A 70,268-nucleotide genomic window follows, 5' to 3' on the forward strand; every position below is an offset into this window, starting at 1 on the left:
GGGTGTCTGGGCTTTGCCTCCTGGCAGAGCTCCATGGTTTGGTTCCAGCAGCCTCTGCACAGAGTCAGTAGAGTTTCTTCAGTTTAGCCATTAAGGTCATTTCTGATGCGCTTCCTCATTCTAGTGAATTTTCCTCTTTCTAGGTCAAGGAAATCATGCTGGGCACATTCCATTTCTGAGCATGGGGAAGCTTATTGCATAGAGCCAGATCCTTAGCTGGTGTAAATGGGTGCGTTGACCCCAATGGAGTGGTGCTGATTTTCACCAGCTGGGGAATCTGATCCCATTGACTCCAATGGAACAATGCTCTTTTACACCAGTTGGAGATCTGGCTCCCTTGTGGTCACTGATAGGCCTTTTCTACATGGCAGTGTTATACTGGTATGAACTAAGCTGTGAATTTAAATTGAACTTCTTATCCTAGTTTAACCCCTCGTGTGGTATAAGTGTCACATTTATTCAGTTTAGCTTCTGTCACTTGGGAAGGCATTTAGGCGAAATGGAATAAGCTTGTCCACATTCTGGGTCAGACAGGGATAACGAGACCTGTATAGGCGTAGCTGGTAACACTTTTCCATATAGACAAGCCCTTAGACAATGGCTCATCTACAGTTGCTTCTTCAACCAACTCCCAGCGGGGATCATGCTCCCCACAGCTCTTTGCTGCAGTGGAATGCTCCACTGTGGCCTGCAGGGGGTGCTCTGCATATCTGAGGTCAATGCTAGGGGTGGGGAGGAGACTGGCTGGGCCAGGGGCAGGGCAGGGATACATACACATCTATATATCTTGAGGATGAAGGGCCAGAAACTTGGTATAAATTAGTATAACTCCGTATACTTCCATGGAGCTCCACAAATGTATAGCAGCTGAGGCTCAAGCCTGTGATTGTTACTGGCGCTCAGAACATAAGAGGTAGGGAATAATTGTATTTCTACATTCATAACTTGCACCTTCATGACATCTGCTCGGCACAGCTGTGCTAGCTCCCACTCAGGCAGGGACTGGGGAGTTTACACTTGTCTCCAAGCAGCCGCTCAAATGAGGAAGTTCTGGATCCGATGTAACGTTAAGAGAACAAAGCCTTTGTTGGCAGGACAATCTAATGGCCCCCTGATTAATGCTCAGCCTGCATACAATGCCATCAGCACTCCACTGGCTACTGGCAAACTGAAAGTCCAGGAAATGTATGTAGCCACTGGGAACGTGTTGTTAATTTGCTTTATTTCCTCCTCTGGCACCTCTTGAACAGCACCCTACTGCTCACCGCAATGCAGACAGAACAGCCACCAGGAAACACCTGAGAAAGGGGAATTCACTGAGCATAAATTAAGTCTATGTGGCCAAAGAGTATGCAGTGTTGTCTGAATAGAAGATGGACGCATGATGCACCAGGTCCTGAGTATGGAAACTTTGGAAGAGACTTTTCGAGACCCAGCGGATTAAAGGAAACGGGGAGGTGTACAAGACATGTGTGGATGACAGCTTGGCCGAGGGAGGGCACTTGTCTGGTTTCATACCAGGCAGTCTCTTTTGGGCTGGTTTGTCTCCCATCCGGTTCTGGGAAAAAACTGGAGGTGGTTTTGTCCAGGATCAGATAAAGGACACCATTGTGAACAGCACACTGCTCCGTCACACCATGTTCATGTGCTACATCCAAGTCAGGTCTATGGGAGCAGGGCAGCATGCTCTTGGAAATGGCATTCCCCATGCGGCATGACCTCACATGCACCGTGCATATGAGGTCATGCTGGCCACAGGTGGGACTGTGGGCTCTTAAATGACGTTCCCGGTGCAGCGTGACCTCGCACACACCACGCGGATGATGTCATGCAGGCAGGAGGCAGATGTATGCCATTCCCAGGTGTGCCGGAGTGTCTGGAATTCCAGAAACATCTGACTGGCCACCGGAGCTTGACCCAAATTGAAAGTAAATCAATCTTGCTTGCTGATGGTTCTGTGGAAGAAACAAAGCTTAACTCTGCGCTTTTAGTTGAGTCTCATCAGAGACACGAGGCACTTTTATTTAGTAGAAGCAACTGCAGGGAGAGAGGGTTACTGACAGAATTTCATCTGGTCAGTAACGGGTCTCTGTCTCCAGGCAAAAAGAGCATATTATTATAGAATCATAGAATCATAGAATATTAGAGTTGGAAGGGACCTCAGGAGGTCATCTAGTCCAACCCCCTGCTCAAAGCAGGACTATAGCAGTGTTAGGTTACATTCAGTGTTAGGTTACATTCATTTTCTTATCAAACAAGGTTACAAAGAGAGAGAAACTGCAGCACAAGCTTTTGGTGCTTCAGACAGCTACACTTCCCAGCTATTCTATCCCCCCTTACCCATCAGACATACTTTTCTTGACCAAAGTTTAAGGCCTACACAGTTTACTTCAACAGTTCATATCGGCATTGATGACACTGCATCGCGGGACGTCTCACAGATAGTAGATGACTTCTGGGCACTTGGAAGTGTGCTGAAGAAGAATGTCCAAGCCATCTGCTATGTGTTACAAGCAAAGGAAGACAGAATGCAGAAGATTATGGAAGTGAGCCACTGGCTGGGTAAGTGATGGAAGGAGGAGGGTTTGGGTTTTGTGGAACATTGGTCCACCTTCTGTGGGGAGAGGGGCTGTACAATAGAAGGGGGACCAGGCTCCTCGGGGACAGACTGGCTAGGGTAGTCAGGAGGTGGTTTGTGACAGGATGTATTTGGCCTTTGTGGCTCCCTGCTGGGGATCTCGTGGTCTGACTGCACCCTAACCCCGAGAAGCAGCGGGCTGAGAGGAAAGGAGCTGCGAAGGTGAGTCCTCTAAACTTGCCTAGAGAGGAGTCTCTGGACCAGTCATTTTGGAAACCACAGAGATCTGGTCCTCCCAGCGCTAGAGGAGTGAGCAACAGACAGTCAGGGACTTGCTGGCCCAGATAAAAGGACTTGCTTGGCCTCAGTGTCAGCGGTTCAGTTCCAGGCTGGGAGCAGAGGAGTGCAGAAGGGGACTCCTCTCTGCCTAAAGGAGCCTGACAATCAGACAGTTTATGGATGGCTGACCATACATAGCAGGGGTTGAAGAGAGAGAAGAAGCTGAAGTTGCTGGCCCTGAGACAGTGTTGGAGAGAAAATGCCTGTAGGAAGAAGCTCACTGGAGGGTACTAAACCAGCCTTGTTGGGGACTGGAGCAGCCTGGGAGCTGATTTAAACCTCAGCCAGCGTTAATGGTCCCTATAGTCTGTCACTGCCCTGCCTCCTATGCTGGAGCTGGAGGGAAAGCTGGATACTGGGGCCTTCCCTCCCTCGGGACATGGAGCTGATGTCCGTACAAATGGAGCTGAGTGGATCAGAGGCTCAGACCTGCAGGGCACGTTGCAAATATCCCTGTTGCTATTCCCCAGTCACTTTCACTGGCTGTTCCAGCAACGGCAAACAGAAGAGCAAAGAAATTTGTTCAGCCACTGGCATTGTGTTCAAAAGCAGACAGAGGAGGAAATAAGGCAGGTGAACAACAGCCCTCTGCTCACTGCAATCCAGACGGGTCAGAGCCAGCCACCGGAAAATTCTTGAGGAAGGGGAAGTCACTGAGCAGAAATGGACTTTATATGGGCAAAACCCACAAGCATGTGCAGTGTTTTTTGTCAGTGGAAGATTCATCTATAATGGAAGAAGCATGTTTGTTACATTGTTTGGCCCAGAGCTGTTCCTATGTGGTGGGGGGACCACAAGAAAAGGCGACCTGGTCAGACCAACACGAGCGAGATCACAGAAGAAGGAGCTTGAGTGTATTTCTCTGCCTTTTTTCACCTGAGCTTACGGACACCTGGATGGGACGACTGGAGAGCCCGAGTCCAGGGGAGTGACCTCCTTTAAGACCCTGCCCTGTGGGAACACTAGCCAGAATAGGGAAATAACAGATCAGTTAGGAGCTAAAGAATATTTAGATAAATTAGATATAAGCAAGTCATCAGTGCCTGAGAAAATTCACTCTAGAGTACTTAAGAAATTAGCTGAAGCAATCTCTGCACTATTATCTCCTAGAACTCATGCGTGAAGTGCCTAACAAGGGCAAACATAGTTCCTATCTTCACAAAAAGGTCAAAAAGAGGTCTTGGGGAATGATAGACTAGTCAGCCTGCCTTCAATACCCAGAAAGATACTGGAACAAATGATTAAACTACCAATTTATTAAAACCCAGAGGATAATAAGTAGTAACCAACATGGATTTGTCAAGAACAAATCATGCCAAACAGGTGTGTTCTTCTTCAAGTGATCGCTCATGTCCATTCCACTATAGGTGAGTGCACGCTTCTGTGCATGGTTTCCGGAACTTTTTTCCCTTTAGCAGACCCCGTAGGGCCGGCTCTGGTGTCCCCTGGAGTCCTGTGCACCTGCTGCGGTATATGAGGCACTGCCGGCCCTGCGCCCCCTCAGTTCCTTCTTTCCGCCCATGACAGTTGCTGGAATTAGCCTTGGTCACAGCAAGTACTATTCCCCTTCTTTGAACTCTTTGTTATTCAAAGTACTTTAGTTAGTTTTAAGTAGTTGTTAAGTGTTGTTAAGTGTAGTTAGATAAGAAGTCCCTCAGGGACGTAGAGCGGCCGGGCCACGCCCTGGTCTCCTGGATTTAAGCCATGAGTCTCCTGCAGGAAGGCTTTCCTGCTCAGCGACCCCCATGACCGATGCCTTAAGTGCTTGGGGGAAGAGCATAGGAAAGACAAGTGTAAGATATGCAGAGCTTTTAAACCGGGGACTCAGAAGGACCAAGAGATCCTGTTAAAAGCCCTGCTCATGGAGGCAGCGCTCCGCCCGGTGTCTGAGCCGTCCCACTCCACCTCGGCACCGAGCGTCACCTCAGTGCAGAGTGCACCCATGGCACAGGGCTCGACTCGGCACCACACAACATCCTCGGTGCTGAAGAAGAAGAGAGAGAGCGCGGACACTCCCCTGCGCCATCGGTACAGGCAGGGTCGAGTGCGGAGATGCACCGGACATGGCCCGTCAAGTCTTCTCCGGTGCCTGCATCTCCGAGCAGGGAGCCTCCCCCGACTCCTGGAAGTGGGAGAGCACCCCTTCCGACGTCATCAACACCGGACGCTTTTCAGGCGGCAAGAGCCTTGTTGGCCTTGCCTACACCATCTCCGCTCCTCCCTCTGCCGAAGGAGGAGGGGCCGGTGTCCCGGGGCATGCCCACTTTGGGTCCCCCTGAAGGGCAGTGGAGATCCCCAGTACGTGGAGGAAGATCTCTCGCCAGATGGCCACTGGGGGTAGATCAAGGACGCTCCCCCAGCAGTTGCTCCAAGTCAGCGTCATCGAGCTGGCCTGCTTTGACACGGGATGCGGAATCTCCCTCTCGGCGCCGATGTCAGTCCCCAGCACAGGTCAAGAGGTGGCACCGGTGGAGGCGCTCAGACAGTGGGAGATGCGGTTAGTCAGAAGGAAGGAGAACGGGGCATGGTGAGAAGGCAGTGCTGTCCTGTGTGCAGTGCTGTTGATTGATACGATCTAATGCAGCAGGATGTAAGTTAACTTGCCTTCCTGTCTAATTTCTCCAAGATAAGGAGGCTGCAAAGCTCAGACTCCTCAGAGCTCGTCCTCTCCTGTTAGCAGCTGAGCCACCATGGGAACCCGAGGTGACACGTATCCATTGGGTGAGTGGAACGAAGGCCATGGGCTGAACTCAAGGGTGGGGGTAGGAGAATCCAGAGGGGTCTATGGGAATGTCTGCACTGGAGCTGGAAAGTGAGTGTTCCAGCTTGAGAAGACATAGCTCTCATCTAGCTACGTGCTACAACGAGAAGTGTTGCCGTTTGTGGGGGAGGGACTAGCCCCCTTGTTTATGTACCTGTTCTCTTGGATGGGATCATACTCAGGGTCGCGAGCCTCTCCTGTTACGTCCCTTACCACGGCCACACTTCTATTTTTACCATGCGAGGTTGATCAGAGCGAGAGCAGGTGTGACTCCTCGAGCTGGAATTTACACTGAGGAGTGTGCTACGTGGTGACAGGTGGCAGTAGCACAAGGGGAATTTCCAGGTAGCTGGTTAAGCCAGTTTTCCGTAGTGGCACAAAACTGGAGTTCCTGCATATTATACAATAATTATAGTTATTAGTGAAAGAATTGACTTAACTGGATTTACACCAGAATCACAGTGGGGTAAACAAGCAAAATTTGGTCCATAGACGGGGCCAGAACCCCCACCCCCCTTATTCTGGTGCTTATTTCTGTGTATAACATTTTAAAATCACATCTTTATTTTTTATTTCTTTCAAGTATTTCTCCTCCTCGTCCTATTCCCCTCTCCACCACCAGGGAGCACCCAAATGTCGACTGGTAAGTTCCCTGGCTGGCAGAATGTAATGCTGTATGTGACCCGTTTGTGCCCATTGCATGAGAGCCCCACACAGAATGTGTCTCTGCCATGAAACTGACGCAGGCTTGGCAGCTCTCGGTGGGATTACTGAGACTGTACTTGGGGGTGGGGAGTAATTGGACCTGGGTCATTGGGAATAGCTGGATTGTTTAGGTGGAGGTTAAATCTATTTCTGAAGTGTTGACCAATGTGTGCTGGGCTAATAGAATATATCACATTATCAATAGGTATGATTCACATTACATATATTAATACTGATGGGATGTGCTTAACGCATGTAACATTATATTGTATATACACTTCTAGCAGTTACATGGCCTACACTGGCCTGTTTTTCTATAATCTTGTTCACCTCTGCTAAGGATTCCATAACACCTTGCATTAGCTTAAGTAGCCAGGAAAACTGCCAGGATCAGAACATAGGGGGTTCTACCAAGGAACAGGCAGGGAGTTACTCTCTCTGGAATGTCCAAAAGATAAAGACAATATACAGGGGACAAGCCGAGCAGCTGCCGTCGCACTCTTGCTCCGTGGAATGCATGTGTCCAGAACAAAGAGATAAGGGGCACAGTCTGATACAAGAGAAACAAGGTAGAAAGATGATTGGTTAAGACTAACCTCAGAGGATGGCTACGGTACCTTTTTCCTTGTAAAGAGCTTGGTTATAAAAAGGACAGCTTTCAGGGTGTGACTTTGGAAGCAAGCCTTCTTCGTACAGTGAATTCAACACTGTTGCAGGAGATGGGTTCCTGGAAACTGGAGTTGTATTGAACCTTTTTCCCTGTAATATCCTATTACTGACTTTTAGCAATAGACCTGACTGGTGCTGGTTATCTGGTCTCTTGAATGTATTGCACAACCAACCCAAGTGCGGTCGAGCAGCTGACTGTACGATTTGCCAACAGAAGGGAAAACCCAGACTCTTTGGAACTGGGAAGGTTTACGGGACACATCCCAGCTCGAGTAAATCAGCAGAGCTCCACTGACGTTAAAGGAGTGATGCCAGCTTACACCCGCTGAGGATCTGGCCCCTCCGTGTGTGAGCTTTAGTCCCTCTATGTCCATTTGTCCATTCAGTCTCCCTCACCCCCTCTGCTTACGGGTTCTACCTTGCCCCTAGACACACCGTCTTTTAACCAGGATTCCTCCTTCTGCCGCGCCGCACTGAGCCATCTCCTGATGGTGTCACTAGGCCTCGCCCCCTGCTCAAGGCTTGGCAGTGCAGACAGCCATAGCTGGAACCCAGCAGGCTGGCCCAGAGGGTGGCACTGAGATGTGATGCCACAACTCTGCATGTGCGGGGAGCTCGGGGCTGGGACAGCAGGAGGCCGAGAATCGAGTTTGAGGAGCACTGCTGTGGCGGTGGTTGCAGGGGAATCGCAGGGCTAGAGGAGCAGGGGTTCTGGGTCAGGACTGAGTAGAGCTATGGAAATGAGGAAGCCCAGGATGGGAATGTGGGTGAAGATACAGCTGTCCTGGAGAACAACATGCAGGCCCTGCCTGGAGCAGGGTAGGTGTGTGCAGGAGAGAGGAGAAGGTGCCCTGTGTAACCCTCACCTTCCCTTCCCAGCTCCAATTCAGATCAGAGGAATGTTTGGTTTTACTAGGAAAAAAACTCGGGGGGAGGGAGATGAAATAATTTTTTAATTGAGAGATTCCTGTTTTCTGGTTCAAAGTGACTTTTCGGATTGAAACTGAGGCTAATGGGAGTGACTGCAACCGCTGCGGAGAAAAGAAAAATTGGGTGAAATTGAAAATGTTTCATGTGAACCAAGGCCAGGCCCTGGTGGCTCGTCCCGTTTGCACTACCCGGGGAGTCCAGGCCTCCTGTGCAGTTGGAGAATCTTGCTGCCAGGCGATGGATGGCGGCAGAGCTGTTTGCCAGGTGCCCAGGGATAAGACTCAGCGAATGGGGCGTGTGAAAGGAGTTGGTCCCGCTGTGTGTGTGTTTGGGGGGAGCCGCTCTGCACTAGCTGACCCTGTCCAGCTGTTCTCGCCCCTCCAGGTACCTCTGAGAGCTGCAGCAACCACATGTCACACCTGCCAAACACCAAGTGTGTGAACAGCACCCACTCCACCTGCCGGGACGGATACCGGCCGAGTGGGAATCCAATCTTCAGTGATCCAACAGTCATCTGTGACGGTAACGGGGCTCCTGCCTTGTTCTTGTGGGGGCTGGGCCAGAGCAGCCAATTCTACAATCTGTTGTGTGGGGCTCAGCCCATCTGGGGAACAGGGGGCACCAGCACTGGTCAGAGCTGCCCTCCTGGGGAATTGAACCAGGGGATTCCAGAGCGAGGAGCAGGAGCTGCTGCAGCTGGGGCTAAAGAGCCAGAAGTGCTGGGCTCTGTGGATCAGACACAGTTTGGGGCGGGGCCTATCACATGGACCAGTCTGAACCCCAGCTTGGTCCTTAGTCAGCCCTGGCAGCAGGGGCCCCAGGGATCCCTGCCTAGAGGAACAGAAAGGGGCAGCCAGCTACACCTTCTGCCTCCCCCATATGCAGGGATCCATGGGGAGGAGAGGACAGAGGGGACGGAGCTTCTCTTTCCTCCTCCCCCAACACACAGGGAGCCTGGAGCCCCAGGGGGACATCCCCCCACCCTCCCCTCACATGGGGGATCTGGGTGCAGGTGGAGTCGACTCCCCGTTCCTGGGGCTGGGCGCTCAGGGGCTGGGTCAGACATTCCAGCAGCATAAATGGGGAACTGAGAATCGGGGCATTATTCACTTATAGCTCAGAGGCCCAGTCGTCTCGGCCTGCGGCTCAGCTCAGTGGACATCACGTCCCCTCCTGTGTTGCAGATATTAACGAGTGTCTGGGGCTGAGCCGGGTAGACTGCGGACCCCACACACACTGCAACAACATGCCTGGGAGCTACAGTTGCAGCTGCATCGTTGGCTACGAGTCCAGCTCTGGGAAAGCCACATTCAGGAGCACGAGTGAGAACACCTGCCGTGGTGAGCGCTCTCCTGGCCCCCACCTGCTGAGACACCACCCCACACACACACAGCTCACACCTGCTCAGCCCAGACCTGGCGCTGCACCAGATTTGGCAAAGGCACGAGGCCGTCACTGAGGCTGTGATGAGACGTGACCCTCGTCTGTTCCCACAGAGCTGGGGGCTGGGCTCACCTCTGTCCCTGGCGCTTGGACGAGGAATAAACCCCTAAAGTTAGAAAGAGACCCACACAGCAAACTCCTTGTGCTGCAGAAAAGCACCATGGAGACAGGAGGGGACCCTCAGTGACCCCAGCACACAGCGTCCGGGCTGCTAGTGCCCCCCTGAGCCTGGGAAGGGGCCTTACATGCGGGCCACCGAATTAGCACAGTGCGCTCTGCCCACCATGGGCCCTGGGGGCAGGGAATATCCACAGTGCAGGGCACCCCAGCCACACCCCTGATCTGCCCCTTATGGGCCCTGGGAGGCAGAGAATAGCTGCAGCACAGGGCACCCCAGAAACGGCCCCTGCATCAGGGCTGGGAACGGTGGGGCAGGGCCCCTAAAGCCGCTCCACACGAGCTGGAGAAGCCCCTCGTTCAGGGCGGGGGATTCTCAAGTGGCCGTTACACTGCCAGAGCAGCCTAGTGCGGCCTGAGTGTTGCTGAGAATCAGGCCTTTGATTGTTAACCTCACAGGGGCCCAGTCGCCTGGGTCCTGTCACCCAGCTCAGTGCAGGGATCCATGGGGAGGGGAGGACAGAGGTGATTCAGCTTCTCTTTCACCCTCCCACAACACACAGGGAGCCTGGAGCGCCAAGGGGACATCCCCCCACCTTCTCCTAATGTGGGGGATCTGGGTGCAGGTGGAGCCGACTCCCCGTTCCCGGGGCTGGGCGCTCAGGGGCCTGGGACAGACATTCCAGCAACATAAATGGGGAACTGAGAATTGGGGCATTATTCACTCATCGCTCAGAGGCCCAGTCACCTGGGTCCCGCTGCCCAGCTCAGTGGACATCACGTCCCCTCCTGTGTTGCAGATATTGACGAGTGTCTGGAGCCAACCCAGGCAAACTGCGGACCCCACGCACACTGCACCAACACACCTGGAAGCTACAGTTGCAGCTGCATCGTTGGCTACGAGTCCAGCTCTGGGAAAATCACGTTCAGGAGCGCGAGTGAGAACACCTGCCGTGGTGAGCTCTCCCCTGGCCCTCATCTGCTGAGACACCCCCCCACACACACAGCTCACACCTGCTGAGCCCAGACCTGGCGCTGCACCAGCTTTGGCAAAGGCACAAGGCCGTCACTGAGGCTGTGATGAGACGTGACCCTCGTCTGTTCCCGCAGAGCTGGAGGCTGGGCTCACCCCCATCCCCGACACTTGGACGAGGAATAAACCCCCCGAGTTAGAAAGAGACCCACGTAGTAAATTCCTTTTGCTGCAGAGAAGCACCACGGAAATGGAAGGGAACCTTCGCTGGCCCCAGCACACAGCGTCCGGACTGCTAGTGCCCCTCTGAGCCTGGGAAGGGGCCTTATGTGCGGGTCATGGGAATAGCTCAGTGCGCTCTGCCCCCCATGGGCCTGGGTGGCAGGGAATACCACAGTGCAGGGCACCCGAGCCACGCTCCTGATCTGCCTCCCATGAACCCTGGGGGCAGAGGATAGCTGCAGCGCAGGGAGCCCTGGCCATGGCTCCTACATCAGGGTCTGGGAACAGGGTGGGGGCAGAGCCCCTAAAGCCGCTCCACACCTGCTGGGGCAGCCCCTCGTTCAGGGCAGGGAATTCTCAAGTGGCCGTTACGCTGCCAGAGCAGCCTGGTGTGGCCTGAGTGTTGCTGAGAATCAGGCCTTTGATTGCTAAATTCAACAAGGTCCTGGTCGCCTGGGTCCCGTCACCCAGCTCAGTGCAGGGGGTGATACGGGAAACGTCTCCTGCCAGGACTGGACAGAGCATCCCCTCCTTATTTGCAGATATTGACAAGTGTCTGGGGCCAAACCGGGCAGACTGCGGACCCCACGCAAACTGCACCAACATGCCTGGGAGTTACTATTGCAGCTGCATCAATGGATACGAGTCCAGCTCTGGGAAAGCCACGTTCAAGAGTGCGAGTGAGAACACCTGCCGTGGTGAGTTCTCCTCTCACCCTCTGAGAATCCTCCTCTCCGCACGCAACTTACGTGCTCATTCCAGGCCTGGCGCTGCACCTGGGCTTCAGCCTGCTTTGGCAAAGGCACAGGGCCACCACGGAGTGATTGGCAGCCAGGCTGTGAGTGAGTCGAGTTTGAAAGAGGGACTGGCCGCCTCTATGGGGAACAACAATACCTGGGGCTGTGATAGTTAATGGACAATAATTCTGGGAGGGAGGAAAACCTCCCACCTCAGGGTTTAAGCCGACCTCTGATTATTAGAGACCTTCCTGGGGCAGATTATCCCACGGCTGCGGCGGGACACTTACACCTTCCTCGGTAGCACCTGTCGCAGTCGGGATACCGGGATAGATGGGCCTTTGGGACTGACCCAGGCTGGCAATGCCGGTGTGTTCCCCTGTGATTGGAACGTGATAGGGATTTCTGCCACATTTCCACCCCTTGGGAGACCAAGCTTCAAACATGGACTCCTCAATCTCCCCAAATCTTGGCTGCATTTGGCCCCATTGTGGGACAGGGATTGACCCATAGATGCCACAGTGGATTGTTCCGCCATCTGTTATGTCCATAGCACACACGCACACAGTGGGAAACGAAGCATAAAATCCTCTCGCTGGCCGGCTGAGGCCCCAGACTGCAAGCAGGAGCAGGAAGGCCCATTGCAGATGTAAAGTGAGAACTTGTGAGACTAAAACAATTTTCAATCCACCAAATTCTCAAGTGGCCGTTACGCTGCCAGAGCAACCTGGTGTAGCCTGAGTGTTGCTGAGAATCAGGCCTTTTATTTTTTAATTCAGTTGAGTCACCTGAGTCCCATCACCCACCTCAGTGCAGGGGGTGATACAGGGAATGTCTCCCTGCCAGGACCGGATAGAGCGTCTGTGTTGCAGATATTGACGAGTGTCTGGGGCCGAGCCGGGTAGACTGCGGAAACTACACACACTGCACCAACACGCCTGGGAGTTACAATTGCAGCTGCATCGATGGATACGAGTCCAGCTCTGGGAAAGCCACGTTCAGGGGCTCGAGTGAGAACACCTGCCATGGTGAGCTCTCCTCTGACCCCCACCCGCTGAGACACCCCCTCCCCCCACACACTTCCCCTTCCAGTTCCAGGCCTGGCGCTGCACCGGGGCTTCTGCCAGCTTTGGCACGAGGCCACCACGTGACCCTCGCCTGCACCCGCAGAGCTGGAGGCTGGGCTCACCCCAGTCCCCGGCGCTTAGTTAATGGACAATAATTCTGGGAGGGAGGAAAACATCCCATGTCAGGGCTTAAGCCGACCTCTGATTATTAGAGACCTTCCTGGGGGCAGATTATCCCACGGCTGCGGCGGGACAGTTACACCTTCCTCTGCAGCAGCTGTCGCAGTCGGGATACTGGGGTACATGGACTGACCCAGCCTGGCAATGCCGGTGTGTTCCCCTGTGACTGGAAGTTGATAGCGATTTCAGCCACATTTCCACCCCTTGGGTTTCAAACATGGGCTCCTAAATCTCCCCAAATCTTGGACCCATTGAAGTCATCGGCCTCATTGTGGGACCAGGGATTGAACCGTAGATGCCACAGTGACTGTTCTGCCATCTGTTATGTCCATAGCACACACGCACACAGTGGGAAACGAAGCATAAAATCCTCTCGCTGGCCGGCTGCAGCACAACACAAGGTTATTTCTTTCGTTCAGAACCCTAACAGCCAAGAACCCAAAACAGAGAGAGACAAAGCAGGCTGCTCCCTGCAGCAGATGGGTATAATCCCCCCCTCTGCCTCCCGCCACTTTGTTCTAGGTTACCTCTTTTGCAGACAGACTGCTGAAAAACCAGATCACACACTTCTGCACGGAGGCCCCCAGCCTGTAAACAGGACCAGGAAGGCCCCTCGCAGATGTAAAGTGAGAGCTTGTGAGGCTAACACAGTTTTCAATACACCAAATTCTGAAGTGCCGTTACGCTGCCAGAGCAGCCTAGTGCGGCCTGAGTGTTGCTGAGAGTCAGGCCTTTGATTGTTAAATTCGGTGAGACAGTCCTGTGGAAACCAGGGTTTGCTCAGGGGTTTCACTAGAACCAGCCAGCGTGGGTGAATTGAAGGAGTATTGGGCCCATTGGACTAGATTCTGGCCTTGGTTATACTGGTGTAAAATCCAGAGCAGCCTTAATTACTTTAATAGTTTCTCCAGATTTATCCCAGTGGGAGAGCAGAATCAGGACCCACCAGGAGGGGATCCAGGCCTGTGGCACTCCGGCATTGCCTGCTCTCCCAGGGGTAGGATACGGTGGTTTGGTCCCATGGCAGGAGCTCTCTGGCTGCTGATGGCACTGAGCGTCCATGCCCTTCGCCCAGCCCCGCAAACAGTTCTGCCCCCTGCAGCAGCCCCCACATCTGCCCCTGACCCCCCAACACACCTCAGGTCCTCCTGCAGCAAGAGGGGTTCTTCACCCCTGTCTCCTGGGAGGGGGGGCTGCCCCAGGGTCTCTTTATCCCCGCCTTCCAGGCCTGCTGTTGAAGGGAGGAGGAGGAGAGAGCAGATTGCCCCCTTTCTAACAGGAAGGGTGGGAGAAGAGAGCAGAGATGCTGTGAGTTGCTGGGCTCTCTCTGTCCCTTTCCCTGTCTAAAAACTCTCTGCTCCTAAGGAATGACAAAGGGTCTCAGCCCTACCTTGTTTCGGGTGTCAGTGGGGCCCTGAGTGAGCCTCAGTGGACCCCCTTTGTTCCCCTCTAATGTTTGGTCCATCAGGAAGATAACTTTCTACTGCTGCCTGGCAATGGAATTACTCCTTTAATGTACACCTCACTGTGGTGGTGAAAGTCCCAGGTTCAAAGCCCTGCTGATGACAACTCTGTGGTGAGGGATTCAAAACAGCTGCTCAGTGGGGCCTCTCTGATTTCCCCTCCCAGATATTAATGAATGTGCCAGATCCTCTGACATCTGCGGCCCGGAAGCCCTATGCATCAACACCGGTGGGAGTTTCCAGTGTACGTGCCCAGCCGGCCTAATCCCTTCCACCGGAGTCAGGAGCTGGGTACTGAACCAAACCACGTGTAAAGGTGAGTTCTCCCCCCGCGGGCAGAAGCGTCTGTACCCAGCAGGTCTCTCTGCAGAGTCCATGAAAACCAGGAAGTCTTGGAGGCGGGCAGGGATAATTAGTTCTCTCTTTGAGTGATTGCTCATATCCATTCCATTATAGGTGTGTGCGCGCCCCGTGCACAGATTCCCAGAACTTTTTTCCCTTAGCTAGCTCCGTAGGGTCGGCTCAGGCGCCCCCTGCAGTGCTGCGCTCATGCCGCGATACATAGGGCACTGCCGACCCTGTGGCCCCTCAGTCCCTTCTTTCCGCCTGTGACGGTTGCTGGAACGTCTGCCTCTTGCATACCGCAAGTAGCCTCCCTTAGCTCTCTAGCTTTGTTATTCAAGTTCTTGTTCATTGTTTTTCTTAGTGATTAGTAAGTAGTTAAGTTGTAGAGATAGTGCCCTTAGGGGCTAGAGCTGAGCCACGCCTGGCTCCACCGGCTTTAAAGCCTGCACCGCGTGTGCAAAATCCTTCCCTGTGAGTGACCCTCACGACCGTTGCCTCCGATGCCTCGGGGAGCAACATAGAAAAGAGAAATGTAGGATCTGTAGGTCCTTCAAGCCACGGACCCAGAAGGAGAGGGACGCAAGATTGAAGGCAATCCTCATGGAGTCCGCGCTCCTCCCGGACTCCGAGCCGTCGCGTTCTCCAGTGGCACCGAGTGTCTCGTCGGTGCGGAGCGCTCCACCGACACCGGCACCGGCACCGCTGTCAGCACCGAAGAAGAAGAAGCGGCGGGAGGCCGCACACATGGACTCCTCCCTGCTGCCGGGAAAGCAGGGGGTAAAACAGGAGATGCCCCAGCTACGTGCCATGGAGGTTACTCCGGCACCAGCATCTCCTCGCAGAGAGCCTCCCTCAACTCCTGGGGGTGGGGGAGCGCCTCTGCAAAGGCTGTCGACACCGGAGGCTTTCGCTGTGGCACGCGCCCTCATGGGCCTGCCTATGCCTCCGTCTCTCCCTTGGCCGAGGGTTCCGGGACCGGTGTCTCGGGGTAAACCCGCGTTGGGTTTCCCGGTAGGTGGAAGAGACGGGAGTCGAGGTCTCCCCCCAGACGGTCAAGGAGGGTCGAGAGTGCGGGCTCCCCTCCTAGCTCTGACTCCGGGTCGTTGAGCTCCCCAGCACTGCAGCACTGAGGGCGGTCGAGGGACAAACGCTCGAGGCGAAGGCATTACAGTTCTGCCTTGAGCGGGGACCTTAGTTTGGGCTCCGGTACCCCAGTGCGGAGCCCAGCTCGACATCGATCCCCAATGCTGCCTGCCTCGGCATCATGCATCCCAGCACCGAGCGCCTCGGCACTGCGTGACACGTCGCACTCCAGATCAGCGTCGCGACGACACAGGCGTCACCGCTCCCGCTCTAGATCTGGGAAGTGTCGCCGTAAGTCTTCCAGACGGAGGGGTCATTCCAGCTACAGCTCCTCCAGTAGCTCCTCTCCTCATCGGCACTGCAGACACCAGCACCGGAGGTCATCATCGTCCCGGAGCCGCTCCCGTTCCAGGGCCCATAAGTACAAGTCAAGTGGCTCAGGATCCAAGGGGGGGCGCCTGGAAATGACCCAGCAGGTCCCTACGCCTGCACCTACATGGCCTCAAGGCCCCTGGCAATGGCCATATTGGGGGTCCTGGGGTACACAGATGGGTCAAGGGACCACCACGGTTCACTCCTCAGTGGCCCAACCAGTGCTCCCACCAACCTGTACACAGGAGGGCCACCCCTCGGAGGAGGGGTCTGACCCTGAGGAAGGACCTTCTACAGGGGCCCTTCCTCAATCCTCCTCCTCCTCTCTGGATGAGGCGGCAGCCAGGGACCATAAGGCTCCCCTCTTTGACTTCCGGGCCCATCAGGACCTCCTGAGGAGAGTGGCAGACAATCTCGGTCTGGAAATTAAAGAACTGTCGGAGGAGGAGGACCCCCTCTTTGGGGTTTCTGAGACAGCAGGCCCATCATGACTGGCCCTTCCCATTCATGAGAGGATGATGAAGATAGCCAAGACCCTCTGGCAAACCCCCTCCTCAGTGGCCCCTACTTCGAAAGGTGCTGAGCGCAAATACTATGTACCTAAGGAGTGGTTTGAGTTCCTTTATACGCACCCCGCCCCAGGTTCGCTCATAGTGGATGCAGTGAGCCAGCGGGATCGCCAGGGGGGCCAGGGCAACACCCCGAAGGACAAGGACAGCAAAAAGCTTGACCTTTTCGGGCGTAAAACATATTCCACTGCGGCCTACAGCTGAGGGTCGCAAACCATCAGGCCCTCCTGGGGAAGTACAATTTGAACCTCTAGTCCTCTCTGAAGAGGTTCTCCTCGGGGTTGCCCCCGGACCAGGCCGCAGACTTCGCCATGGTATCGCAGGAGGGGGTGGCGGTGGCTAAGGTAGCACGTCAGTCGGCTAGTGATGCAGCGGATGCTGCTAGCAGGGCGATCGCTTCGGCCATCGTCATGCGCCGCTGCTCTTGGCGACAAGCTTCCAGCCTGTCCCAGGAGATCCAACAGTCTATACAGGACCTCCCCTTTGATTACACCGGCCTCTTCTTCGAGAGGACGGACGAAAAGCTCCACGCCCTAAAGGACTCACAAGCCACCCTGAGGTCCCTAGGGCTATACACCTCCCAGGCCTCGAGGTGCCAGGCCCACCCTCAGGCCCAGAGGCAACCGCAGCCTCCACCAAGGCTGCCTCCCAGACCTGCTCAGCCCAGGAGGGGTCGGGATCGGTACCGGGCGCCCAGTCACCACGACCGTCAAGGGCCCTCCACAGGGCCTCAGCAAGGCCCAAGCAAGGGCAATACTGCCAATAAAAGATTTTGACGGGGTGCATGAGGGTGGCACTCCTCCGTCCCCACTGGATCGCTCCAAGTTATTTGCCCACAGGCTTCGGCCTTACTACGCCGAATGGGCAGCCATTACCACGGACCAATGGGTCCTTGGCATAGTCCTCAGAGGCTATGCCTTACAACTTACGGCCTTCCCCCCCAACTCTTCCCCCACCCAGTCCCTCTTCAGGGACCCCTCTCACGACCAAGTCCTCATACAGGAGGTCAACTCCCTCCTCACGCTCGGTGCGGTAGAGGAGGTTCCTCCACAGGAACGAGGAAGGGGTTTCTACTCACGGTATTTCCTAATCCCCAAGGCCAAGGGGGCCTGAGGCCTATTCTGGACCTCAGACGTCTGAACAAGTTTGTCAGGCGCACCAGGTTTCATATGGTTTCTCTAGCCTCCATTATTCCTGCCCTAGATCCAGGGGACTGGTATGCTGCCCTCAACCTGAAGGACATGTATTTTCATATCACTATCCTTCCAGGTCGCAGAAAGTTCTTAAATTTTATGGTAGCTGGAAGCCACTACCAGTTTGCGGCCCTACCTTTGGCCTTTCGTCCGCGCCAAGGGTGTTTACAAAATGCATGGCAGTGGTAGCGGCCCACCTGCGCCTCAGAGGGGTCCAGATATTCCCTTACCTGGACGACTGGCTGATCCGGGGCAAGTCCAGGGCCCATGTGAGGAACATCCTGGCTCTTACCTGCGCCACATGCACCAGACTGGGTCTGCTCATAAATGAACAGAAGTCCACTCTCACACCGGTGCAGCGCATAGAGTTCATAGGGGCCACATTGGATGCCACCCAGGCCAGAGATTTCCTCCCTCAGACTCGGTTCGAAACAACGACTGCCATAACCAACGGTCTGCACAAGTCCCCCACGACGACAGCCAGGCACTGCCTTCAGCTGTTCGGACACATGGCGGCATGTACTTATGTGGTGAGGCTGGCTCGCCTCAAGCTCAGGCCTCTCCAAGGGTGGCTGGCGTCAGTCTATGCACTGGCCAGACACTGGCTGAACAAGGTGGTCACAGTTCCCGCCCAGATACTGTCCTCCCTGGACTGGTGGAGGGACCCCGGGGAGGTTCTGAGGGGCGTCCCCTTCAGAGACTTGGCCCCCTCAGTGACCCTGATAACAGACGCCTCAGACGAGGGTTGGGGGGCTCACATCAGCAAGGACCTGAGCACCCAGGGGCTATGGTCACTAGACGAGAGGGCTCTCCATATAAATGTCAGAGAGCTCAGGGCAGTCCCCTTGGCCTGCAAGGTCTTCATCAAATTCCTGAGGGGCAGGATGGTCCAGGTCCTTACAGACAACATGGCGGCCATGTTTTATATAAACAGACAGGGGGGTGCGCGCTCCTCGGCTCTTTGCCAGGAGGCTACTCTTCTTTGGGACCTGGCGGTGAGGCACAAATTTCACATATCTGCCTCTCACCTCCCGGGGGTCAGGAACGACGAGGCAGACCACCTCAGCAGGTTGTTCTTACCCCGCCACGACTGGACACTACACCCGGAGGTGGTGGCTTCAATCTTCTGAAAGTGGGGGGTTCCCCAACTGGACCTATTCGCATCGTCCTGGAACAGGAAGTGCCCGAGGTTCTGCTCGCTCCAGGGTCGCGAGCCGGGCTCCCTCTCCGACGCGTTCCTCAAAGACTGGAAGGGGACCCTTCAATATGCGTTTTCCCCCATCCCGCTCCTGCCCAGGGTCCTTTTGAAAATAAAGAGGGACAGGGAGGACATGATATTGATTGCACCAGCCTGGCCGCGGCAGCACTGGTACACTATGCTACTCGACCTGTCCATTGACACGCCGATCCCGCTCCCGAGGCATTATGACCTCCTCTCACAGGACCAGGGTCACCTGCTGCACCCAGACCTGGACTCCCTCCACCTGATGGCATGGAGACTCTGTGGCTGACGGAGGGAGAGAGGGCCTGCTCGACGCAGGTCCAACAGATTCTGCTGGGCAGCAGGAAACCTTCCACTCAGGTTGTGTACCAGGCCAAGTGGAAGCATTTTACCTGTTGGGCGGAGTCCCAGGGTATCCCACCGTCCGGTACACCCATACAGGCGATCTTGGAGTACCTGCTCCACCCGAAGCTCTAGGGTTAAGCACTGGCTTCCCTAAAGGTGCACCTGGCAGCTATCTCAGCTTTTCACCAGCCGATGGAAGGGTGTTCCCTGTTCTCCCACCCCATGTCAGTCAAGTTCCTCAAGAGGGTGGAGAGGCTGTATCCCCAGGTCCGTGACCCGGTGCCTCCCTGGGATCTAAACCTGGTCCTCACCATGTTGACAGGACCCCCCTTCGAGCCCACGGCCACATGCCCACTGCTCATCCTCTCTTGGAAGGTAGCCTTCCTGGTGGCCATTACATCGGCTAGGAGGGTCTCCGAGGTAAGAGCTTTGACCTCGGAGCCCCCCTACATGGTCTTCTACAAAGATAAGGTCCGACTGAGACCCCACCCAGCATTCCTGCCAAAGGTGATGTCTCAGTTTCATTATAACCAGGATATCTTCCTCCCCGTGTTTTTTCCTAAACCGCACGGTTTGGAGGAGGAGCGGAGATGGCACTCCCTGGATGTCAGATGAGCCTTAGCCTTCTACATCAAGCGGACCAGTCCTTTCCGGAAGTCAACACAGTTGTTCGTGGCAGTGGTGGACCGGATGAAGGGCTCACCCGTCTCCACCCAGCGCATCTCCACCTGGATCACCACCTGCATCAGGACCTGTTACGAGCGGGCGAAGGTGCTGCTTCCAGGAACTGTGACAGCACACTCAACCAGAGCCCAGGCCTTATCGGCGGCCTTCTTGGAGAGGGTGCCCCAGCAGGACATCTGCAGAGCAGCGACCTGGTCGTCGGTCCACACCTTCACGTCCCAGTACGCCATCGTACAGCAGGCGAGAGAGGACGTGGGCTTCGGCAGGGCAGTACTGGCGAGACCAGCTCAATGCTGACTCCTACCCACCTCCAGGGTATGGCTATTTAATCACCTATAATGGAATGGATATGAGCAATCACTCGAAGAGAGAAAACAGGGTTACTTACCAGTAACTGTTGTTCTTCGAGATGTGTTGCTCATATCCATTCCACACCCGCCCTCCGTCCCTACTGTCGGAGTCGGCAGAAAGAAGGAACTGAGGGGCCGCAGAGTCGGCAGCGCCCTATGTACCACGGCATGAGCGTGGCACTCCAGGGGGCACCTGAGCCGACCCTACAGAGCTAGCTAAGGGAAAAAAGTTCCAGGAATCTGTCCATGGGGTGCGTACACACCTATAATGGAATGGATATGAGCAACATATCTCAAAGAACAACAGTTACTGGTAAGTAACCCTGTTTTTCTCTCCCCACCCTCACACTCAGTGGCGCCCTCTAGTGCTAATGCACAGACTTGGGGCTGCCAATGCCCCTGTGTTTGTAGAAAGAATGCCAGCAAATTCATCCAGCCACCTTACCACATGCTCAGATCAGCTGGAGGGGGGCAGGTGCACAGAGTCATGTGCGGGAAGCAGGGGACGGGAGCAGGAGGGCGGGGCAAAGCGGAGTGTAAATGGAGGGGACAGAGCGATGGAGTGAGATGGGGAGGAAGGGAGGGAGTTTTATTAGAGCAGCCGCTTGTTAAACTGTTGGCAGCGCAGCATGTAGACAGAGAGCAGCCTGTGGGGCTGGAGGACAAGGGGATTTTCCCTCAAGCAGGATATGATATGATATGATATGAAAATCTGCGGTGAAAGCGCTAATATCTGCTCCTCTCTTCCCGCTGCTCCAAGACCCCTGCTATAACAGCAGCGCTGAGCTGGAGAGAATCAAAGAGAGGCGCAGGAACTGCCCTCTGCAGGTACCTTTGAACCCATCCTTCATTTGTTGGGGATTTTTGCCCTGTGTTTTGTGCCACCAATATGGAAATTCCCAGACAAAAACCTTTGTTATTGGTTTTTCGGTAGCGCCTACAAACCCCAGCCAAGATTAAGGCACTGCTGGGTTTGTTCCTTTCATAGCTGGGACCCGATCTTCCTCCTCCTCTTCCTCCTCCTCCTAGGCTGGTCCCATCTACATGCTATCAGCTGTTCAAGTCCTTCTCCCTTCTAGTCTGTCTTGGAGCAATCCTTCGGAAACTCTACAGCTCATCAAATCCTTTTGTATGACATCCCCCCATCTAGTTGTGGGTTCCCTGATCCTTCTCTTACCTTCCACTTCTAAGTTCAGCACTTTGTTCCCTGTTTATTCTTCTGACCTTCTTCTCACACACCCGCACCTGTTCCGTTTCTCCGCATGAATCTCACTGCGGTAACAGCCCAGCGGGCGTGTCCTGCGCTGTGCAAGTCTGATACAATCTTCAGGGATCTAGGGCCTGATCCTGAAAAGCTTCAGTCACACAATTAAGGGTGTCAGGATCAGGCCCCTGCACGTTCGCCCTGCAGTGCCTGCAGAACTCACCCTCTGCCCTGGTCTCTGCAGGGAGAGCTGAGCAGCAGCAGCAGCAGCTTTTGCTCTTTCCTGAATTCGACCTTAGAGATTTTGACATCGACGTGTGGAGCCAGAAGCGCGGCATTATCTCTAGAGGTGAGAGGCTCCAGCCCTTGAATGTGCCCTGCTGGCTAGGGCCCCTCCCCCCATGTGCCCCGCAGCCCAGATCTCTGCCTGCTGCTAAGCTGGTTTAGGAGTCTCACTGCGGGTGACAGATACTCTTCAGAAAATATCTGTGCCCTTCACTGGTGGGTGGGTGGGTGTGTGCATATGTGTCCTCTAGTGGTGTGGGTGGGTGTGGGCACATGCAGATGTCCTCTGGTAGTGACAGTTGTGTGCGTCCACACGCCCTGTAGTGGGGAGGTGTGTGTGTGTGTGTGTGAACACGCCCCCTAGTGGTGTGGGTTGGTGTGGGCACATACGCCCTCTATTGGGGTGTGTGCACATGTGTCTTTGTCCACCCTCTAGTGTTCAGAACTGTTGTGTTGTGCATCAGAAGCCCCATACTGCTAATAGTTAATGAGGATTCTCCTTCAGCTCATCAGTCTGGGTCTCTCCCTGCTCTGCCATAGCTTTCTGACCTCGGCAGCTGTGGGCTCGTGACAATGTTATGCCCTGGGAGGGAGGGATGGGGTGTAGGGGACGAAGAAGGAATGACAAAAGGTTCCAGCCCCTCCTGGCTTTGTAAAGGGTTCCCCTCTGAGAGCACTGCAGCCCCTGAGCTGGGAGAGGCTGTGACGCCCGATGTACCTAAGACACGTCGCTGTCCCCTGCGAACACATGGGACGTGGCGCCTGACCCCCCGGACTCCTCGCTTCCAGGGTGTTTCCTTTCCTCTCCCCAGGAAGAGATTCACACTTTCAGCGCCATCATGAACAACACCTCTGTCTGGGACAGCATGAGCGAAGGGGAGGTAGCGTCGGCCGTGGACGTCCTGCTGCAGAGCGTGGAGGCGGCCGCGCTGGCCACTGCGCACAGGTCCCTGGGGAACATGACACAGAGCGTGACAACAGAGTCTATGGGTGAGGGGGGGATGGGTGGCTCTCAGCGCTGCCTGCTGGCTGCCGGGAGATCCGGGGTTCTACACTGGGCCCCAAATCCACTGGAAGTTGGAGCCGAAATATCTGTGTGGCTGTGAGCCTGTGGTGAACACAGACACGGACCTGCCCTGACCCGGCCCAGGAAATAGAGCCTGGCCCCGCCAGTGCCCCCAGGAGCAACAGCAACTGCTTGAGAAGGGGTTAAATACAACACTTGGCAATCCACCATAGGGGCTTTACGCCCTCCTATCCCCGGGGATCCCCAGCATCCCCAGGGAGACACAGACCAAATGTGGGAAGGGGGCACGGAGGGGTGGCCAATGGGACTTAGAGGGGGAGCTCCAAACTTCCCCCTCCCCCAGTGGGGAAGAGCCCTGAAGCCCCGTGGCACCAAGTGGCGTGGGAGGGGGCGTGGAGCTGGCCCAGCCGGGACAGATTCCCAGGAAAGTGGTTTCACAGCGAGGGGCTCTGTCGTTTCCCCCTCCCCCCTGCAGCTGTCCAGACGCGGCTCATCACAGGGGCCTGCAGCCAGGACAGCGAGGTCTTCAGGCTGAGCGCTCACGGGGAGAGGATGGATGTCCACTGCAGTACAGTCACTGGGGCAGCCACACAAGGTACCATCCTGGGGATGGAGACACCCTGGGCCCAAACCACAGCACAGAGCCATTCCCAGGCACCGACCCCCAGACTGGGTTCCCCCATTCCTCCCTCCCCAGGGATCTGCAGGCTGGGACCCCCACCTCTGTCTCTAGCACCAGAATGCTCCTTCTCGGGCTGTGAGCTCTGCAGACCCCTTTGTTCCCAGCTGCCCTAGAGCTTGAGCTCCAAGCGGTGAGGAGCTGCGGGGTCCGAGGGGAGGCAGCTGATGCAAGGGTCTCTGGTAGGACATGGGCCCAGAGAATGGAAAGAGCAGGGACCCCCGAATGGGATGAGAGGGGACCAGGGTAACATATACCCTCAGCTGCCACATTCAGGCTGGTAGCCCCTAGTCCTCCACCACCAGGGGAAGCTCGTCCCTGGCCAGCCCCTCTGCCTGCTCTCGCTGAGAAAAATGATATCATCATCTCTGCTTCCTGCAGCCAAAAGCTTCCAGCCAGACGTGTTCCTGGGCCTCCGAGAGAGGAGGTGGCATGGTCCAGTGGTGAAATTATGAGTTGTGGCCAGGACTCCTGGGTTCCATTCCCAGCTCTGCCACGGGCTCGCTGGGACCCCTGGTTGCTGGGCACCTGGCTGGCTCATTCTTTGCCATAGCGTCTCCGTCTCCTCTCCCAGCAGGTCTGACGGCTGCTGCTGCTTTTATTTCTTACTCCACCCTGGGCTCCATCATCAACAGGAGACTTCTCAGCCAGGGAAATCCACCAGCTGGTGGGACGCTGGGGAATAGTCACCTCAACTCCAGGGTGGTGAGTGGGGCCGTCGGAGGCAGGAGACACATTCACCTCTCCAGACCTGCAAACTTCACCCTGCGCCATAGCCAGGTCTGTTACTGCGTGTATAGACACGTGCTAACCCAAACAGCGCTCTGTGCTCCCGTGGGGATGAGGATGATTCTGTTGTGTTTCCAGGACATACAAGCGAAGGAAGAGTCTCTCTGCGTCTACTGGAAATTCGTGGACCGGGAAGGCTCCTGGTCTCCGGACGGCTGCACCGTTCTGCACGCGAACAGCACTCACACCACCTGCAGCTGCGACCATCTCTCCAGCTTCGCCCTCCTTATGGCTCCCACCGCAGTGACGGTATCTCGGTGTTAGACTCGGATCGCAGGGCGGGACTCTCAGCGCCAGCCGCACTCTGCCATTGCTTGGGCAAAACTGTCACCGCAGTGACTGGAGGCTTTGGCGGGAAAAGGCTGAGTAGGGTGGTGGTGATTCTCCTTTGCTGTGTTACAGGAGAGTTACACACTGACCGTCGTCACCTACGTGGCACTGACCATCTCTCTGCTCTGCCTCCTCTTCGCCATCCTCACCTTCCTGCTGTGCCGCTCCATCCGCAACGTCAGCACCTCCATCCACCTGCAGCTCTGCCTCTGCCTCTTCCTGGCCGACCTGCTCTTCCTCACCGCAGTGACCCGCACCAGCAGTCGGGTACGGCCTGCTCCGCTCCCAGGGCCCGATTCTCACCTACTCTGTTCCTCCGCTTGCAGCGGGGCAGGGGTGTGTGGCTAGAACCCCTTTGTGCTCCCTGGATTCTAGGCTTGGCTGGACCCAGGTCAGATTCCCAGCGAGATTTTTCCACCCCCCTTTAGGCCCCTTTACACTGGACACAGGGGCCCGAGTCTCTCCATCCCCAGGACTTCGGCCAGTTTGATTCCTATGTCACATTCTCCCTGTGTCTCAGTTCCTTTCCTACGTGACTTGCCCAAGGTCACCCGGGGAATCTGTGGCAGGGCTGGGAACAGAACCTGGATCCCCTGAGTCCCAGGAACCTGCTGTCTCTGGGTCAGTGAGTCTTATAACTGGAGAGCTGTGTTAACCAGAATCCCGGTGTGACCCCACCAGGCAGGTCTGTCCCATACTCAGCATTTCCCCTCCCAGCCACAGTGTCTCCCAGCTCTCTGTCTCCCCCAGGTGGCGTGTGCTGTCATTGCTGGCTTCCTGCACTACCTCTTCCTGGCCTGCTTCACCTGGATGTTCCTGGAGGGGCTGCATCTCTTCCTCACCGTCAGGAACCTGAAGGTCGTGAATTACACCAGCGCTGGCAGGTTCAAGAAGAGATACATGTACCCATTCGGCTACGGATTCCCGGCCCTGGTGGTGGCTATTTCTGCAGCCCTGAATCCTGAAGGCTATGGATCTCCCCAGTAGTAAGTGCAGCGTCCATCCCGATGCGGAGCTGGGACGTGGCTTCCCTGCTAGGTCGCACAAGCTCACCCAGGTCTGTATTTAACCTAGATTTCCCTGCTCACCCTGCCTGGGAGATGAACATCCCTGCGGGGACCCTACCTCCTCCCCAATAGCCCTAAGGTGCCCCTAGTGCAGTGGGGCATTGGGCACCTGTCGTGCACCTACAGTCCTCACCACACTGATGATGAGCAAGAACAAGACAGAAAGGTCCCAGCTTGGCTCCCAGGTCCCAGGCTTTGCTTGTGGTGCTGGAGGGTAGAAAAAATGCACCTTCTTACTGTGTGCAAATCCCTGCCGGTCCATCTGTAAAGTGAGCACCTCCACTAACCTAGGGAATGATGTGTTCTAGGCTCCCCCGGCGAGATCCTCAGTGGGTGTAAATCAGTGTAGCTCCACTTCCTTCAGTGTAGCAAGGCCGCTTTACATCAGCGGTGTGTCCGGCCTCATCGATACTACAAGCATCCACCTGAGAGGGTCCGTGGATGGGCTGGCAGAAGAAGGGGTGACAGAAAGCAGGAGATGCGGCAGTAGATGGCGAGGGCTGACAAAGGGGAGCAGTCACATTCATGTCACCACGTTGTTGTTTGTGGGATAACGCCTTTCTTCTTCCTCCCTATCTGCAGCTGCTGGCTCAGCCAGGAGAAAGGATTTCATTGGAGCTTCCTGGGTCCAGTCTGTGTCATAATCCTGGTGGGTATTTCCCAGAACCACAGGGCCCCGTTCGCGTCTCACCTCTGTGGCCCCATTGATTTTAGTGAAGCAGGAAGGAGAACGGGGCCCACGGGAACCCAAGGAACGACCCAGTTAGGTCCCACTGAGCCCATCCGCTTGGGCCAGTCCTGGGATTAGTCCCTTGCTATATCCGAGCCAGATCCTGCTCTCAGAGACACCAGTGTAAACCCAGAATAACTATTGACCCCACCAGAAACTGGAGTGGCTCCATATTTATCTCTGAGCACAATCTGGCCTCTGGGATTCCATTGATTCATCTCAGCCCTGGCTGTGCCATCAGCTCTGTGCATGGGCAGGGACCGAGAATTGCCACGGGAGATTACAGGGGAGGGGATGATTCCCTTGGATGATTCCCACCTGGACTCCCCACTGGTTCAGCAGTGTTCGGATCAGTCCCGTGGGATCGTTCTCTGCTTCAGCTGGTCTCCCCGGCCCCGGAAGGGACATTTTACAGGAAATATTTCCTGCCATTTCCACAGATAAATACAACGTTCTTTGCCCTGATCCTGTGGATCCTGAGAAACAAACTCTCCACCCTCAATACGGATGTGTCCACCCTCAGAGACCACAGGTGAGAAAGCAATGAAACAATGGAGGAGGGTCAGATCCCTTGGTTCGGAAGGTTCTTGGCACAGGGAAGGTGTGGGGATTGCAGGAAGGGGACCATGTATTTAGGATCCACAGGAACATGTTGGTCCCATGGGTTGGTCCAGCTTTGAGCAGGGGGTTGGACTAGATACCTCCTGAGGTGCCTTCCAACCCTCATCTTCTATCATTCTAAATTTCTATTGTCTTGGCATTGACAATAACCCTGTCCCACATGGTAAAGCAGGGGCCGGTAGCTCTCTCTCACTCTGCCCAGACCCTCCTGACGCAGTTTGTCTCCACAGGATAATTGTAACGAGATCTCTCCATGTGCCTTTATGCAGGTTACTAACCTTTAAAGCCATAGCCCAGCTCTTCATTCTGGGCTGCACGTGGATCCTTGGTCTCCTACAAGTCGGCCCAGCAGCCACAGTCATGGAGTATTTATTCACCATCATCAACAGCCTGCAGGGAGCCTTCATCTTTCTGGTGCACTGTCTCCTCAATCGTCAGGTAATGCCCATGGCCCTTCATCACCCACCCAGCACCTTTACTGGCCTAGTGGTGGCCATGTCTGATTTCCTCAGGGTTAGTGACCAGATGCAGTGACCGTGTCCCTGACTCTCTAGGTGAGAGAGGAGTACTGGGGATGGATCAAGAGAGTCCGAACATTCAGCACAGAATCTCAGACGAACGATGTATCCATGTCCACTCTCCGCACTGCCGACACCAAGACGGTAAGAGGTCCTCTGCTCTGTTCCCATACCAGCCTGTTAGACAGTCATCTCTAGCTTGGTCTCATTATTGCTGTAAAGGTGCTTTGCCTCCCGAGTGACCCAGGATTTGTTATAAGACAGCTGGGAACGTCATTGAGCGTGTCAGGGAGAGTTGGTCACTCTTGAGGGATGTCCTAGATGTTTTAGGCACCAGCACAGAACGCCTTTTCCTGGCACTTCCACGTTCCCTTCCTTTGGCACTCCTGAGAACCCAGGGGTTACTCTCTGTACACTGGGAAGTGTTGGCTTTTGCAGTGTAATGCTCTGAACATCTCCTGGGATTGAAACCTCATCAGTGCAGACGAATCATCCCCTATAAGTGGTCAGCACCGTGAAAAATTTCCCTTGGCTCCACTATCTTTACGGGTCAGAATTCAGCAGCTTTGTGTGTCGCCTCCCAGAGACAAGCCACCAGTTGGCACATCACGCTCTAGTGGAATCTATCACCATGTTTCTGCTTTTTTTGCCAGACGTAACCCTTCTGCCAGGTGGAGTCAGCAGCAACCACCAGTTCAGTACCGCAGGGTTCCAGTACGAAACAGGACCGGCTGGAGCCCCCACCCAGTAATCTAGGAAAAGTATCACCACCTCGGGCGCTGCTAAAAGCCAGAATTTCCCCTCTTGCAAGCACAGAGTCTGTGTGTAATAAAAGAGAACTTTTAATAAAAAGAGAAATGGAACTTGGCATTATTCTGGGAAAAGACCACAACCATGACTCGAAAGCATGTGACCATGAGAACTCCCAGCCCAGAATCCATTGGCTGGTGTCCTTTGCATCTGTTTTTCACCTTGCGCGGTGAAAGTCCAACAAATGCTCCTTGAATCTGCCTTTGCCCTCTCGCTCCACTGCATCCCACTCACAGTTGCTGTCCTTGGTCAGTGAAGGCCCAGAGTTAAAAGATACGTTCACATGAGTTCCCCTCCCACCAGAGGGGTGGGGAAGATGGCGTTAGAAATGCCTCAGCTGCTGCTGCTGCCAACATCTGTGCAACTTAGGTCTGGTCTACATGACAGACCTATATTGGTATGACTACGTCATTTGGCATGTGAAAAATCCACCTCCCTGAGTGACGTAGTTATACCGACCTATCTGCCCATGTAGACAATGCCATGTCAGCAGGAAAGCTTCTCCCGTCGACACAGCTACCAGCTCTTGGGAAGGTGGATTGATTAAGCCAATGGGAGAAGCTCTCTCCTGTCGGTTTAGAGCATCTTTATTTAAGCACTACAGTGCTGATGCAGCATTTTAAGTGTAGACGTGCCCTGAGGTTCAGTAGCTAGACCTGGTTATCAGCGATTTCAGCTCTAACGATCACTTAACAAAACAAAGACTCTCATTTGAGTCGAATCAGCGGTGTCTTGAAACAGGGCGGAAGGAGAGAGTGAAACGGCAGCTAGGCTTGTTTTGGCAGAGCCCGCATCACTGGGTACAAACACCTGTCTTCACGCAATCAGGATCACAACATGCCACTACCCCTGAACTCAGTACTCAAGTGATTTGTCACGCAACACTAGCCAAAACTGATCACTTTGGCAAAGCAATTCCCACTGCTGAATTCCTAGGCAGAGGAGGTGGGCTTTGCAAAAACAGCCTCTTCCTGAAGTCTTTCCCCCCCAGGGTGACACACTGCACCCCAAAGCAGCACCCTGTGAACCCCATATTCATACTTTCAGTGTGGCTGTAATAGTTCATACTAAGCAGGCCAGAGAAATATCTGATGAAAGGTCAGAATATCTTAAACCCATTGTGCTGTCCAAAAATGTGTAGCGTCATTGTGTATCAAGTTATGAGATTTTGCTGCACAGTTCTTAGAGAAATATGCTGTATGTTTAAGAGTCTGTTCTACCAGGACAATAGCCCCCGCCCAGCAGGGTGTGAAGTGACTATTCTCCAGCAGGGATACAAAGGATTTACAATACAGTGACAGCAGCACAAGACTGTACAATGGAGATTGCTCAACTCTATGACTCAGTCGCATGAGATGACACCACGGGGGTGGGATGGAGCAATCTTGTGAGTCAGCAGAGCCCACCTGGACGTGCCTGTACTCATGTCTACTAGGCGCATGGTCAAAAGATATAAAATAAGGGACAAGGGGTGCATGCCTTGGCCTTTCTCCTCCACACCTATGCTGGAAGCAATGAGAGCGCTGAGAGACAAAGACTTTGGCAGGAGACTTGTCCCTAGTTTCAGGGAGAAGCTTGTGCATTGAGAACTACAACATCGAGTGAGATGAGAAAGATTGCTTTATCTAGAGCCTACCTGGTGTTATCAGGATTAAGATTTAGATTGTTTGTTTATCTTTCTTTTCTTTGGTACCAATCTTTTTTGCCTACCACTTATGCTCACTTAAAATCCAGCTTTCTGTAGTTAATAAATGTGTTTTATATTTTAACCAACACAGTGCCTTTCAGCTGAAATGATTCGGAAATCTCAGCTAAGTTAACAAAAGCTTGTTTGTGTCCTCTCCACACTGAGGGAGGGACGGACTAGGTTATAAACATATACTGGTCAGGCTTCCGACCAGGGCAGGATGGTGCAACTTTGGGATGCAAGGCAGGGAGCTGCGCTGAACTGGCAGGTGCCTTTCTTGTGAGATTTGCGAGTGTCTTGGGGAGGAGTCACACAATGTAGCTGGGTGTGGGGGCATCATGTGCTGCTGGGCTGAGTGATCACATCACCCGGAGGGGTTTGCTGCTGGTCACTAGCAAAGCTTTGTAATGGACAGCCCAGGCTGGAGAGTTAAGGGGGCACAGCAGAGCCTAGGTTGTACCCCGGGAGAACCCGACACACCCAGCTCATCACTAGATGTCGGGGGTGGGGGAGGAGGTAGCTCATTCCAACACCACTTACACAAGAATGAAGAACAAGGAGGAAAAGTGGAGGCCTGCGTGTCTGAAACAGCTCCCTGCTCCGCTCAGCCCCAGACACGGCCATCTCTGCATGGGAGAGGAAGCTGCTGGTTTATTACACACTGCTGATTGCTGCTTCTGGTCAGGAATCCAGAGGGGGGTCTTCCCTAGGTCATTACAAGGCCTGGTGTGTGAGGAGATACCAACAAGACCCTTTCACCTCTAGAGCAGCATCTGACCCCTCTATTAGGAAGTAGATAGGATCAGCCTCTGGGACCTGCCCCCTAATAATCCCTACCTCTTCTGTAGTGCCTTTCCTCAGAAGATCTCAATGCCTTTACAAAGGAGGCTGTTATCAATATTTGCCCTCAGAATGTCCTGCCCCCTTCCTCCTCTTTCATATCTCTGATCACTCTCAGTGCTTTCTGTTGGTTCTCTTCCTTCTTCACCAAGTTCTCATGTTGTAACAATCCCCACCACAGGGCAGCGACCGGATGTGAATTTAGAACCTGAAGAACCAAAGTCCAGATCTTCACTGCAGTTAGATGGCAGCAGTAGTAGGCTTTTATCCTCCATGAGGGCCAGCTGTGAAATGGGGACAAGCTAAGTGTGTTCCACCATGGAAGGCTGGCTGCTAAGTGTAGGAGAGTAAAGAGTTAAAAGCTGGACAAGTGGTCAGGCCTAAATTACAGGGAACGAGGCCAAAGCATGGGCAAATCTTGTTTCTATTAATTGGAGTGAATTTTAGTTAGAGTCTGTTATTTCTCTTCTCCTCCTTTCCTGGCCATCAGGGCAGGGGATAAGTCTATTGCTATTTCTGTGCAAGGCCTCAGTTTCACTATCTATTAATGATTTATATTACAGGACTGTCTAGAAGACCCAACCGAGATCAGGGCCCCTCTGTGCCAGGTGCCATACAGACCCCAAATGAGATCAGGACACCATTGCTTATGGGCATTGCACAGACATACAATGAAAGACAGTTGTCATGCGGGCTGGCTTGAGTGGGGGGGCATTTAGTATATTGGGTGACATCAGTATGGCAGAATCATAATGATCCATGTGGGATAGGCCATGTCAGGTACTGTTAGGAAAGTTATAATGTGCTAAGTAAGATAATAATACTTATGTTCACGTGTAATATTTGAAATGGAAGTTATAGATGTATTTGAGATATCTGTGTTTCAAATTGTGCTGCCCAGCCAACACCCCAGGTAGGAAGGCTGCAGAACAATGGCCTGCATAATGGCCCATTAAGGCATTCCCAGGTGCACGGGGCCCTGACGGAGAAGCCAGCATCACCACTGAATCACCAGAACCTGCTTACGTGACTCTGGACTCCATTACAGGCAGCCTACCTGATGAAGCATCAGGACTGTCCCATGTGACTATGGACCACAGGCCCACCGGAGGAGTCACCAGGATTGGCCCATGTGACTATGGATTCCATTTTGTGTCTTGTGACTGCCCACAGGCCACATGTCCGGAGGAAGGGGTTTATAAGATCAAGCCAGAGAAACCATCTTGTCTTTGTTCCTGTCCAGTCTGCAGACATACACCTGTCTCTGGACCAATTCATCTTGCAACTGAACCGAAGGACTTAGACCCATCCAGATATTGGATGTGAACCAGAGAGAACTACACAAGCCTGCAAATCCACATTTCTTCCAGAAACCTGAAGTATATGGACTTTTAATCATTTGTATATCTGTGCTTTACTTTAACCCTTTAACATTTCTTTCGTAGTTTATTCCTTTCTTTTTACAATAAACCTTTAGTTTAGTTACTAAAGGATTGGCTGCCAGCGTGGTATTTTAGGTAAGATCCAAACTTATATTGAACTGGTGCTGTGGCTGACCCCTTGGGGTCGGAGGGAACCTTTTTCGCAAAGAGCAGAGAGTTTAAGTAACTGGTCTCTTTGCTGGACCTAATGCTGATTTGGGAGCCTGGAGCTGAAATGCAGTGAAGGGGGCTGTGGGCATTTGTGGACTGGCTTCTTGATATCCAGTGTGGGGTAATCAGAAGCAGTTTGTGGCTGGTTGGGAAGCCGGGCTTCAGTGTCACCCACCAGCGTGGGGAGAATCTGCTCTCCTTTTGCAGCCTGCCCTGACCTTGGCATTATCAGTTGGCAACTCTGGGCACAGGTCGTATCACAACAGTTACAATACAAATAGACAAAAATGTTTACCCATTTCATAGATTGTGAAACTGAGGCACAGAGAAAGTAAGTGACGCATTCAAGGTCTCACAGGGAGTTAGAGGCAAAACTGGGAACTGAAGCCAGGTCTCCTGAATTCCAGCCCAGTGACTCCACCACAACACCAGCCAGCCTCTGCTCAGCTAGAGCTCAGACCCCCTTTTGGAGCAGCAGGGGCTGAGCACTAACCCACTGTTACTGTGACGTTCTCAGTGCCCTGCACGTTCTCCACAGTGATACCCAGGCAGACCAGGTGGGTTCAGGCTCGTTACAGTGTTTAGAGTCCCCCCAGTGGCAAATAAACAACAGTGTTTATTGAGAGAGAGCCAGCCAATGACCTGAACAGAGGGACTGTGGTGGAAAGAACAAGTCAGAGCCAGGACTGAATTAAGGCAATCCAGGGGCATCAGGTACACTCCAGCATGGGGGCTCCCCTTTGCCCTGCCTCTGGGTAGTGGTCCCATCCCTAGGAGGATTGGCAGGGGCCATCTGCTGGGTGATTGGGGACCTACCACCACACTTCCTTAAGCAGGCTGGGGGCTCCCCCTGCCCAGATTCCTGCTTCCTTTCTTCAGATGAGCAAGGGTGTGTCCTGGAAGAGACAGGTCTTAGTCCTCACTCACCCAAGCAGTAGCTGTGTTCCCAGCCACATGCCTACGGACCAATTCGACTCATGCCAGAGCTTCCCCAGCAGGAAAACACTCTCAGCGGATGAGACACAAGGTAGAGGCACGACCTCATCAGAACCAAATCTCCTTGGACAGTCAGTGATCCTAGGATCAGGACAGTGTTGTGCAACAACTGCTAAGAGTATGTCTACACTTAACGCGACATCAGCTGTGCTGTAGTGCTTAGTGTAGACACTGTGTAGAATAAAGGTTCTCCTGTCACTGTATTTAATCCACTTCCCCAAGAGGCGGGAGCTAGATCAACGGAAGAATTCTTCCATGGACCTAGAACTGTCGTCGGCAGCTCAGTATAGCTAAGTCTCTCAGGGGTGTGGATTTTCACACCGCTGGGAGGTGTAGCTATGCAGATTGTTAGTTTTCAATGTAGACCTGCCCTAAGAGCTGCTTACACCTTCTGTGGTTGTCCTCCTCCCCACAACGATCGACAGTCCTGTCTGAACAGGTGGTCAGATCCCATCAACTCAGTACCACTGAAGTCCAAGGAAGTACACTGATTTCCACCAGCCATGCAACTAACCCTACGGGCCTGACTCTCCCCTCCCTTGAGGCATAGGGAGTCCTAGAGTTCTGATAGATTTCTCTTTGAGTCTCTTCTGATTTTATTTCAATCCAGCTGGGCTTCGGCAGCAACCTGGGGCACTGTAGACATGAGACATCTTGATAGGAGAGCAAAGTTTATGAGCAGGAGAAAAACCCCATATTTGGGACGTCTGTGCTGCTGTAATGTGCTGCCAGTTACCACTCAAGACCCATTGTGATAACTGGGCCAACAAATTTACCCTACTCGTGAGCTCAACTGTGAAAAGTGAGTGAAAGTGTCATAAAGTGTCACAATAACAACAACATGTTGATGGGGATGGTGCAAAACGTGGACAGACTGAATTAGTCCAAACAAAAAGGCCTCTTGGTATAATTCAAAGATTGTGTTTAGATTGTGCCAGATAAACAAGAAAAATGCGAGACCAGAGAGTCCCCACCCCAATGCAGCAATGTTCTCTCTTTGAGTGATTGCTCACATCCATTCCAATACAGGTGTGTGCGTGCCCCGTGCACAGATTCCCTGAACATTTTTCCCTTAGCAAGCCCTCTTGCAAGTAGCCTCCCTTAGCATTCTAGTGCGTTTCTTTGTTCAAAGTTGATTGTTGAGAGATTACAGTGATAGTAGAGAAAGTTAGAGTAGATCGTGCTCTTAGGGGCTACAGCTGAGCCATGCCTGGCTCCACCAGCTTTAAAGCCTGCACCGTGTGTGCAAAAGTCTTTCCAGTGAGTGACCGTCACGAACGCTGCCTCCAATGCCTCGGAGAGCAGCATAGACGAGAAAAGTGTAAGATCTGCAAGGCCTTCAAGCCCTGGACCCAAAACGAGCGGGACGCCGGGCTGAAGGCTATCCTGATGGAGTCTGAGCTCTGCCCGGACTCTGAGCCATCGTGATCGCCAGCGGCTCCGAGCATCTCCTTGGTGCGGAGCGCTCCGCTGGCACCGGCACCGAAGCCTGCGGTGCCGAAGAAAAATAAGCGGCCCGAGGCCGCGCACATGGGCTCCTCCCTGCGACTGATACAGCAGGGAGCGACACAGGAGATGCCCCAGCCACGTGCCATAGAGGTTACTCCGGCACCGGCATCTCCTTGCAGGGAGCCTCCCCGAGAGCGCCCCTGCAAGGGCCATCGATGCCGGAGTCTTTCTCAGCAGCACGCGCCCTCATGGGCCTGCTCACGCCTCCGTCCCCCCCTTGGCCGAGGGTTCTGGGACCAGTGTCTCGGGGTAAACCCATGCTGGGTGGCCCCGGTGGATGGAGGAGACAGGAGTCAAGGTCTCTCCCCAGATGGTTGAGGAGGGTTCAGAGTGCGGGCTCCCCTCCTAGCTCCGACTCAGAGTCGTCGAGCTCCTCGACACCGTGGCACCGAGGGCAGTCGAGAGGCACATGTGCGCGGCAACGCCGCTCCAGTTCCGCTTTGCGTATACTTCCATGGAGCTCCACAAATGTATAGCAGCTGAGGCCCAAGCCTGTGATTGTTACTGGCGATCAGAACATAAGAGGTAGGGAATAACTAACTGTATTTCTACATTCCTAACTTGCACCTTCATGACATCTGCTCAGCACAGCTGTGCTAGCTCCCACTCAGGCAAGGACTGGGGAGTTTACACTTGTCTCCAAGCAGCCGCTCAAATGAGGAAGTTCTGGATCCAATGTAACGTTAAGAGAACAAAGCCTTTGTTGGCAGGACAATCTAATGGCCCCCTGATTACTGCTCAGCCTGCATACAAGGCCATCAGCACTCCACTGGCTACTGGCAAACTGAAAGTCCAGGAAATGTATGTAGCCACTGGGAACGTGTTGTTAATTTGCTTTATTTCCTCCTCTGGCACCTCTTGAACAGCACCCTACTGCTCACCGCAATGCAGACAGAACAGCCACCAGGAAACACCTGAGAAAGGGGAATTCACTGAGCAGAAATTAAGTCTATGTGGCCAAAGAGTATGGAGTGTTGTCTGAATAGAAGATGGACCCATGATGCACCAGGTCCTGAGTATGGAAACTTTGGAAGAGACTTTTCGAGACCCAGCGGATTAAAGGAAACGGGGAGGTGTACAAGACATGTGTGGATGGCAGCTTGGCCGAGGGAGGGCACTTGTCTGGTTTCATACCAGACAGTCCTCTTTGGGCTGGTTTGTCTCCCATCCGGTTCTGGGAAAAAACTGGAGGTGGTTTTGTCCAGGATCAGATAAGGGACACCATTGTGAACAGCACACTGCTCTGTCCCACCATGTTCATGTGCTACATCCAAGTCAGGTCTATGGGAGCAGGGCAGCATGCTCTTGGAAATGGCATTCCCCATGCGGCATGACCTCACACGCACCGTGCATATGAGGTCATGATGGCCAAGGGTGGGACTGTGGACCCTTAAATGATGTTCCCTGTGCAGCGTGACCTCGCACACACCCCACGGATGAGGTCATGCAGGCAGGAGGCAGGTGTATGCCATTCCCAGGTGTGCCGGGATGTCTGGAATTCCAGAAATGTCTGAGTGGCCACCGTAGCTTGACCCAAATTGAAAGTAAATCAATCTTGCTTGCAAGGAGTTCTCCAACTATCCAAGGAAGACAGACGATCCCTGCTGGAGATTCAATACTCGGAAGAGTCGAAGGAACATTCTGCAAGGGATAGAAGGACAACAGGACAGTGCACTGCCTTCCCAGAGCCAAGACACAGGATGTCACTCTAAGATTAGACAGGCTTCAGAAGTTGACGGGCAAAGATCCATTGCTGATGGTTCATATCGGCATTGATGACACTGCATCGTGGGACATCCCACAGATAGTAGATGACTTCTGGGCACTTGGAAGTGTGCTGAAGAAGAATGTCCAAGCCATCTGCTATGTGTTACAAGCAAAGGAAGACAGAATGCAGAAGATTATGGAAGTGAGCCACTGGCTGGGTAAGTGATGGAAGGAGCAGGGTTTTGGTTTTATGGAACATTGGTCCACCTTCTGTGGGGAGAGGGGCTGTACAATAGAAGGGGGACCAGGCTCCTCAGGGACAGACTGGCTAGGGTAGTCAGGAGGTGGTTTGTGACAGGATGTATTTGGCCTTTGTGGCTCCCTGCTGAGGATCTTGTGGTCTGACTGCACCCTAACCCTGAGAAGCAGCGGGCTGAGAGGAAAAGAGCTGCAAAAGTGAGTCCTCTAAACTTGCCTAGAGAAGCGTCTCTGGACCAGCCATTTTGGAAACCACAAAGATCTGGTCCTCCAAGGGCTAGAGGGGTGAGCAACAGACAGTCAGGGACTTGCTGGCCCAGATAAAAGGAGTTGCCTGGCCTCAGTGTCAGCAGTTCAGTTCCAGGCTGGGAGCAGAGGAGTGCGGAAGAGGACTCCTCTCTGCCTAAAGGAGTCTGACAATCAGACAGTTTATGGCTGGCTGACGGTACATAGCAGGGGTTGAAGAGAGAGGAGAAGCTGAGGTTGCTGGCCCTGAGACAGTGTTGGAGAGAAAATGGCTGTAGGAAGAAGCTCACTGGTGGGTACTAAACCAGCCTTGTTGGGGACTGGAGCAGCCTGGGAGCTGATTTAAACCTCAGCCAGCGTTAATGGTCCCTATAGTCTGTCACTGCCCTGCCTCCTATGCTGGAGCTGGAGGGAAAGCTGGATACTGGGGCCTTCCCTCCCTCAGGGACATGGAGTTGATGTCCGTACAAATGGAGCTGAGTGGATCAGAGGCTCAGACCTGCCGGGCACGTTGCAAATATCCCTGTTGCTATTGCCCAGTCACTTTCACTGGCTGTTCCAGCAACGGCAAACAGAAGAGCAAAGAAATTTGTTCAGCCCCTGGCATTGTGTTGTTCAAAAGCAGACAGAGGAGGAAATAAGGCAGGTGAACAACAGCCCTCTGCTCACCCCAATCCAGACTGGTCAGAGCCAGCCACCGGCAAATACTTGAGGAAGGGGAATTCACTGAGCAGAAATGGACTTTATATGGGCAAAACCCACGAGCATGTGAGGTGTTTTTTGTCAATGGAAGATTCATCTATAATGGAAGAAGCATGTTTGTTACATTGTTTGGACAAGTGCTGTTCCTATGGGCGGGGGGGACCACAAGAAAAGACGACCTGGTCAGACCAACATGAGAGAGATCACAGAAGTAGGAGCTTGAGTGTATTTCTCTGCCTTTCTTCACCTGAGATTACGGACACCTGGATGGGAGGACTGGAGAGTCCGAGTCCAGAGGAGTCACCCCCTTAAGACCCTGCCCTATGGGACCATCTGCCAGGAATCCCGGCCTGCAGCACAGCCAGTCTCCAGGTAACCTAACGAGTGGAGCTGGCCTGTACAAAGCTGCCTGACTAGTGGGAAGGGTCAGCAGATGGCTTGTGAAAAAAGCTCAAAGCTTTTACCCACAGCTCTGTTAGCTCTGGTCTGGGTCCAGCCCTGCTCCTGCTTTGGACCCGGGCTTTCCACTTCCTTGCCTCATTCCAGATAATCCGATTCCTGATCTCTGACTTCAGCTCTGACCCTTGGGTCTGCATCTGGCTCCGACCCCGATTCTGATCCTGGACTCCGACTCCTAGCTCCTGCCTCTGGCCTTCTGTTCCAGTTCTTGGCTCCCGCTCTGACCACTAGACATGACTGCCCATGTCCCACTCTCCGACACTGTTATGCCTGGATAGTCATTAGCCACCTCTTTCATCTTATTTGTAGGAGACATCCGCTGTGTTAACCCTATTACTATGGCACCACCCGGAAGAGGACTCATGTTCCGACCGCATCTCAGAGATGATAGCTGCAGACACGAGCTATAATCACAGCTGAGACTTCATCTCCAAGCAGGGAGCCTCCCCCGACTCCTGGAAGTGGGAGTGCGCCCTTGACAACATCGTCGACACCGGAGGCTTTTCAGGCGGCAAGAGCCTTGTTGGCCTTGCCCACACCACCTCCACCCGCCCCTCTGCTGAGGGAGAAGGGGCCGGTGTCCCGGGGCAAACCCGCATTGGGTCCCCCTGAAGGGCGGTGGAGATCCCCGAGATGGAGAGGAAGATCTCTCGCCAGACGGCACCAGGGGTAGAGCGAGGACGCTCCCCCAGCAGTAGCTCCAGGTTGGCGTCGGCGAGCCGGCCTGCTTCGACTCAGGATGCGGAGGCAGTACAGGCCAAGGAGTTCGCCCGCACCATCGGAGTTCAGAGCGGCGCCGGTCTCGATCGCCAAGGGGCAAGCGGCACTGCAAGTCCTCGGTACCGAGACGGCTCTCCGGTACTGAGAGCTCTTTGGCACAGCTCGCGACGACGGAGGTGGTCCTCATCATCCTCCACGTCAGAGGTGTCGAGAGGACGACCACGGCACCGCCCGTCTAGTGGCTCGGGGTCCCAGAGGGGGGAGAGTCATCGGGACAGCCGACGCCCCCACAAGGCATCACAGCAGGTGGTGCAGTCAGCCCCGGTTTGGCCCCAGGGACAATGGCTGCAACAATGGCCTTATTAGGCCCCATGAGGCATCCAGATGGGACCAGGGCCCCAATCCACCCTGTCAGTGTGGGTGCAGTCCGTGCCCCAGGCATAGAAGAAGGCCCATAGACACCGCACCTCAGACGAGGAGTTGGACCCCATGGAGGGACCCTCTACGGGTGCATCCCTTCGGCAGGTGGGGGAGCACCCGCAGGACGCGCCTCGGCAGTCCTCTTCCTCCTTCCTGGACGAGGCAGTCTCCCGGGATCACATGGCGCCACTGGAGGATTTCAGGGCGCACCAGGAGCTGCTCAAGAGGGTGGCCTCTAACTTGGAGCTGGAGGTCAAGGAGTTAGTGGAGGCTGATGATACCCTCTTCAATGTGCTGGCGGCGGCTGCTCCAGCGAGGGTGACCCTACCAGTCCACGATAGGGTCCTCAAAATTGTTAAGGCCCCGTGGCAAACCCCTTCCTCAGTCGCCCCTACGTTGAAGGTGGTCAAGAAAAAGTATTATGTCCCGGCCGAAGGGTTCGAGTATTTGTTCACTCACCCAGCCCCGGGAACCCTGGTGGTAGACGCAGCCAACTAGCGGGACAGGCAAGATCAGCCAGGTTCTACTCCCAAGAACAAAGACAACAAAAAGTTGGATTTGTTTGGGAGAAAAATGTATTCCACGGCAGCCTGCAGTTCAGAATTGCCAACCATCAGGCCCTCCTGGGGAGATACAATTTTAATTTATTATAATTATATTATTTTTATTATATTATTTTATTATATTATATTTATATATATTATTATATTTAATTAATATAAATTTAATCAGGCGGTTTGCTGAGGCCCTGCCTCAGGACCAGGCCGCAGACTTCACCACCACCCTGGATGAAGGAATCACGGTGGTTAGGGCAGCGCTCTAACATCCAGTGACGCTGCTGACTCGGCAGGTAGGGCCGTAGCCTCCTCCATTTCCATGAGCAGGTGCTTGTGGCTGCAATCCTCAGGCCTGTCCCAGGTGGTGCAGCAATCAATCCAAGATCTCCCCTTCGATGGGTTGGCCCTCTTCTCCAATCAGACCGATGCGAAGCTGCATGGTCTGAAGGACTCCAGGGTCGCGCTTCGCTCCCTGGGCCTGTACACGTCCCAGGCGGCAGTCACGGCCCCAGGCACAGCAGCAACCAAGGCCTCTGCTTAGGCCCTTTCAAACCTACAGAAATAGGGACAGAAATAGAGGATTTAGAAGATGGAATCAGCCCCCCAGCTCATCCTCAGCCCCCCAGCAGAGGCCCCTCAGGGGGTCGGGCAATTGTAAGAAGTAGTTTTGATGGTGCGCCCGAGGGTGGTGCCCCTTCTGCTCTCCTAGATCTGCCCTGCCCCTTCCTGAACAGGTTAAGGCCCTTCTATCCCGAATAGGCAAAGATTACGTCGGACCGTTGGGTCCTCAGGATAGTCTCTGGGAGCTACGCCATATAGTTTACCTCTACCCCCCACAACAACCCCCTCCTCCATCCTTCTTCAGGGACCGCTCTCACAAGCGACTCCTCTTGCAGGAGGGGGACACCCTCCTCCCCATAGGAGCAGTGGTTATGGTTCTTCAAGGCAGAAGGGGGAAGAGGTTCTATTCGAGGTACTTCCTCATCCCCAAGGCGAAGGGGGGTCTGAGACCCATTTTAGACCTGCGTCGTCTAAACAAATATGTCAAATGACTCAGGTTTTGCATGATTTCCCTAGCCTCCATAATCCCTTCCCTGGATCCAGGAGATTGGTATGCCGCCCTCGACCTCAAGACGCATACTTTCAGGTGTCCATCCTCCCCAGCCACAGGCGCTTCCTCCGCTTCACGGTGGCTGGCTCCCACTACCAATTTACAGCCTTGCCCTTTGGCCTATCTTCAGCTCCAAGGCTGTTCACCAAACGCATGGCGGTAGTGGCGGCCCACCTGAGGCGAAAGGGTGTGCAAATCTTCCCTTATCTGGACAATTGGCTGATCAGGGGCAGGTCCGGGTTCCAAGCGCAGGAGAGCGTGAACCTCACTTGCTCCACGTGCAGCAGGCTGGGACTGTTCATAAACGAGCAGAAGTCCACACTAACCCCAGTGCAATGCATAGAATTCATTGGGGACACCCTGGACACTTCCCAGGCCAGAGGCTTCCTGCCTCAGCCACGTTTCAAGGTGATGGTCTCTGTCATCTCCCAGCTGCACCGATGCCCCACGACAACAGCCAGGCACTGCCTACAGCTGTTGGACACATGGCAGCCTGCACGTACGTAGTGAGACTAGCTCGCCTGAGATTCAGGCTGCTTGAGCCATAGTTGGCCTCGGTATGTGTGCTGAGCAGACACTCACTCAATCGGGTGCTCACAGTTCCCCCACCCGTCCTAGCCTCCCTAGACTGGTGGAGGTCTCCCAGGGTAGTGTTGAAGGGCGTCCCATTCAGGGAACTGGTCCCGTTGGTCACCATAATCTCCGATGCCTCGGATATGGGATGGGGAGCCCACATCAGCGCCAACCTGAGCACTCGGGGGCTCTGGTCGGGGGAAGACAGGCACCTGCACATCAACGTGAAGGAGCTGAGGGCTATTCGCCTAGCGTGCAGGGTGTTCCTCCGATTCCTGACAGGCAGAGTGGTGCAGGTGCTGATGGACAACACCGCAGCCATGTTTTATATAAACAGGTAGGGAGGGGTGCGCTCCTCGGCTCTCTGAGAGGATGATACCTCTCTGTGGGACTTTGCCGTGAGGCACGACTTCCACTTGATTACCTCTCACCTCCTGGGAGTGAGGAACGACGAGGTGGATCGCCTCAGCAGGTCATTTCTACCCCTCCACAACTGGTTGTTGCACCCGGAGGCAGTGACTACAATCTTCCAAAAGTGGGGTGTTCCCCAACTGGATCTATTCGCATCAGCCTGGAACATGTAGTGCCTGAGGTTCTGCTCGCTCCAGGGTCGCGAGACCGGGTTGATTTCTGACGCATTCCTCATCGACTGGACGGGGACTCTCATGGACGCGTTCCCGCCCACTCCGCTCCTGCCCAAGGTCCTGCTGAAAATAAAGAGGAACAGGGTTAATGTCATACTCATCACTCCGGTCTAGCTGAGACAGCATTGGTTCAGCATGCTGCTGGACCTTTCAATCGCTCCCGAGGCGACATAAACTTCTATCCCAGGACCATGGTCGCCTGTTGCACCTGGACCTGGACAGCCTGCACCTCACGGCCTGGAGGCTCTGTGGCTGACAGAGGGAGAGAGAGAATGGTCAATGCAGGTCCAACACGTCCTGCTGGGCAGCAGGAAACCTTCTACACAGGTCGTGTATCAGGCTAAGTGGAAACGGTTTACCTGTTCGGCAGAGTCCTGGGGTATCCCGGCCAGCCTTTCGCCTCTGCAGGCGATCCTGCAGTACCTGCGCCAGCTAAAGCTCCAGGATCTGGCACTGGCCTCGTTGAAGGTTCTCTTGGTGGCCCTTTCAGCCTTCCATCAGCCGCTAGAGGGGAGATCCCTGTTCTCCCATCCCATGTCGGTCAAGTTCCTCAAGGGGGTGGAGAGGCTGTATCCGCACGTCCGCGACCAGGTGCCTCCCTGGGATCTCAACCCAGTCCTCTCAAGACTCATGAGGCCCCCTTTAAACCCATGGCTTCATGCCCTCTGCTCCTGCTTTCATGGAAGGTAGCCTTCCTAGCCTCAGCTAGGAGGGTCTCTGAACTTAGGGCCTTGACCTCGGAGCCCCTTTATACAGTGTTCTATAAGGATACGGTGCAGTTGAGGCTGCACCCAACCTTCCTGCCCAAGGTGGTTTCCCAATTTCATTGTAACTAAGATATTTTTCTCCCCGTGTTTTTTTCCCCAGACCACACGGTTCGGAGGAGGAGAGGAGATGGCATTCGCTGGACACGTAGAAGGTCAGGGCTCATCTCATCGAGTGTACAAAGCCGTTCCGGAAATCGATGCAGCTCTTCACTGCAGTGGCGGACCAGATGGAAGGCTCACCTGTCTCCACCCAGCGCATCTCCTCATGGATTACATCATGCATCAAGTTCTGCTACGAGGAGGCGACGGTGCCACTTCCAGGAACCATCACAGCGCACTCAACCAGAGCTCAAGCCTCGTCTACAGCCTTCCTGGAGAGAGTGCCCCTGCAGGACATCTGCAGAGCCGCCACCTGGTCATTGGTGCACACCTTCACGTCCCACTACGCCATCGTCCAGCAGGTGAGAGAGGACGCGGGATTCGGCAGAGCCGTGCTGAGTGCAGCTCACCGGTAACTCCTACCCACCTCCAAGGTATTGCTTGTTAGTGTTGGAAAAAGATTCCCTGTACAGATTCCCTGTACTGTTTACTCTTCTCCTCTCAGCTTTTTCCCTCCCCTTTTTCTCAGTTTTGCTGGTGCTGTTACAGCTGAAGCTGTTTTTATTTAAATTATGTTTGTTTGTTTTTTTACTGCTGTTTTTTTCGCCCTGATTTTTACTTCTGCTTGCCTGAAGTGGTGAGGAAACGAAAGGGGAGGGGGTGGCTGTCTTTTTTGTGGCAGATCTATTAACTTGCAAGGCAGGGGGTGGCTGGACACTAGCTGGTAGGGAGGCAATAGGGGGTAGAAGGGGATACAAAGTCTCAGGTGGTTCCTTTTGTCGGCTTTTTAATATTAAGGAGCTTGGAATATAAGGGGGTGGAGTTTCTTTCTTAATTGCAGGCATTGTCGTTACAGGGCAAGCTCCAGTAGAGAGATGCGCACAGCAATACTAATAGTTTATTTGGTTCGGGGCTTTTTCTTTTAGCTTAAGCTTTAGTTGTTGTAGCTTGCAATAATTAAAGGTACCATAGTTGGGCTAAATTTGGGTATTTTTGTAGTAATATTTTTGCTATTTTGTATTTAATTTTTTAACTTGAGTTTTTTTCATTCCCTTCTGTACCTGTAGTTTACCCGCAGTCCATGCTGCTAACACCATCTTTAAGGGATTGTCTTTGGGGATTTTACTTTTTTTGAGCCCCATCTTCCGTCTACTACACTATTACAACACACACACCCACACACACACTCTCTCTCTCTCTGTGTTAACACAGCTTCAACTTTTGTCTTTTTAAGGACAGGTCAGTGAACTTGATCCGAGCCCTTATTTTAGTACTTAAACTAGCACTTATTTTTTTCGTTTATACCTTGTGGACGATCTGTGCACAGAACAATTGGGGATGCGCTTATCTCTCTGGGGGAAAAAACCAAAAAAAAGCAACATACACACCTCCGGAGGGATTTGCAAAATCAGAAACAAAGTGACAGAATAGAATAAGCTATGGTCTCTTTGCGGGAAAGGAAAACAAAGTCTGCCACACAGCGTTTCTGGCCTTAGAGGACTTGCCTCGGACCAGCTGGACTGCTTGCAGATAGGTCAGCCTGTGTGCCCAGTATTTAGAGAGACTAGGGAGGGACCTAATAATTGGTCCTAGACAAACCAGATAGAAAAGCTGAGGAGATTCCGTGCACGAAAGAACTTTGTGCCACTTAGGACTTTTGCATTTATGAGCCCTTAGGCTCAGCGCATGGCTACTGTCAAGGACAATGCTAGGGTGCCCATTTTGGAATCTCCTAAGAAAACCTGACAGACACAACACAAAACATACAGGTACCTGAATCCCTGGGAGACTGTGAGACTGCAAAGGGTCTCAACTGCTTTACAGCTTTTCCTCGAGTTCTAAGCCCAGTCCAAAAGCCCTCGGGGTGAACTCACCCTAGTGCCGGCTGGGGCATTGGCTGGTGCAGAACTCGGGGTTGGAATGCAAGGTCAGTCCCTTCATGGTCGCCAGAATTGTTGGAAAAAGATATTAAATGAGGTTTGTTTACTTTGCACTAGATAGAAAAGAGATTTACGCAGGTATTTGGGCAGTTTCCAAGTTTTATTTTTGCAGAGGTTAGATGCTTTTTAGCAAGTGGTTAGTGTGAGACTTTGAAGGCATGCTTTTTTGCATATTTATACAAACAAAGACAAAGAAATTATATATGCATAAATGTTTAATACTTAATGTTTATAGGTACATTTAAATTATTTTTATTATTATTGGCTTACTTCTTCTATAAGTATACATAACAAAAAACATGCTAACAAAAGATTTCAGCTTATCTCTCTGGGCTGCTTGGTCTCTCTCAAGGCTATATAACTAGTTAGGACCAGTTGAGGCTATCTCCTTGCTTCTTCTAGGAACGCTTTCTCTGACCCTGGTACAAGACAAGCACTGTAAGAACAAAAATGGAGGGGGCTGGCAATCTCTACAAAATAGCAGAACACTAAAAAGAACTAAAATGGAGTAACTGTGGTCAAGCAGACAATTATTTCCTTTCATTAGTCACCTCTAGTAAAATGGACATGAGCAAGCACTCGAAGAAGAAAACGAGGTTACTTACCAGTAACTGATGTTCTTCGAGATGTGTTTCTCATGTCCATTCCACAATCCACCCTCCGTCCCTGCTGCCGGAGTTGGCAGAAAGAACGGACTGAGAGGGCGTAGGGTCAGCAGTGCCTCATATACCGTGGCATGTTCACGGGACTTCAGGGGGCACCAGAGCCGGCCCTACGCAGTCTGCTAAGGAGAAATAAGTTCTCGGAACCCATTCACAGTGGCGTGCACTCACCTATAGTGGAATGGACATGAGCAACACATCTCGAAGCACATCAGTTACTGGTAAGTAACCTTGTTATTTCCTTCTTTGATCCGGTACCCAGCCCAGTGGATGGGGGAGAAAAGGTGGAGGTGCTATATCTTGGATTTAGTAAGTCTTTCAACACAGTCCCACGTGACATTTTCATAAGCAAACTAAGGAAATGTGGACTAGATGAAATTATCACAAAGTGGGTGCAGAGCTGGTTGGAAATCCTTACTCAAAGGATAGGTACGGGGACTAACTGCCTGGGCAGCAGCACTGGAGGAAAGGGTCTGAGGGTCCTGGCGGATCACAAATTGAATGTGTAAGAAAAACATTTACTGCTTAGCCATAGTTAGCTCATTTTGGCTGTTGAGACCATTTCTGTGTAAAGGTCATGGAAAGTTTTCTCAGACTACAGGACAAGATAAGCCTCAGCTACCTTTAACCGGTTTTCAGCAATGAGCAGAAACATAGCAAGATAAGACAAGGTTGCGAAAACATCTCATAAATATTCATGGTATTGTAAGCATAAGCAAAGATAATATAGGCCAATAGTATGATTAGAATAGGTGTGTATCCTTATAAGGGGCCCAAGTATGGCCTTGTAATCCACGCCTGCGTACTAACTTTGTTAAAACTTATAAAACTGTTTGTAATTAAAAGCTCAGGGTCTTTCACTGACCACCTCATGGTTAAGTGACTGACCTTCTGCAGAATAAACTTTTGGAGACTGTCCGGATTCCTGTGTGGGTTTCTAGTCTGTGCAGGGCAACGAACTAGACTGAAGTTTTCCTTCAACAAATGTGAATCTACAGTGTGATGCTGCTGAAAAAAAGGCAAATGTCATTGTGGGATGTATTACCAGGAGTGGTGTGGGTGAGAGAAGGAAGGTGACTGTTCTCCTCTACTTAGCACTGCAGTACTGGGTCCAGATTTGGGTGCTGCACTTCAAGAATGATGAGGACACATTGTACAGAGTCCAGAGAAGAGCAACAGAAATGATCAGAGGTTTAGAAAACCTGACCTGTGAGGAAAGGTTGAAAGAATTGGGTATGTTTAGTTCAGAAAAGAGAAGGCTCGGAGGAGGGGAGGGGAAAGGACATGATAACGACCTTCAGATATGTGAAAGGTTGTTATAAGGAGGACTGTGATCACTTGGTTCCCATGTCCACCCAGGGCAGGGCCAGAAGAAATTGGCTTAGTTAGCAGCAAGGGAGATTGATCTTAGATATTAGGAAAAGTTTTCGAAGGCTATGTCTACACTGCCGCGGGAAGTCGACTTTCTTTAATTCGACTTTCAGCAGCTGATTTTTAGAAATCGAAGCAGCCTGTTTACACTATGCAGTTTGTACAGGTCTCCAGCATTTACACTGACCAGCCTTAATTCGAATTGCAAAGCGGTGCAATGTGGGTAGCTATCCCATAGTGCAACTAGCCATGGTGACTGTTGGGACGAATGTCATCATCCCATAATGCAACGCTGCTTCCCCTCTCCAAACAAACAGGAAACGTATTTTCACGCCGTTTTTTTACTCCCCGCAATTGCCATTGCTGCAGAGACATGGAGCCAGCTCAACTCTGCACAATTATTGTGAGCGTGACAAATACATGCCGGCTTATCATCGATTATTTTAGAAATAGAGCAAGAAGCCGAAGCACAGACAACAGCGATGCCACCAAGGCTGCCCTGCTACAAGCTAACGAGCAGAACAATTCCCGATCACTGCAGGCTGTAACAAGTCATCTGCAGTCCGTGGAGCACCAGTTCTGGTGCAGGGAAACAAGCACAGACTGGTGGGACCGCGTCGTTCTGCAGCTGTGGGATGATGATCAGTGGCTGCAAAACTTTCATATGTGAAAGGCAACTTTCCTCGAACTGTGCTTGGAGCTGGCCCCGTCCCTGAAGTGCGTGAATTCTCACTTGAGACAAGCTATGATGATGGAAAAGAGAGTCGCCATCGCTCAGTGGAAGCTGCCAACCCCCGACTGTTACCGACTGTCTACAGTGGGCACTGCCGTGAGACAAGTGTGCAGAGCCATCAATAGACTTCTGCTATGAAGGCTAGTGACTTTGGGAAATGTGCAGGATATAGTGGAGGGTTTGCCACGATGGGCTTCTGTTAGGGAACCATTACAGACACATAAGTTACAGATTACAGGCCTTAATCAGATAAAAGCCTGCATCCTCTCATGCAGTTAATTTGAGTCAGGGTCCTTTTTCAGCTGAGATAATAAGGCTGGACAGACACGCAAACAGGTTCATAGGAAAAGAATCATTTATTCAGCTGAAGGCTTACAGAGAGAGTAAGCGCTGATTCCTTCTTCACTGCAGACTTTTATACCCTAGACATATGGGAGTGGGGCACCCTTATCTCTAAACCAGCTAATGCACACTTCCTGTTTCTTCCTGGTAGTTTTACTTATATGACATTCCCATACATACTTCTTTTCCTTTCCTGTTATTTTTCTGCTTACATGACATTTCTGTTTTCTAACTACGTGACATTTTCATGCATAACTTCCTTTTTCTTTGTTACCTATTTCTATACCTTAAGCTAATAATTCTTATTCCCTTACACTTCCCAAACTGTGGCGGGGCCATTGGTGGGACTCACATCCTTACTTAGCTCCTGCCCACCTAGCAACCACATAACCATACATAAACCACAAGGGGTACTTTTACCTGGTCCTGCAGGGGCTTGTGACTCACAGGGGTCATTTCATTACATCAATGTGGGGTGGTCTAGGAAGGTGCATGACGCTCGTGTATTTCGTAACTCGGGGCTGTTCTCTAAGATGCAGGTGGGCACTTTCTTCCCTGACCAAAAAATTCACATCAGAGGTGTGGAAATGCCAATAGTGATCCTGAGGGATCCTGCTTACCCCTTGCTCCCTTGGCTAATGAACCCGTACACTGGGCACCTTGACATTGACAAGGAATGTTTTAATAAGAGGTTAAGCAGTTGCAGAATGGTTGTAGAATGTGCCTTTGGGCGTTTAAAGGGTAGATGGAGGAGTCTCCACACTAGGCTGGACATGAGTGAGAAGTACCTCCCTTCTGTGATATCTGTGTGCTGTGTTCTTCATAATGTGTGTGAAGTGAAGGGTGAGAGGTTCCCCCAGGGTTGGGCTGTGGAGGCAGAAAGACTGGCCGCCAATTATGAGCAGCCAGATGCCAGCACTACGCTGAGAGCTAACCACAGAGCGCTTTGCATTAGGGAAGTTTTGAAAACCAGGTTCTGCAATGAGATGGAGGACTGATTTCTGTTCCTGTATGTTGTTTGCCTTTGGTGAACCCCCCCACCCCCAACGATATCTGTGCAAACCAAATCCCTCCTGAACAAGAGACGATTTAATAAAGAAATGTGTTGAAATGATGCAAAACTTTATTTCTGAACATTCAAGTAATGGGTTAAGGGTGCGGGGGTGTCCATTTACTATTTCAAGGGGTAGGTTGGTAGCTTCCCCGAGGTGGAAGCGAGCATGTACGGCAGCCGGGACAATCTCCTCCAAGACCTCTTGTGGGCGGGGAAGGGCGGCAAAGCCCTCGGTTGAGGAGTGTTATGGAGGGGCTGCAGTGGGACTGTCTTGCCTCTGCTCCTCCTGAAGCTCCACAAACCGCCGGAGCATGTCTGCCTGGTCCTGCATGATTTACAGCATTTCCTGCGTGGTACTGCCATCATCCTCCATCATTTCTCTGCGACTCTCCATGTCCAGGTCCATATTCTGGGACAAGGTCAGCCTCCACGCTCTTTGCTCTGTCTCTGCGGCAGCTGAGGCGTTCATGAGCTCGCCAAACATGTCATCTCTTGGGTTTTTTTTCCTCTTTCTAATCTGCGAGAGTTTTTCCACAGCATTTCTTGAGGGTCACTCCAATGCCGAGGTGTCTACAGAATGAAAGAAAAACAACAAGGTAGCCACTGTTAGCATAGTGAAGAACATGATACAACTGTAACAATGTAGACAATAATCTCCTGATTGATACAATGTAGATAATGATCCACTGATACAATGTAGAAAGTGATCCCCTGCTACAATATAGCCAATAATCCCCTGATTGATACAATGTAGATAATGATCCACAGATACAATGTAGCCAATAATCGCCAGGCAGTGCACAGGGCAAACACAGAGCCTCATTCCATCCAGACATCCCAGAAGGGTCTGCTTGCTGTGCCATTACAGAGAGGAACTGCGGAGAGCGTGGGGTGGGGGGAGTCTATGCTTACAACACAGATTTGCTGGGTGCAGCGGGGTACCAGCAATGTTCCGCCATGATGCAAGCTCCCTTGATTGCAGCGAAGTATCCTGCCATGGAGGGAGGAACAAGGCAGCCCTCCCATGAAAAGTTTTGCAAAGGACAACAGGTTACATACACAAAAGTCTGTCTGAGATATCAACTGATGACAAACGTAGCATTTCTCATCACATAAATCAGCTGTTCCTTGGGTAACCCCACAGTACAGTCACCAAAACGCCTGAAATCCCCTTTATGCCCCCCCGCTCCAATGTAAAAGGACAGAAATGCTAAGAAAAAAAAAACCTCACCAGATGTGCCTTCCCTGGGATCATTCATGCTGTCCTGTGTGCTGCTGCACTGCTCAGGGTCAGGAATATGTCCTGACTTTCTGGGAGAACGGACACCCTGCTCTCCTGCACCCTGCTCTCCTCAGTCTCCTTCTCCTCCTTGTCCACAGAGTCCTCCTCATTGTTCAAGGACTGACCTAGCGGAGGTATCGATGTTGCGGGGCAGCACCGTGGTGGAATCGCCACCGAGAATTGCATGCACCTCATCATAGAAGTGGCATGTTTTGGGCGAGGAGTCAGAGTGGCTGTTAGCTTCCCTGGCTTTCTGATACGACTGATGCAGCTCCTTGATCTTCACACGGCACTGCTGAACGTCCCTCTTGTGTCCCTTCTCCAGCGAGCCCTGGGAGATCTTCCCACAAATGTCCAGATTCCTTTTGCTGGCTGTTGGATGGCCGTCTGATCCGGCCCAGTCGCTGCAGCCTTCCTGGGGTCCAGACTCCGGGGAAGGCCACAGCGCCTCTCTAAATGGGGAACAGCATCTCTGTACGAGCTGTAGTCTGGCTCTCAGGCAGGGCGGACTGTCAAGCAGTCTATCGTGGCAGGGCGGGCGAGCAAGCAGTGGGTCTGCTCTCTAGAGTGGTAGGGAGGAGGATGCTCTCCCGGGGTGGCTCAGGAAGGGGGAAGGGGAACGCAGGGCCCACCCGACTCCACTGCATCCCAGCCCAGGGCCCTAGCAGTGGCACTGGTGTTGTCACACGCCGACGGGGTCTTGCCCATCTCTCAGCCACAGCTATGGCTGTCCCTGGGCCACTTCCTCCCCGTATCCCCAGTACCCGTCTCCTCAGGGTCCTTGGGGTCTCTGTGATACTTGGTGAGGGGTAGGCCCACCAGTCCCTCCGCATCCACAGGTGGCAAGGCGGGGAGCTCCTGTGAAAGGGGCAGCTCCTTCAGGTCACAAGGCTCTTGGGATGACTCGGCGTCCGGCAGTTCATCCAGGACCTGTCCCATATCTGGGGGCTCGGCATCAGGCAGCTCCTCCATGTCCTGTCCGGCCTCGGGGGTAACTCCCATCCGGGCTGCTCGGGGGCCTCGGTCCAGTCCTGGGGATCTGGTAGCTCGGTCCAGTCACCGTGGCCTGGTGGCCTGATCCAGCTACCCGAAGGCCCTACCCAGTGCCCAGGCCCTGAGGCAGGATCGGGGAATGGTCGTGGCCTCTGCTCCGGTAGGTGAGCGTCCCTGGTATCGGCCTAGCTCCACACTGGCCTAGGCCTCAACCAGTGGGGCAGCAGGTCTGCCTCTGACGGCAGTCTTCTCCCTACTGATCCCTGGGGCCTGCCTTTTGTACTGCCCCTTCCGGCAGAGATTCTGCCCCACTGCTGCTGATTGGGCTGACCGGGCGGTCCTATCACTGCCTGGCCTTTCGGTTGCCAAGCAGACTTGGATGCTGAGTCTGTTTCGATCCGCCCTGGCCACTGCGGCACTTCCTCGGGTCCACACTCTGGGGAAGGCCACAGCGCCTCCCTAAACTGGCTCTGAGCTGAGCCAGAATGGACTCCTCGCCCCACAGCCCGATGAGCTCTAAGACCTCCGGTCAACTCCATGCTGGAGCGTGTTTGGGCTTTGCAGTAGCCATGCGGAGAACAGTGACAAAGCTCTCTCCACGCTGGCAGCACAGGAAATGAAAATTCAAATCTGCCCCGGGCCTGAGGGGAGGAAACATTTCCTGCTGGCATGACCACTGAGCAGCACAGCGCCACTGTCCAGAGCGGTCAAAATGGGGCATTGTGGGATACATTCTGGGGGGTCAATTAATTCGATTTAAGTTCCGTTGTGTCTACACTGACACTAAATCAATTTAACAAATTCGAATTAGGCACTACACCACTTGCAGAGGTGGTCTTATTAAGTCGATTTTAGAGACACTTTAATTCAAATTAACAAAGGTGCCAGAGTAGACGTTGGTGTAAGTAAGTCGACGTAAGTGACTTTAAGTCGACCTAAGTCGCCAGTGTAGACCAGGGCTAAGTCTAAGGATAGTTCAGCTCTGGAACAGGTGACCTAGGGAGGTCGTGGAATCCCCATCACTGGAGGTTTTTAAGAACAGGTTGGACAAACACCTGCCAGGGATGTGCTAGGTCCTGCCTCAGCGCATGGAGATGGACTAGTGACCTCCTGAGCTCCCTTGGTACTCTACATTTCCGTGATTCTATGAAATGGTGCTAGGCCGTCTGCACTGTGCTCAGTTCCGCCCGTAGGTTCTCAGTGACTCAGCAAAGCAAACTATTCTGGGGCTGGGAGATAAGGTAAGTCAGAAGGAAGGAGAACAGGGCATGGTGAGAAGGCAGTGCTGTCCTGTGTGCACTGCTGTTGATTGATACGATCTAATGCAACAGGACATGAGTTAACTTGCCTTCCTGTCCAATTTCTCCAAGATAAGGAGGCTGCAAAGCTCAGACTCCTCAGAGCTGGTCCTCTCCTGTTAGCAGCTGAGCCACCATGGGAACCCACAGTGACACATATCCATTGGGTGAGTGGAACGAAGGCCATGGGCTGAACTCAGGGGTGGGGGTAGGAGAATCCAGAGGGGTCTATGGGAATGTCTGCACCGGAGCTGGAAAGTGAGTGTTCCAGCTTGAGAAGACATAGCTCTCATCTAGCTACGTGCTACAATGAGAAGTGTTGCTGTGGTGGGGGGAGGAACTAGCCCCCCTGTTTATGTACCTGTTCTCTTGGATGGGATCATAGTCAGGGCCGCGAGCCTCTCCTGTTACTGCCCTTACCATGGCCATATTGCTACAATAATCCTAGTTATTAATGAAAGAATTGACTTAACTGAATTTACACCAGAATCACAGTGGGGTAAACAAGCAAAATTTGGTCCATAGACACCCCTCTCTCTCTCTCTCTCATTTCTTTGCTTATTTATGTGTATAACATTTTAAAATCACATCTTTATTTTTTATTTCTTTCAAGTATTTCTCCTCCTCATCCTATTCCCCTCTCCACCACCAGGGAGCACCCAAATGTCCACAGGTAAGTTCCCTGGCTGGCAGAATGTAATGCTGTCTGTGACGCGTTGGTGCCCATCACATGAGAGCCCCACACAGAATGTGTCTCTGCCATGAAACTGACGCAGGCTTGGCAGCTCTCAGTGGGATTACTGAGACTGTAGTTGGGGGTGGGGAGTAATTGGATCTGGGTCATTGGGAATAGCTGGATTGTTTAGGTGGAGGTTAAATCGATTTCTGAAGTGTTGACCAATGTATGCTGGGCTAATAGAATACATCACATTATCAATAGGTATGATTCACATTACATATATTAATACTGATAGGATGTGCTTAACGCATATAACACTGTATTGTATATACACTTCTAGCAGTTACATGGCCTACACTGGCCTGTTTTTCTATAATCTTGTTCACCTCTGCTAAGGATCCCATAACACCTTGCATTAGCTTAACTAGTCAGGAAAACTGTCAGGATCAGAACATAGGGGGTTCTACCAAGGAACAGGCAGGGAGTTACTCTCACTGGAATGTCCAAAAGATAAAGACAATATACATGGGACAAGCCGAGCAGCTGCCGTCGCACTCTTGCTCTGTGGAATGCATGTGCCCAGAACAAAGAGAGAAGGGGCACAGTCTGATACAAGAAAAACAAGTTAGAAAGATGGTTGGTTAAGACTAACCTCAGAGGATGGCTACGGTACCTTTTTCCGTGTAAAGAGCTTGGGTATAAAAAGGACAGCTTTAGGGGTGTGACTTTGGAAGCAAGCCTTCTTCGTACAGTGAATTCAACACTGCTGCACGAGATGGGTTCCTGGAAACTGGAGCTGTATTGAACCTTTTTCCTTGTAATATCCTGTTACTGACTTTTAGCAATGAACCTGACTGGTGCTGGGTATCTGGTCTCTTGAATGTATTGCACAACCAACCAAAGTGCGGTCGAGGAGCTGACTGTACGGTTTGCCAACAGAAGGGAAAACCCAGACTCTTCAGAACTGGGAAGGTTTACAGGCCACATCCCAGCTAGACTAAATCAGCAGAACTCCACTGACAATAAAGGAGTGATGCCAGCTTACACCCGCTGAGGATCTGGCCCCTCCGTGTGTGAGCTTTAGTCCCTCTACGTCCATTTGTCCATTCAGTCTCCCTCACCCCCTCTGCTTACGGGTTCTACCTTGCCACTAGACACACCGTCTTTTAACCAGGATTCCTCCTTCTGCCTCATCGCACTGAGCCATCTCCTCATGGTGTCACTAGGCCTCACCCCCTACTCAAGGCTTGGCAGTGCAGACAGCCATAGCTGGAACCCAGCAGGCTGGCCCAGAGGGTGGCACTGAGTTGTGATTCCACAACTCTGCATGTGCGGGGAGCTCGGGGCTGGGGACAGCAGGAGGCCGTGAATCGAGATTGAGGGGCACTGCTGTGGCGGTGGTTGCAGGGGAATCACAGGGCTAGAGGAGCAGGGGTTCTGGGTCAGGACTGAGCAGAGCTGTGGAAATGAGGAAGCCCAGGATGGGAATGTGGGTGAGGATATAGCTGTCCTGGAGAGCAACACGCAGGCCCTGCCTGCGTTACACCTGACTGGAGCAGGGTAGGTGTGTGCAGGAGAGAGGAGAAGGTGCCCTGTGTAACCCTCACCTTCCTTTCCCAGCTCCAGTTCAGATCAGAGGAATGTTTGGTTTTACTAGGAAAAATACTGGGGGGGAGGGAGAGGAAATAATTTTTTAAACGAGAAATTCCCGTTTTCCGGTTCAAAACGACTTTTCGGATTGAAACTGAGGCTAATGGGAGTGACCGCAACCGCCGCGGAGAAGAGAAAAATTTGGTGAAATTGAAAATGTTTCATGTGAACTGAGGCCAGGCCCTGGTGGCTCGTCCCGTTTGCACTACCCGGGGAGTCCAGGCCTCCTGTGCAGTGGGAGAAACTTGCTACTAGGCGGTGGATGGTGGCAGAGCTGTTTGCCAGGTGCCCAGGGATAAGACTCAGCGAATGGGGTCTGTGAAAGGAGTCGGTCCCGCTGTGTGTGTGTTTGGGGGGAGCCGCTCTGCACTAGCTGACCCTGTCCAGCTGTTCTCGCCCCTCCAGGTACCTCTGAGAGCTGCAGCAACCACCTGTCACACGTGCCAAACACCAAGTGTGTGAACAGCACCCACTCCACCTGCCGGGACGGATACCGGCCAAGTGGGAATCCAATCTTCAGCAATCCAACAGCCGTCTGTGACGGTAACAGGGCTCCTGCCTTGTTCTTGGTGGGCTGGGCCAGAGCAGCCAACTCTAGGGCCTGTTGGGCGGGGCTCAGCCCATCTGGGGATCAGGGGGCACCAGCACTGGTCAGGGCTGCCCTCCTGGGGAATTGAACCAGGGGATTCCAGAGCTAGGAGCAGGAGCTGCTGCGGCTGGGGCTAAAGAGCCAGGAGTGCTGGGCTTCGTGGATTGGCGCAGTTTGTGGGGGGGCTATCACATGGACCCAGTCTGAAGCCCAGCCTGGCCCTTAATCAGCCCTGGTGGCAGAGGCCCCACAGATCCCTACCTAGAGGAACAAAAAGGGGCAGCCAGCTACACCTTCTGCCTCCCCACATATGCAGGAATCAATGGGGAGGGGGGGACAGAGGGGATTCATTTTCTCTTTCCCCTCCCCCAACTCACAGGGAGCCTGGAGCCCCAGGGGGACATCCCCCCACCCTCCCCTCACATGGGGGATCTGGGTGCAGGTGGAGCCGACTCCCCCATTCCCGGGGCTGGGCGTTCAGGGGCTGGATCAGACATTCCAGCAGCATAAATGGGGAACTGAGAATCGGGGCATTATTCACTCACCGCTCAGAGGCTCAGTCACCTGGGTCCCGCTGCCCAGCTCAGTGGACATCACGTCCCCTCCTGTGTTGCAGATATTAACGAGTGTCTGGGGCCGAGCCGGGCAGACTGCGGAGCCAACACAAACTGCACCAACACGCCTGGGAGTTACGATTGCAGCTGCATGGATGGCTACGAGTCCAGCTTTGGGAAAGCCACGTTCAGGAGCGTGAGTGAGAACACCTGCCATGGTGAGCTCTCCTCTGACCCCCACCTGCTGAGACACCCCCTCCCCCCACGCGCTTCACATGCCCATTCCAGGCCTGGCGCTGCACTGGGGCTTCTGCCAGCTTGGGCAAAGGCACGAGGCCTCCATGGAGGCTGTGATGAGACGTGACCCTTGCCTGCTCCCGCAGAGCTGTGGGCTGTGCTCACCCCTGTCCCCAGCGCTTGGATGAGGAATAAATCTACGGAGTTAGAAATAGTCCTACGGCACAAACTCCTTGTGCTGCAGAGAAGCACCATGGAGACAGGAGGGGACCCTCGCTGGCCCCAGCACACAGCGTCCGGGCTGCCAGTGCCCCCCTGAACCTGAGAAGGGGCCTTCCACAGTGCAGAGCATCCCAGCCATGCCCCTGACCTGCCCCTTATGGACCCTGGGAGGCAGAGAATAGCTGCAGTGCAGGGCAAAACCAGCCATGCCCACAGTCTGCCCCCTATGAACTCTGGAGGGAAGGGAATAGCCACAGTGCAGGGCATCCCAGTCATGCTCCTAATCTACCCCTTATGGGCCCTGAGAGGAAGAGAATAGCTGAAGCACAGAGCACCCCGGCAATGGCCCCTACATCAGGGGCTGGGAACAGGGTGGGGGCAGGGCCCCTAAAGCCGCTCCACACCAGCTGGGGCGGCGCCTTCTGCAGGGCGGGAGATTTTCAAGTGGCCGTTACGCTGCCAGAGCAGCCTAGTGCGGCCTGAGTGTTGCTGAGAATCAGGACCTTGATTGTAAACTTCAAAGAGGCCCAGTCACCTGGGTCCTGTCACCCAGCTCAGTGCAGGGGGTGATACGGGGAACGTCTCCCTTCCATGGATTCACTGCTACCAATTGACAGCCAGGCTGTGAGGGAGTCGAATTTTAAAGGGGGACTGGCCGCCTCTATGGGGAACGACAATACCTAGGGTTGTGATAGTTAATGGACAATAATTCTGGGAGGGAGGAAAACATCCCACGTTAGGGCTTAAACCGACCTCTGTTTATTAGAGACCTTCCTGGGGGCAGATTATCCCACGGCTGCGGCTGGACACTTACACCTTCCTCTGCAGCACCTGTCGCAGTCGGGATACCGGGGTAGATGGGCCTTGGGACTGACCCAGGCTGGCAATGCCGGTATGTTCCCCTGTGATTGAAGCGTGATAGGGATTTCTGCCACATTTCCATCCCTTAGGAGACCAAGCTTCAAACATGGACTCCTAAATCTCCCCAAATCTTGGACCCATTGAAGTCATTGGCCCCATTGTGGGACAGGGATTGACCTATAGATGCCACAATGACTGTTCTCCCATCTGTTATGTTCATAGCGCACACACACACAGTTGGAAAGGCAGCATATAATCCTCTCGCTGGCCGGCTGCAGCACAACACAAGGTTATTTCTTAAGTCCAGAACCCTAACAGCCAAGAACCCAAAACAGAGAGAGACAAAGCAGGCTGCTCCCTGCGGCAGATGGGCATAACTCCACCCACCCCTTTGCTCTAGGCTAGCTCTTTTGCAGACAGACTGCTGAAAAAAACAGATCACACGCTTTTGCACAGAGGCCCCCAGACTGCAAGTCGGAGCAGGAAGGCCCCTTGCAGATGTAAAGTGAGAGCTTGTGAGACTAACACAATCTTCAATACACCAAATTCTCAAGTGGCCGTTACGCTGCCAGAGCAGCCTAGTGCGACCTGAGTATTGCTGAGAATCAGGCCCTTGATTGCTAAATACAACAGGGTCCTGGTCGCCTGGGTCCCGTCACCCAGCTCAGTGCGGGGGTTGACACGGGAATGTCTCCCTGCCAGGACTGGACAGAGCATCCCCTCTTGTGTTGCAGATACTGACGAGTGTCTGGAGCTGAGCTGGGTAGACTGCGGACCCCACACACGCTGCACCAACACGCCTGGGAGTTACTATTGCAGCTGCATCAATGGATACGAGTCCAGCTCTGGGAAAGCCACGTTCAGGGACGCGAGTGAGAACACCTGCCGTGGTGAGCTGTCCCAGGTCCCCCACTGTTCCCTGCTGAGACCCCCCCGCACCTCTGCGCTCATTCCAGGCCTGGTGCTGCACCAGATGCTGCTGCCAGCTGCAGTAAAGGCGCCCGATCCAGGCACTGGGGCTGTGATCAGCCGTGACTCTCGACCACTCCCACAGCGCGTGGGGACCAGGATCTCCCCTGCCCTGGGTGTTTGGATTGAGAATAAACCCCTAGGTTTGCAGGGATGCCCCAGGGAGAGGGGAGAGGATCCTTGCTGGCCCCAGCACACAGCATCCGGGCAGCCAGTGCCCCCCTCCCTCCCCGAGCTTGGGAAGGTGCCCCAGGAATGGCTCCAGGAATTGAGCCAAAGCGTTGTTGAATTCACCCCAGGTCTCCTAGTGTTTAAGCTTCCGCTGGGGCCAGGCAGCCGTGCTCACCCATGGCCTCTAGAGGATGCGGCTGCTAGTTTGGGGGACACTCCCACTCCCCAAGCTCCCCTGGGCAGCGCTGTACGGGGGCACGTGCTGTGAGTGGCATTGCCAGCCCAGCCCCAGGCTTCCCTCAGACACCCTGGTTTCCAGCAACATGGTGCAGGACACGGGTGTTGTCAGCTGTTGGCTGCGTGTGTGTCCTCTCTGTGCTGACCCGGCTCTGGCCAGTAGCCGGCCTGGCAGACCTCGATCGAACTGCCCAGACAGACACAGAGTCGGTTCAGTGGGGAAGGCGTTCGGCCAGGTGTGTTGCCGACTAAACACGGTACTAACCCCATAGACGCTGCAGGGACATTAATACCTGTGTGCCCGTGACAATGGACCAGCTCAGTGAGTGGCAGGACTTTCCACTGCCCCCTGTTGCAGACAAAGGGTTAAGGCGAGATTCCCCGACATCTATAGACTGAGACAAACAGTCTGGGGTAAACAACTCACGAAGCACCTTCCATGTGTCACAACGTGTTTGTTACCTGCCCTGGTACCTTTCTCCCGATTCCTCACACAAAACATCCCTATTCACCGCCTGGCTTTGTACTTTCCTCCTGATGTTTCAGACCAAGCATCACTGCTCATCCCTTCTGTCAAACCATCCTATCGTGCCTGGCTGGGCTGTTCCTTGCGCTGCCCTGTGGGAATGTGTTGACATAGTCAGTGTGTTTTAGCAATGCCAGCACCACCGGTGCCGAGTTCACGTACCGGACAGGGAACTTGCAGGCAAGCCTCTGCCTCTTGACAGGGCCTGACATTTGCTCAGAGCATAACTTTTGCTGACTTTAGTTCAGGGCCCAGGCCTTGCTCCAGGCCACGTGCTCTCTCTACTCCAGCTCCATGTTACTGTCCCAGGGCAGTGCAGACAGGAGTTGGCCCAGGGCACAGACAAAGGGGTCTCTCTGTGCTGGCAGTCCAGTGGATTCGGAGACCCCTTTGGGCTGGTGAAGCTGGACCATGCTCCACCGGAAGTCCCCTAGCAGGGAATACCCAGGTGCTGGTGTCTTCTCCACCAGGCTATTCTGGAGTCTGCCAGCTGCTAAATCTCTCTCTGCTGGTTCCTGTCTGTGCTCGCTGAGCCCCCGATTCAGCAAAGCACATGCTTAGATGCATCCTTGCACAGCTACACGCGTAATTTGGCTTCAGTGGGTCTCCTGTGACGATGATCCGAAGGATTCAAAGAAATTACGAGATTGGTTGAGAAAATCACAAGATTTAAAAAGACCAGAGAGCAAGGGGGCAGGGCATGGATTTCATTGACTCAGAAAGGTGGCAAATTCAAAGCAGATACAGGGAAATACACTTCCACACAGTGCGGCATTAGCCTTGTGGAATCGCTGCTACCGATTGGCATAGAGGCTGTGAATGAGTCAAGTTTCAAAGAGGGACTGGCCACCTCTATGGAGAATGACAATACCTGGGGCTGTGACAGTTAATGGACAATAATCTGGGAGGGAAGAAAACCTCCCACCTCTGGGCCTAAGCCGACCTCTGATTATTAGAGACATTCCTGGGGGCAGATTATCCCACGGCTGCTGCTGGACACTTACACCTTCCTCTGCAGCACCTGTCGCAGTCGGGATACCGGGTAGATGGGCCTTGGGACTGACCCAGGCTGGCAATGCCGATGTGTTCCCCTGTGATTGGAACATGATAGGGATTTCTGCCACATTTCCACCCCTTGGGAGACCAAGCTTCAAACATGGACTCCTAAATCTCCCCAAATCTTGCCTACATTTGGCCCCTTTGTGGGACTGGGGATTGACCCATAGATGCCACAGTGACTGTTCTCCCGTCTGTTATGTTCATTGCACACACGCACACAGTCGGAAACAAAGCATAAAATCCTCTCGCTGGCCAACTTCAGCTCAACACAAGGTCATTTCTTAACTCCAGAACCCTACCAGCCAAGAACCCAAAACAGAGAGACAAAGCAGGCTGCTCCCTGCAGCATATGGGCATATAATCATAGAGTTGGAAGGGACCTCAGGAGGTATCTAGTCCAACCCCCTGCTCAAAGCAGAACTAATCTCAACTAAATAATCCCAGCGAGGGTATTGTCAAGACGCAGCTTAAATACCTCTAAAGATGGAGATTCCACCACCTCCATGGGTAACCCATTCCAGTGCTTCACCACCCTCCTAGGGAAAAACTTTTTCCTAATGTCCAATCTAGACCTTCCCCACTACAACTCAAGACAGTTGTCCTTGTTCTGTCATCTGCCACCACTGAGAACAGCCTTTTTGTAGTGGGGGACCCAAAATTGGACACAATACTCCAAATGAGGCCTCACCAATGCCGAATAGAGGGGAATAATCACTTCCCTTCTTCTGCTGGCAATGCTCCTACTAATGCAGCCCAATATGCTATTAGCCTTCTTGACAACCAGGGCACACTGCTGACTCATATCCAGCTTCTTATCCACTGTTACCCCCAGGTCCTTTTCTGCAGAACTGCTGCCTAGCTCATTGGTCACCAGTCTGTAGCTGTGCATGGGATTCTTCCATCCTAAGTGCGGGACTCTGCACTTGTCCTTATTGAACCTCATCAGATTTCTTTTGGCTCAATCCTCCAGTTTGTTTAGGTCCTTCTGTATCCTATCACTACCTTCCAGCATATCTACCACTCCCCCTAGCTTAGTGTCATCTGGAAACTTGCTGAGGTGCAATCCACCCCATCCTCCAGATCATTAATGAAGATGTTTAACAAAACCGGCCCCAGGACGGATTCCTGGGGCACTCCGCTTGTGACCAGCTGCCAGCTAGAGATGGAGCCATTGATCACTACTCGTTGAGCCCTATGCTCTAGCCAGTTCTCTATCCATTTTATAGTCCATTCATCCAACCCATACTTCTTTAACTTGCTGATAAGAATACTGTGAGAGACCGAATCAAAAGCTTTGCTAAAGTCAAGGTATATCACGTCCACTGCCTTCCCTACATCCACAGAGCCAGTCACCTCATCATAGAAAGCAATCAGGTTGGTCAGGCATGAGTTTCCCTTGGTGAATCCGTGTTGACTGTTCCTGATCACCTTCCTCTCTTCCAAGTGCCTTAAAATGGATTCCTTGAGGACCTGCTCTATGATTTTTCCAGGGATTGAGGTGAGGCTGATCGGTCTGTAGTTCCCTGGATCCTCTTTCCTCCCTTTCTTGAAGATAGGCACTATACTTGCTTTTTTCCAGTCATCAGGGACCTCCCCCAATTGCCACGAGCTTTCAAAGATAATAGCCAATGGTTCTGAAATCACATCAGCCAACTCCCTCAGCACCCTCGGGTGCATTGCATCTGGCCCCATGGACTTGTGTATGTCCAATCTTTCTAAATAGTCTTGGACCTGTTCCTTCAGCATTGCGGGATGTTCACCTACTTCCCATTCTGTGCCGCCCAGTGCAGTAGTCTGGGAGCATATCTCCTCCCGCCCCTTTGCTCTAGGGTAGCTCTTTTGCAGACAGACTGCTGAAAAAAACAGATTACAAGCGTCTGTACAGAGGCCCCCAGCCTGCATGCAGGACCAGGAAGGCCCCTTGCAAATGTAAAGTGAGAACTTGTCAGGCTAACACAATTTCCAATACACCAAATTGTCAAGTGGCCGTTATGCTGCCAGAGCAGCCTAGTGTGGCCTCAGTGTTGCTGAGAATCAGGCCTTTGATTGATGAATGCATCAGTGTCCCGTTTGCCTGGGTTCCGACACCCAGGTCAATACAAGGGGATGATACGGGAAACGTCTCCCTGCCAGGACTGGACAGAGCCTCTCCTCCTGTGTTGCAGATATTGACGAGTGTCTGGGGCCGAGCCGGGCAGACTGCGGACCCCACGCAAACTGCACCAACATGCCTGGGAACTACAGTTGTAGCTGCATCGATGGATACGAGTCCATCTCTGGGAAAGCCACGTTCAGGAGCGCGAGTGAGAACACCTGCCGTGGTGAGCTCTCCCCTCACCCCAACCCTCTGAGAACCCTCCTCCCCACATGTACCTCACATGCTCATTCCAGTCCTGGCGCTGCACTGGGGCTTCTGCCAGTTTTGTCAAAGGCACGAGGCCTCCACGGAAGTTGTGATGAGACGTGACCCTCGCCTGCTCCCGCAGAGCTGGAAGCCGGGCTCACCCCTGTCCCCGGCGCTTAGACGGGGGATAAACCACACGGAGCAAACTCCTTCCACCCGGTGCAGCATTAGCCCGTGGAATCACTGCTACCGATTGGCATCCAGGTTGTGAGTGAGTCGAGTTTTAAAGAGGGACTGGCCGCCTCTATGGGGAACGACAATACATGGGTCTGTGATAGTTAATGGACAATAATTCTGGGAGGGAGGAAAACATCCCACGTCAGGGCTTATGCCGACCTCTGAATAGAGACCTTCCTGGGGGCAGATTATCCCACAGCTATGGCGGGACACTTACACTTTCCTCTGTCGCAGTTGGGATACCAGGGTAGATGGGCCTTGGGACTGACCCAGGCTGGCAATGCCGGTGTGTTCCCCTCTGATTGGAATATGATAGAGATTTCTGCCACATTTCCACCTCTTGGAAGACCAAGCTTCAAACATGGACTCCTAAATGTCCCCAAATCTTGGCCACATTTGGCCGCATTGTGCGACTGGGGATTGACCCATAGATGCCACAGTGACTGTTCTCCCATCTGTTGTGTTCATAGCACACACGCACACACTGGAAAACAAAGCATAAAATCCTCTCGCTGGCCAGCTGTAGCACAACACAAAGTTATTTCTTAACTCCAGAACCCTAACAGCCAAGAACCCAAAACAGAGACAAGAGAGAGACAAAGCAGGCTGCTCCCTGCGCCAGATGGGCATAATCCCCCCGTCTGCCTCCTGTCCCTTTGTTCTAGGCTAGCTCTTTTGCAGACAGACTGCTGAAAAAAGCAAATCACAGACTTCTGCATAGAGGCCCCCAGCCTGTAAACAGGACGAGGAAGGCCCCTTGCAGATGTAAAGTGAGTCATGTGCGGGAAGCAGGGGACGGGAGCAGGAGGGCGGGGCAAAGCGCAGTGTAAATGGAGGGGACAAAATGACGGAGTGAGATGGGGAGGAAGGGAGGGAGTTTTATTAGAGCAGCCGCTTGTTAAACTGTTGGCAGCGCAGCATGTAGACAGAGAGCAGCCAGCGGGGCCGGAGGACAGGGGATTTTCCCTCAAGCAGGAGCCAGTTAATATGAAAATCTGCGGTGAAAGCGCTAATATCTGCTCCTCTCTTCCCGCTGCTCCAAGACCCCTGCTACAACAGCAGCGCTGAGCTGGAGAGAATCAAAGAGAGGCGCAGGAACTGCCCTCTGCAGGTACCTTTGAACCCCTCCTTCATTTGATGGGGATTTTGCCCTGTGTTTTGTGCCACCAATATGGAAATTCCCAGACAAAAACCTTTGTTGTTGGTTTTTCGGTAGCGCCTAGAAACCCCAGCCAAGATTAAGGCACTGCTGGGTTTGTTCCTTTCATAGCTGGGACCCGATCCTCCTCCTCCTCCTCTTCCTTCTCCTCCTAGGCTGGTCCCATCTACGTGTGATCAGCTGTTCAAGTCCTTCTCCCTTCCAGTCTTTCTTGCAGCAGTTCCTCGGAAACTCTGCAGCTCATCAAATCCTTTTGTATGACATCCCCCCATCGAGTTGTGGGTTCCCCGATCCTTCTCTTACCTTCCGCTTCTACGTTCAGCACTTTGTTCCCTGTTTATTCTTCTGACCTTCTTCTCACACACCCGCACCTGTTCCATTTCTCCGCATGACTCTCACTGCGGTAACAGCCCATCGGGCGTGTCCTGGGCTGCACAAGTCTGATACAGTCTTCAGGGATCTAGGGCCCGATTCTGAAAAGCTTCAGTCACACAATTAAGGGTGTCAGGATCAGGGCCCTGCACGTTTGCCCTGCAGTGCCTGCAGAACTCACCCTCTGCCCTGGTCTCTGCAGGGAGAGCTGAGCAGCAGCAGCAGCAGCTTTTGCTCTTTCCTGAATTCGACCTTAGAGATTTTGACGTCGACGTGTGGAGCCAGGAGTGCGGCATTATCTCTAGAGGTGAGAGGCTCCACCCCCTGAATGTGCCCTGCTGGCTAGGGCTCCCCCGTGTGCCCCACAGCCCAGATCTCTGCCTGTTGCTAAGCTGGTTTAGGAGTCTCACTGCGGGTGACAGATACTCTTCAGAAAATATCTGTGCCCTCCACTGGTGGGTGGGTGTGTGTGTGCGTATGTGTCCTCTAGGGGTGTGGGTGGGTGTGGGCACATGCAGATGCCCTCTGGTGGTGAGGGTTGTGTTCATCCACACGCCCTCTAGTGGTGTGGGTTGGTGTGGGCACACACACCCTCTAGTGGGGTGTGTGCACGTGTCTTTGTCCACTCTCTAGTGTTCAGAACTGTTGTGTGTTTGTGCATCAGAAGCTCCATACTGCTAATAGTTAATGGGGATTCTCCTTCAGCTCATCAGCGAGGGACTAGGGACTTTCAGGCTGCAGGATCTGGGTTCTCTCCCCGCTCTGCCATACCTTTCTGACCTCGGCAGCCATGGCCTTGTGATAATGTTATGCCCTGGGAGGGACGGATGGGGGAACAGGGGACGAAGAAGGAATGACAAAGGGTTCCAGCCCCACCTGGCTTTGTAAAGGGTTCCCCTCTGACAGCACTGCAGCCCCTGAGCTGGGAGAGGCTGTGACGTCCGATGTCCCTAAGACACGTCGCTGTCCCCTGTGAACACATGGGACGTGGCGCCTGAGCTCCCGGACTCCTCGCTTCCAGGGTGTTTCCTTTCCTCTCCTCAGGAAGAGATTCACATTTTCAGCGCCCTCATGAACAACACCTCCATCTGGGACAGCATGAGTGAGGGGGAGGTGGCGTCGGCCGTGGACGTCCTGCTGCAGAGCGTGGAGGCGGCCGCGCTGGCCACAGCGCGCAGGTCCCCGGGGAACATGACACAGAGCGTGACAACAGAGTCTATGGGTGAGGGGGGGGGGCGGGTGGCTCTCAGCGCTGCCTGCTGGCTGCCAGGAGATCCGGGGTTGTACACTGGGCCCCAAATCCACTGGAAGTTGGAGCCAAAATAGCTGTGTGGCTGTGAGCCTGTGGTGAACACAGACACGGACCTGCCCTGACCCGGCCCAGGAAATAGAGCCCAGCCCTGCCAGTGCCCCCGGGAGCAACAGCAACTGCTTGAGAAGGGGTTAAATGGAACACTTGGCAATCCAGCATAGGGGATTTACGCACCCCCCTGGGGGGTACTCCCCTTGCTGTGCACAGCATCCCCAGGGAGACACAGACAGAATGTGGGAAGGGGGCACGGAGGGGTGGCCAATGGGACTCAGAGGGGGGAGCGCCAAACTTCCCCCTCCCCCAGTGGGGAAGAGCCCTGGAGCCCCGCGGCACCAAGTGGTGTGGGAGGGGCCATGGAGCTGGCCCAGCCGGGATGGATTCCCAGGAAAGTGGTTTCACAGCGAGGGGCTCTGTCGTTTCCCCCTCCCCCCTACAGCTGTCCAGACGCGGCTCATCACAGGGGACTGCTGCCAGGACAGCGAGGTCTTCAGGCTGAGCGCTCACGGGGAGACGATGGACGTCCACTGCGATACAGTCACTGGGGCAGCCACACAAGGTACCATCCTGGGGATGGAGACACCCAGGGCCCAAACCACAGCACAGAGCCATTCCCAGGCACCGACCCCCAAACCGGGTTCCCCCATTCCTCCCTCCCCAGGGATCTGCAGGCTGGGACCCTCACCTCTGTCTCTAGCACCAGAGTGCACGTTCTCAGGCTGTGGGGCTGAGAGCAGTGCAGACCCCTTGGTTCCCAGCTGCCCTACAGCTTGAGCTCCAAGCGGTGAGGGGCTGCAGGGTCTGTGGGGAGGCGGCTGATGCAAGGGTCTCTGGTAGGACATGGTCCCAGAGAATGGAAAGAGCAGGGACCCCGAATGGGATGAGAGGGGACCAGGGTAACATGTACCCTCAGCTGCCACATTCAGGCTGGTGGCCCCTAGTCCTCCACCACCAGGGGAAGCTCGTCCCTGGCCTGCCCCTCTGCCTGCTCTCGCTGAGAAAAATGATATCATCATCTCTGCTTCCTGCAGCCAAAAGCTTCCAGCCAGACGTGTTCCTGGGGGCTCCGAGAGAGGAGGTGGCATGGTCCAGTGGCGAAATCTTATGAGTTGTGGCCAGGACTCCTGGGTTCCATTCCCAGCTCTGCCAAGGGCTCGCTGGGATCCCTGGTTGCTGGGCACCTGGCTGGCTCATTCTTTGCCATAGCGTCTCCGTCTCCTCTTCCAGCAGGTCTGACGGCTGCTGCTGTTTTTATTTCTTACTCCACCCTGGGCTCCATCATCAACAGGAGACTTCTCAGCCAGGGAAATCCACCAGCTGGTGGGACGCTGGGGAATAGTCACCTCAACTCCAGGGTGGTGAGTGGGGCCGTTGGAGGCAGGAGACCCATTCACCTCTCCAGACCTGCAAACTTCACCCTGCCCCACAGCCAGGTCTGTCACTGCGTGTATGGACACGTGCTAACCCAAACAACGCTCTGTGCTCCCGTGGGGATGAGGATGATTCTGTTGTGTTTCCAGGACATACAAGCGAAGGAAGAGTCTCTCTGCGTCTACTGGAAATTCGTGGGCGGGGAAGGCACCTGGTCTCGGGACGGCTGCACCGTTCTGCACGTGAACAGCACTCACACCACCTGCAGCTGCGACCATCTCTCCAGCTTCGCCCTCCTTATGGCTCCCACCGCAGTGACGGTATCTCGGTGTTAGACTCGGATCGCAGGGCGGGACTCTCAGCGCCAGCCGCACTCTGCCATTGCTTGGGCAAAACTGTCACTGCAGTGACTGGAGGCTTTGCCGGGAAAAGGCTGAGTAGGGTGGTGGTGATTCTCCTTTGCTGTGTTACAGGAGAGTTACACACTGACCGTCGTCACCTACGTGGCACTGACCCTCTCCCTGCTCTGCCTCCTCTTCGCCATCCTCACCTTCCTGCTGTGCCGCTCCATCCGCAACGTCAGCACCTCCATCCACCTGCAGCTCTGCCTCTGCCTCTTCCTGGCCGACCTGCTCTTCCTCACCGCCGTGACCCGCACCAGCAGTCGGGTATGGCCTGCTCCGCTCCCAGGGCCCGATTCTCACCTGCTCTGTTCCTCTGCTTGCAGCAGGGCAGGGGGGTGTGGTTTCAACCCCTTTGTGCTCCCTGGATTCTGGGCTGGGCTGGACCCAGGTCAGATTCCCAGGGAGATTTTTCCACCCCCCTTTAGGCCCCTTTACACTGGACACAGGGGCCTCAGTCTCTCCATCCCCAGGACTTCGGCCAGTTCTATCCCTATGTCACATTCTCCCTGTGCCTCAATTCCTTTCCTACGTGACTTGCCCAAGGTCACCCTGGGAAGCTGTGGCAGGGCTGGGAACAGAACCTGGGACCCCTGAGTCCCAGGAACCTGCTGTCTCTGCTGTCTCTGGGTCAGGGAGTCTTATAACTGGAGAGCTGTGTTAACCAGAATCCCGGTGTGACCCCCCCAGGCAGGTCTGTCCCATACTCAGCATTTCCCCTCCCAGCCACAGTGTCCCCCAGCTCTCTGTCTCCCCCAGGTGGCGTGTGCTGTCATTGCTGGCTTCCTGCACTACCTCTTCCTGGCCTGCTTCACCTGGATGTTCCTGGAGGGGCTGCATCTCTTCCTCACCGTCAGGAACCTGAAGGTCGTGAATTACACCAGCGCTGGCAGGTTCAAGAAGAGATACATGTACCCGTTCGGCTACGGATTCCCTGCCCTGGTGGTGATTATTTCTGCAGCCCTGAATCCTGAAGGCTATGGATCTCCCCACTAGTAAGTGCAGCGTCCATCCCGACGCGAAGCTGGGACGTGGCTTCCCTGCTGGGTCGCACGAGCTCACCCAGGTCTGTATTTAACCTAGATTTCCCTGCTCACCCTGCCTGGGAGATGAACATCCCTGCTGGGACCCTGCCCCCTCCCCAGTAGCCCGAAGGTTCCCCTAGCGCAGTGGGGCGTTGGGCACCTGTTGTACACCTACAGTCCTCACCACACTGATGATGAGCAAGAACAAGGCAGAAAGATCCCAGCTTGGTTCCCAGGTCCCAGGCTTTGCTTGTGGCACTGGAGGGTAGAAAAAACGCACCTTGTTACTGTGTGCAAATCACTGCCGGTCCCTCTGTAAAGTGAGCACCTCCACTAACCTAGGGAGTGGTGTGTTCTTAGCTCCCCGGGCGAGATCCTTAGCGGGTGTAAATCAGTGTAGCTCCACTTCCTTCAGTGTAGCAAGGCCGCTTTACATCAGCGATGTGTCCAGCCTCCATCGATACTACAAGCATCCACCTGAGAGGGTCTGTGGAGGGGCTGGCAGAAGAAGGGGTAACAGAAAGCAAGCGATGCGGTGGTAGATGGCGAGGGCTGACAAAGGGGAGCAGTCACATTCATGTCACCATGTTGTTGTTTGCAGGATAATGCCTTTCTTCTTCCTCCCTACCTGCAGCTGCTGGCTCAGCCAGGAGAAAGGCTTTCATTGGAGCTTCCTGGGTCCAGTCTGTGTCATAATCCTGGTGGGTATTTCCCAGAACCACAGGGCCCCGATCACGTCTCACCTCTGTGGCCCCACTGATTTCAGTGAAGCAGGAAAGAGAACGGGGCCCATGGAAACAGAAGGAATGACCCAGTTAGGTCCCACTGAGGCCATCCGCTTGGGCCAGTCCTGGGATTAGTCCCATGCTATATCCAAGCCAGATCCTGCTCTCAATGACACCAGTGTAAACGCAGAATAACTATTGACCCCACCGAAAACTGGAGTGGCTCCACATTTAACTCTGAGCACAATCTGGCCTCTGGGATTCCATTGATTCATCTCAGCCCTGGCTGTGCCATCACTTCTGTGCATGGGGAGGGACCGAGAGCTGCCACGGGAGATTACAGGGGAGGGGTGATTCCCTTGGATGATTCCCACCTGGACTCCCCACTGGTTCAGCAGTGTTCGGATCAGTCCCGTGGGATCGTTCTCTGCTTCAGCTGGGCTCCCCGGCCCCGGAAGGGACATTTTACAGGAAATATTTCCTGCCGTTCCCACAGATAAATACAACCTTCTTTGCCCTGATCCTGTGGATCCTGAGAAACAAACTCTCCACCCTCAATACGGATGTGTCCACCCTCAGAGACCACAGGTGAGAAGGCAATG

The 70,268-nt window shown here is 53.5% G+C and overlaps 2 protein-coding genes across 2 annotated transcripts in view; both read left to right on the top strand.

The window, feature by feature from the left end:
* The first annotated feature begins 4,980 nt into the window (after window positions 1-4,980).
* On the top strand, window positions 4,981-28,694 carry LOC137163266 (adhesion G protein-coupled receptor E3-like). The gene is made up of 19 exons (XM_067563448.1): window positions 4,981-5,161; window positions 8,337-8,504; window positions 9,167-9,322; window positions 10,343-10,498; window positions 11,280-11,435; window positions 14,351-14,500; window positions 21,108-21,175; window positions 21,796-21,900; window positions 22,649-22,826; window positions 23,339-23,458; window positions 24,117-24,322; window positions 24,410-24,580; window positions 24,734-24,928; window positions 25,412-25,647; window positions 26,311-26,377; window positions 26,899-26,990; window positions 27,349-27,517; window positions 27,634-27,741; window positions 28,644-28,694. Exons 1-19 carry the CDS (start codon window positions 4,981-4,983, stop codon window positions 28,692-28,694), a joined length of 2,733 nt encoding a protein of 910 aa, XP_067419549.1.
* A 34,407-nt stretch (window positions 28,695-63,101) lies between these two features.
* The window catches only part of LOC137163253 (adhesion G protein-coupled receptor E3-like), an 8,553-nt gene continuing 1,386 nt past the window's right edge, over window positions 63,102-70,268 (top strand). The window contains exons 1-11 of the mRNA XM_067563428.1: window positions 63,102-63,186; window positions 64,348-64,415; window positions 65,038-65,142; window positions 65,880-66,057; window positions 66,584-66,703; window positions 67,372-67,577; window positions 67,665-67,835; window positions 67,989-68,183; window positions 68,676-68,911; window positions 69,576-69,642; window positions 70,163-70,254. Coding sequence (XP_067419529.1) covers window positions 63,102-63,186; window positions 64,348-64,415; window positions 65,038-65,142; window positions 65,880-66,057; window positions 66,584-66,703; window positions 67,372-67,577; window positions 67,665-67,835; window positions 67,989-68,183; window positions 68,676-68,911; window positions 69,576-69,642; window positions 70,163-70,254 — 1,523 coding nt within the window. The remainder of the gene's footprint in view (window positions 63,187-64,347; window positions 64,416-65,037; window positions 65,143-65,879; window positions 66,058-66,583; window positions 66,704-67,371; window positions 67,578-67,664; window positions 67,836-67,988; window positions 68,184-68,675; window positions 68,912-69,575; window positions 69,643-70,162; window positions 70,255-70,268) is intronic.

Source organism: Emydura macquarii, unplaced genomic scaffold (assembly GCF_026122565.2).
Source record: "Emydura macquarii macquarii isolate MOO-44397 ecotype Brisbane River unplaced genomic scaffold, CSIRO-AGI_Emac_v2 contig_2485, whole genome shotgun sequence".
NCBI lineage: Eukaryota > Metazoa > Chordata > Testudines > Chelidae > Emydura > Emydura macquarii.

Excerpts from the sequence above, each read along its gene's own strand:
- LOC137163266 (XM_067563448.1), top strand. The coding sequence starts at position 4,981 with ATGGCCCGTCAAGTCTTCTCCGGTGCCTGCATCTCCGAGCAGGGAGCC. Across the intron at positions 11,436-14,350 it reads GAGTGAGAACACCTGCCGTG|ATATTAATGAATGTGCCAGA; the intron begins GTGAGTTCTCCT and ends TTCCCCTCCCAG. Across the intron at positions 23,459-24,116 it reads CACTGGGGCAGCCACACAAG|CAGGTCTGACGGCTGCTGCT; the intron begins GTACCATCCTGG and ends CTCCTCTCCCAG.